Raw genomic sequence first — 61,580 nt, forward strand, 5'->3', positions numbered from 1 at the left:
GAAAATCATAGACACAAAACTGGAAAGAAAGGCTTAAATAGACACTTTCAAAGGAGACAGTCCAGCCCTCAGCCTCATTTTCTCCTGGTGGAGGAAAATGTATGAAAATGCATACATGTATATCTGTTCTTACAGTGGTGTATAACATTGATTTCATGTCATTCAAGAAGCTATTGTTTGGATTTTTTAATGGTTTCCTTTTAAAATTATGGAAATACCATATAACAGAAGTAGAGGAGCCCTCCCCGCCCCCAAAATCTATCTGACTTGTTTAATTCATTGCACTGTCCCCTTAAAATATTTGTTGAATTTGTGGCTAACTCTGAAGCAAAACAAATGCTACTGTTTTTAAAGAGTTATCAGCTGCTTTGTGCTTCCTTTGGGAGTAAGGGTACTATCTACATTACTTAAAACGCAGTTTGAAAATAATTAAAGGTGACTTTGAAATTTCCCTGGGTTAAATGAATAGAATCAGGTAATCAGCACTTTTCCGGAGCCCTCCTGCATTTCCCTAGAGGCCTCTGAGCCTGTATCTCCGGACTCCGTTCCAGCACCAACTTTCTTTTTATGTTTTGGTTTTTCCCCTCAATCACGTCAAATGAGAATGCTCCACATGGCCACAGGTATTACTCTGCTGGCCTTTCCCTGCGGTGCAGAGAGCAACGAAGGGTCCAGAGAAGACCTCACAGACCGGGCAGTGCAGAAGTGGGAGCAGTTCGTCTCTGCCACTCTGATCTTCGACAGCTGGTCTCATGTGGGCCTGGTGCCAGCAGTGTCTTTACAGGCTTTGTGGCAGAGATTATTTAAAGCAGATTAATCCCACTAAACCCCTTATATTTTAATTATTTCTGTATGTATTTATAAAACCTGCAGTCTGCTTGTTTCAGGGCACAACTGTCCAAGCCCTTGTCTTTAACCTGGTTTCCACAATCAGACAAGTCTCTCTCTGTTACTACAAAGGATACACCATTGATTTGATTTTCCTTGTTATTAAAACTATCGGGGTTTTTTTTTTGTTCATTTGTTTTTTGGTTGATTTTGGTTTCTGTTTGATATTATTAACATTACTGTTTGAGAGGAAAGTTAATATGACTTATTTTAAAATACCTGCTAAAATGCTGTTTTTATATTACAGGATAGGAATTTAAAGTTGTAGACTTGTAGCATGTGAAAACCTCTGGGTATTACTCACAGTAGACCTTTCAGAGTTTTATACTTTAAAGATGGGTTAGTGGATGTGCCTACCTGGAAATCTAGAACAAAGGTTTCTGCCACAAATTTATGCTCTTGAGGACTATCAAAATTTCCTTTGAATTTTAGCGAGTGAGTGGAGTGAAAGTCTCTGAGTCATGTCTGACTCTTTGCAACCCCATGGACTGTACGGTCCATGGAATTCTCCAGGCCAGAATACTGGAGTGGGTGGCCTTTCCCGTCTCCAGGGGATCCTCCCAACCCAGGAATCAAACTGGGGTCTCCTGCATTGCAGGCGGATTCTTTACCAGCTGAGCTACCAGGGAAGCCCTTGAATTTAAGAGTTCACACCATATGAAAGAAAAATATTCATCATTAAAAAAAAAAAGCTTATGAACTATCCTTTGGGGCACGGGAGCGTCACGTCTCTAGGGACCATTGAAATGCTTCTGTCTCTAATATGCAAGGAAGCATTTCTGCTTTTTCATGCTCTCTATTGCCCCTTCTTTCCCATACTGAAGAAAGGGATTTCTTGGGAATTATCCTCCTCAAGATCTTTCACCTTCTAGGGAATCTCTAAAAGGACCTGTCTTGATTTAGAATGTGTTTGTGATATTTGTATTAGTATCTTCTAGCTACTTGTTTCAGATTGTTTTATTTTAGTGTAAAGATACAATTTTTAGTTAGGCTGTCCTTTTTTTCCAATTGAATTTTTGGATGCTTAAATGAATGAACATTCAACATGTTCATGGATGGAGGCAGGATCTTTATACAGATTATTTAGTAGCTAATGTTTTATCCAAATTCAATGATAACTGTTGTTCTTGCTCTAGAAGTGGAAATTAGACATTAAAATTGCAAAACTTATTTATATATAAATGGAATATGTAAAGTCCTAATTCTGTTGTTTGGCTTAATAGATCACTTTGGATAAGTCATTTTAACTCTACTGAGCTTGAATTTCCTTATTTATAAAATGGAGCTGTGAATACCTCCTAATACCTTACTTCAGACTGTTAGTTTCAAATATTAATAAAGTTGGTATATATGAAAGTGTTCTGTAAAATTAAGTATAAATTTATTAAAATAAGTGTTAAATTTTTATTTTCTATTCTTTACCATCTGAGCCACCAGGGATGAAAAGAAAAGCATTCTGAAATACATATAGAAAAATAAATAATATCTGTGGGAGTAGCATAAAGATCTTTTACACTGTACATATTTTATGAATGAGTCTCAATTGGTGTTAGTTGAGATTTTTCCTTGTCTCTTTTCAAAACATGTATTCTCTTTCCTTTAATTGTTTTTCAATAATAGGTATTATGGAAACATATTACCATACAGAATCAGATTATAATGTAATAGTATAATACTTAGTAATAAAAACAATCTATTCTATATAATATGTTCTCATATTTGAACTGATCTAAACTTCCTTTATGTACAGTGTTTAAAACCATAACAATATTAAAAGTTACAGAAATCCTTAGTTAGGAATTCTTATCTGACGTGAAGACAATTAGAATGTGCTTCAAAGTTTCAAGTAGAATGGCAGGCTAAGGACAATGCTTGCAAAAGAGATGGGAGACCAGATAAATTATTAGGGAGGCTCTTGTAGGGATTAGTGGATTAGAAGGTTAGGACCTGGATGAGGTCCATTACTGTAGAGAAAGAAAGAATCAGATACCGTATAGAAGAATTCAATCAACTTCACTTGATGAAAGACAGTATAAGAGGTAAAGAAAAGGGATAGAAGTTGACTATGACTCCAAAGCTACAGGCAAAAAAAAAAAGTTTACTGGTTTTTGATGTGGCTGATTTTAGGGGGCTATCATGAAATTCACTTAAAAAAATGTCCTAAAGAAAAAGAAGAGCCAAAAGAGAGCATTTGTACATGCAGAGGTTTTTTTTACAAGAGTAATAACAGATTTTAAGAGAAGGCTGAATCTTAATTTTAATACCTTGATACTGAAAAATATAAATATTAGATATGTAGAGAAACCCATAAAATCCCAGTAGTGTTTAAGAGCATAAGCTTTGGAGCCAGAAACCTCAGTTCTGGCTCCACACCTTATAAATCCTGTGACCTCAAAGTTCCTAAACATAACTAAGCTTCAGTTTCTTCATTTTGTGAAATGAGATAACTTAATACCTACTGCATAAGGTTGTTGGGCAGATTACATAAGAGGACATATGTAAATTGCCTAGCATAGTAGACAAGCTTTGCCACTTCCATCATTGTTTTTACTCACAACGGACTAAAATCATCTTTCTTACTATATGGGCTGGCTATAGGCAGAAAGATACACAAAATGAACTGTCATTAAATTTGCCCAGAATACTCTTTGTTTTGCTACTCATACAAGACATGTATATATTTATTATAGAATTCTAATTCATAGATGACTTGAATTAAGTCTTTTGGTCTTATTTTTAAACCTATACCACTGAGACCTTTTTATTTGACTCTTAGTTGTACAACCATACATAAAAGTTATTATAGATGGAAGGTAGAGGTATAGTAGGGGAATAAAATAAAGCTAACGTTTATTGAGACTCTATTCCCCTTAATACAATCATTTATTCCCTTCAATAAAATCAGTTGCTTATGCCAGAAAAACAGCTCAAAATAGTTTTATATTTGAATGTATGGATTTTGCTATCTTTTTTCCCAGAGGCTGTGTCCTTTTTTATTGGGTTCCCCTGAGGAAACAGCTTATATAGTATTAAGGAAACTGGAAAAGAATTTAGGCAGCAGGACTAATGTGGATAGTAAAAACTAAAATAAAAAATCTTTCCATGTTTTTAAAGATTTAAAAAACTACTCTAAAAGAGGACGAAAACATGTGGATGGTGATAAAAAAAACCACCACTTCATTATATTTATCGGCAAAGAGTTCTGAAGAAATTACAGTATGAAACAGTATGAAATTCTAGCCTCAGGGTAAATAGAGGGTTAAATCTCTGAGCTGTAGAAGCAGATTGTGTTTTCCTTTTGTGATCTGGGCTGACAAGACATCAGTATTCTATTCATCTGTTGGGAATTAGGCTGTTAATCCAATCAATGACTCTTGAGTGAGCTGTGGCCTACGTCCCCCACTGGGGAACAATCGGATCAAACTGCAGATTGTTTAAGAGCACAGTGCTGTCCTCATGTCAGGTGGAATTCTCAAACGCTCCCTGGTGAATTGGGACAGGGAACGCCGTCTTGACCCATTTATCCTACTCCTTAAATAACCAGGTATCTGCCTCATCCATAGGAAAGCATCAGCAATAGTGACAACAGGAGTGCAATAGAAATCCATTAACTTAAACTCACAAAAGTGTGGCTGAAAGGAAAGAATGCTTCCAAACACCCCACAAAATAGCTTATATAAAAGTTTTTTCACTTTATTCATATTTTTCCCTACTCCTCAAACCCTAAATCTTTTTCCTGTTGGGTTGTTTTTTGTTTTTTTGGTTGTTGTATTAAAGATATCACTGAATTTTGTTAACCACCATGAGCTCTTTCTGTGTATTTATACTGCTCTGCCTATATTTTTATAAGTCATCTGGGTACAAATAAATTTTAATATAGATTATGGGAACACTAATTAAATAAAATTTTAATTTTAGAATATCTTTCTCTGAGGAATGCTAATTAAATAAAATTTTAATTTTAAAGTATCTTGGTCTGAGCATACATAATTTTGACATCTTTTGCAGCATAGCAAGATTTGATTTCTAATTACTGATTTAATAGTCCATTAAGTACATTTGGAAATTATTATTGAACTGATGAGATAGATATTCAGGGTTGCAGTTTTTGTCTATGAAATGCTATCTCAAATTTTTCCTTTTAAACAGTAAGGTGAAATAAGATATCATAAAGCAAAACATCCAAAATGCAAAGAGAAGTTCTCAAAGAAGGTATTTACTACCTCAATCTTAATGAAAACAGTCTTAAAGGATGATGTTATTGCTTCCTAGCTACAGCTTCCCAGGTGGCTCAGTGGTAAAGAATCTGACTGCCAGTACAGGAGACTTAGGTTCAGTCCCTGAGTCGGGAAGATCCTCTGGAGAAGAAGATAGCAACCCACTGCAGTATTCTTGCCTGGGAAATCCCGCAGACAGAGGGACCTGGTGGGATGCAGTCCATAGGGTCACAGAGTTGGGCACAACTTAGTAACTAAACAACAACAATCTACATTATGTAAGAGTGTTCTAAAAAGAATTTCCTAAATATGTCAAATTTATCCATTCATCCTAAGTATTTAGCACACACCTTTCATATACCCAGGATTCTTCCTGAGCATTGGAATTCCCACCATGAACAAGACAGACAAGGTCCACAATCTTTGACAGCATACATTCTAGTGAGGAAAACATACCAAGAACAAGTAAATAAATAAGACCACCAGATAAGCACTAAGAAATAAGGTGAAAGATGATTGGTTACTTTGAACAGAGTGATCAAGTAAAACTTTACTGAGGGGAAGTAGTAGTTAAGCAGACATTTCAGTGGAGAGAAGGTGCTAGAAGTCATGCCCTAAATCCCTGAAATAGGGATGAGCTTGACATACCAAGAGCAGACTACTTATATGTACACTATTCCCCAGACCAGAGGGCTTCAGGAGCAGCAAAGCATCCGAATCTCCTTAGGAACTTTGTAAAGATAAAGATACCCAGGACTTCCCTGGTGGCTCAGTGGTAAAGAATCCACCTGCCAGTGGATTTGGGACATGGGTTTGATCCCTGCTCCAGGAAGATTCCACATGCCTTGCAGCTTCTAAGCCTGTGCACGACTACTGAGCCCCCTGTGATCCACAAGAGAAGCCCATGCACTGCAGCTAGAGGGTAGCCCCTACTCGCCACAACTGGAGAAAGCCCATGTATAGCAACAAAGTAGTGCTAGCTAAAAGTAAGAATAAAATTATTTTTAAAAATGTCTATCTGAGCCTCTAGCCCTAGACATGCTGGTTTAGCAGGACTGGATGGGATGGAACCTGTGCGTCCAGTGCTGTGAATGGAATGGAAGACCTACTCTAGCCAGTGTCGATGGGTTCCTACCTCGAACACTCCACACTCTGATCTGCGTCCATCTGTGTGCACATGCTTTTCCTTTGCCTGTAATGTTCACCCTCATCCTCTCACACAGAAGTCCACCTCACCCTTTCAAATACTAATACCATGTGCTTTTCAAGACCCCGTCTCAGTAGGAAACACAGCACTATCTTTGAAGTATTCTTACCAAAAAAAAAAAAAAAAAGTTGAACCCAAATTTAATAAGACCTGTTTAAAAAAAAATACATGTGATAATGATGTAAATGACATCAGAAGATAGTAAGCTGGCAAATCTGGACTATGGGACATTCTGCTGAAAAACTGACTCGATGATAAGTCAGGGGCATTTTTTAAAAAGTGAGACAACATGAAACTCATTCTCTAAAAAGAACAATGAGGAGCCAGAATGTAATCAGGTGCCATAGTGAGATTCTGAAAACGTTTTGGGAGAGGTCATGGGAGAGAAAATGGAGAGACTGGTATGAGCCTTGTAGTCAGACATCATCAAGAGGGAACTGTGTCCAGCCCTGAACAGTAGAAGCTCAGGTGCTCTTTGATGGCCACCGAGGAAGAACAGGGACAGGTAGCAGAAACAGCTCAATCGAGATACGTGTTGGTCGTGAAGAATAATTGGATAAAGTGGATCCAGACCATGGATGCTTTGCTGCTTAGATGAAGGACTATTGTGTGCATGCACTTGTGTGTGCACACGTGTGTGTGTGTGTTTTTAAAAGGAGTCACATAATGGATTATGTTAGAGTAATTAGTGATGGTGTACTGCTACCAGGGAGAAGGGCAGTAGGGAGGAATAGCGGTGAAGACACCATCCTGTCGATTCAGATAGGAGTTGATAAAGGATTTGTGTTTGAGGAACAGCAGCAGAAGGTATTAACTAATTTCCCAGGTACCAAAAGGAAAGTGCCTATTTCATAGCATCCTCTGTGGGTGGGCAACTATTTTGTGAACCTACCAGACTATGAAAATCTTCATTGTGACACCAGTCTGAATGGCCATCATTAAAAAGTCTACAAATAACAAATGCTGGAGAGGGTGTGGAGAAAAGGGAGCCCTCTTACACTATTGGTGTGATCGTAAGTTGGTGCATCCACTGTGGAAAGCAGTATGGAGAGTCCTCAGAAAGCTGAAAAGAGAATTATCATATGACCCAGCAGTTCCACTCCTGGGCATATATCTGGACAAAACTGTAATTCAAGAAAGATAGATGCACCCATATGTTCATAGATATACTGTTCACAATAGCCAAGACAGGGAAACGACCTAAACGTCCATTAACACATGAGCTGATAAAAATAAAATACATATATACAATGGAACACCACTCAGCCATAAAAAGGAATGAAATAATGCCATTTGCAGCAACATGGATGCAACTAGAGATTATCATACTAAGTAAATCAGAAAGAGAAAGACAAATACCATATCACTTACATGTGGAATCTGAAATATGACAGAAATGCACCTATCTACGAAGCTGAAACAGATTCACAGACAGAGAACAGACTTGTGATTATCAAGGGGCGGGTGAGGGAAGGATACCCTGGGGGTTTGGGATTAATGGATGCAAACTATTACATACCGAATGATTGGACAACAAGGTTCTTACTGTATACGGGGAAGATATATTCAGGGAAATATATTCAGTGTCCTGGGAGAGCCATAATGGAAAAATACCAAAAAAATGTACCTATACATGTGCAACTTAGTCACTTTGCTCTGTAGCAGAAATTAACAACATTGTAAATCAACTATACTTCAATTAAAATTTTTTCATAGTGAAAGTGAAAGGTGAATGAGTAGGAAAGAATCATTTCTTAGATTTCTTCACTATACATCTGATTATTTACATAGGAAGCTATTTAGAATCAAGTAGATTGAAGTATATTGCATTTTACTGTATAGTATTATAGAAAACACTGAAAGAGATGGGAATACCAGACCACCTGACCTGCCTCTTGAGAAACCTGTATGCAGCTCAGGAAGCAACAGTTAGAACTGGACATGGAACAACAGACTGGTTCCAAATAGGAAAAGGAGTACGTCAAGGCTGTATATTGTCACCCTGCTTATTTAACTTTTATGCAGAGTACATCATGAGAAATGCTGGGCTGGATGAAGCACAAGCTGGAATCAAGATTGCAGGGAGAAATATCAATAACCTCAGATATGCAGATGACACCACCCTTATGGCAGAAAGCGAAGAGGAACTAAAAAGCCTCTTGATAAAAGTGAAAATGGAGAGTGAAAAAGTTGGCTTAAAGCTCAACATTCAGAAAATGAAGATCATGGCATCCGGTCCCATCACTTCATAGGAAATAGATGGGGAAACAGTGGAAACAGTGTCAGACTTTATTTTCTTGGGCTCCAAAATCACTGCAGATGGTGATGGCAGCCATGAAATTAAAAGATGCTTGCTCCTTGGAAGGAAAGTTATGACCAACCTAGACAGCATATTCAAAAGCAGAGACATTACTTTGCCAACAAAGGCCCATCTAGTCAAGGCTATGGTTTTTCCAGTAGTCATGTATGGATGTGAGAGTTGGACTGTAAAGAAAGCTGAGTGCCGAAGAATTGATGCTTTTGAACTGTGGTGTTGGAGAAGACTCTTGAGAGTCCCTTGGACTGCAAGGAGATCCAACCAGTCCATTCTAAAGGAGATCAGACCTGGGTGTTCTTTGGAAGGAATGATGCTAAAGCTGAAACTCCAATACTTTGGCCACCTCATGCGAAGAGCTGACTCTTTGGAAAAGACTCTGATGCTGGGAGGGATTGGGTGCAGGAGGAGAAGGGGACGACAGAGGATGAGATGGCTGGATGGCATCACCGACTGGATGGACGTGAGTTTGAGTGAACTCCAGGAGTTGGTGATGGACAGGGAGGCCTGGCATGCTGTGATTCATGGGGTCGCAAAGAGTCGGACATGACTGAGCAACTGAACTGAAGCAAAACACCCTTCAGAAGAGCAAATGTTTTGGCTCTGTTCTCTCATATACCTAACTTTAGATGCTTGACCAGCTTGATAAGTTAATTTTTAATAATATATAGACTAAGCAGCAGCTCTTCAAAATATGCACACTTGAAAAAGTACAGACGTCAAGGAGAAGTAAAAATCAATATGTCGTCCTGAAGAGTAAGGTTATTCACTCTGTGTTACATCAGTTTTGAGATTATAGTTAATAGGAATTACACAAGCATACTAGATATGAGACTATAGTTTAGGCTACCTGTTGTCTTTAACCTGCAAAAAGAAAATTTGTCACTACATTTCTTTTGTGCCTTATATTTATTTGTGTTGACTCCCCTTGCTCCATCTCAGTGGCATAGTACAGTTGAGAAGACATGGACTTTGATGCTGAAGAGCCTGGGACCTTGGCCAAGTTATATATAATCTCTCTGAGCCTCACTTTACCCAGCTTGAAGATGGGACTCACACTGTTTATATAAGGGGTTGTCGTGAGGATTAAAAGAAATGATGTTCATAAAACTTCCAGCACATAAAAGGTATTTAGCCAACGTTTGTTCCTTTTTCTTTCCTTAATGTCTTGAACAATGTGGCACACTTCACAAAGTTAAACCTTCTAGATCAGTGTTGGTTTCAAAATGCTGCTTCTTAGTTTTTAACTGTTTTTCTATGAATTTTTTTTTTTCTTAAATAGTTTCTGTACTTCATTGCCTCCTTCTTAAATCACTGTGCTATATATACCACAGGTCTTTATAGACGGTGAAGCACAGGGCCAAATCTTCTCTTTCCCTCTTGAGATTGCTAAAATCTATTGGTTGGCATGCAGCCAGCCAGCCCTCTTTATGGCCGGCTGTTCCCTGTGGTCTTTGTCTGCAGCTTGCCACCTCTGTCACAGCTTCTAATTTCTGCTGGCTGCTACTGTTGCTGCCCCCATTCTTCTAATTACCATTAGGCTCTGCTGGCCCTCTTACCATCTCTGCTCCCTAGTCCTTGTTTCCTTCACTTTCTGCGTCTCTTCTGCCTCCTGTTGCACCTCATATTTCATAGGTAAAGGCTGGCCTTTCATTGCTTTCTCAAGCCAGCTAGAGGAATCCTTCTATTCAGGAGTCAGCTGGTCACAACATGTTTAGTATGGTTCCTACCAGCATCTTCCCCTGGGCTGTGGGCCCTATTCTAAGTACTTGAGAATGCCAAGACCAAGCCCCTGGATTAGTGAGGTATAACTATATTTGATTTTTCTGCAAGTAGTTTATGTTTGTCTCATTTAACTTTTATTTGATGCCAAGTTTTGTGCTAGATTGAAGGGATAAAGGAAATAGGGGTCTATGAAATTCAACTATGCCAGAGGTCATTACTTTAAAAGAAGCAGGAAGACACAGATATATTCATAGATAATAGAAGGTAAAAGATGAGGGAGCGGTTAGGGAAAGAAAGTTTTAAGCAAGGGTTGTGAAGGCTCAAGGTGCTACTTCAAGTTAATAAAGAAGAGTGGCTGCTTATGAATGCAATCTGAGTAGTGGGTGATAGCTTAGAGTCTGGCAAGAGTCAGACACAGGACCCGGTCAGAGCAAGGGGAAGCTTTCATGATTCCCTACCATTTAAAGATAATGGCAGGGTTTCTGTGGTGGTCCAGTGGTTAGGAATTCACCTGCTGATGCAAGAGACACAGGTTCAATCCCTGATCTGGGAAGATCCCACGTCCATGGAGCAACTAAGCCTGTGCACCTCAACAATTGAGCCTGTGCTCTAGAGCCCAGAGGCCACAACTACACGTGCCCCACAACTAGAGAGTGGCCCCCGTTCATCGCAACTAGAGAAAGCCGGCACACAGCAGTGAAGACCCAGAGCAGCCAGTAAATAAATAAGAAATAAAATATAATTATTTTTAAAATAGCATGCTTATTAAAAAAATAAAGATAATGGTCAAGAATCACTTAGGTAATGGTACATTTTTTCTTTTCATATTTAGGAGCCTGGGTCTTTAAGTTCCCTATAATACTTTGTCATTATTTTGTATTTCTTATGGATTTTTATTTATTTAGAAACAGTGTATGAGAGTATAGTGAAGGAGTTATACATTTCTAGGGTTTCTCCAGTGGCTCAGTGGTAAGGAATCTACCTGCCAATGCAGGAGATGCAAGTTCGATCCTTGGGTCAGGAAGATCCCCTAGAGGAGGAAACGGCAACCCACTCCAGTATTCTTGCCTGGGAAATCCATGGACAGAGGTGCCTGGTGGGCTACAGTCCATGGAGTTGCAAAGAGTCAGACACGACTGAGCATGCACTGAGCTGTACATTTCTATGCTTTTATAGTTAGAATTTTTCTACATTTTAAGTTTATTATGTGAATTTTTTAATTCACCTGAGTATTTTATCCTAATATATAATCCCTTACAAAGATTTTAAATGTATGACCAATGTTAATTTATTAGAATTGTTTTTGCTCCTGTTTATAACAACTCCATATTTATTAAATTTGAACATTTCTCTTAAGCTAAAACAGAAAGGAAAAGCATAAATAACTATGACAAACAACCCTCTTCTGGTGTGGTCATTTGAAATGAAACAACCAAAAAATTTAATCAACTTAAATTTAGAAAAATTAGCTGATATAAGTTGTAAACCAGATGAGTAAAAGCTTTCACTTACTCATTCTTGACATTCAATTCCATTTATTCTTTGTAATATATTTTAAAACAGAAATGTTTATAAAGACTAAGGTTTGGGTTCCTATATCCTATTTTGAGGTTACAAAGAAAAAACTGGAGTCATATTCATGCTTTAATATAAACTCCACTTTAACACACACAGGGGAATAACAGAGATAAAGATTTTGCAGATACAAGATGATGTGTTTTATTAAAACATCATAATCATAATAGTAAGATTATTTTAAAATATAGATTTAAAATAATTATTAATAATGATTAAAACCTGAACAGGTTGTATTTGAGTCATAATCAAGTTTGATCAAATATTTCTTGAGTGCTTATTATGTGCAAGGCATACAAAAGATGAATAAAAGAATTTACATTTGGCCCCCTGAAGACTACAATTTGGCTAGAGAGTAATTATAAATAATTATCTTTTGTTTCACCCAAATACCTATTCTTTAGACATGTCTCGGTACTTAGACATATAAATAATTCAGAGTTGAGGAAAATTTATGTCTTTTTAAAGCCTGCTCCTTTTCTGTAGTACTCTTGGAAGACAGAAAAGTTAATAGAATTAGAAGACAGCCTGGTTGTCCTCTGTCTTTCCATTCCCCAGTTGCCAATCAATTCTGTGACTGCAGCCATGGTTCTCATATTTATGCCCCTGCTCTAATTGATTTCTAGGTGGACATGCTCTAAGTTGAAAGATCAAAAATCCCCAAATTTCACATTAAACACAAGAACACTTCAGCCCACAGCATCTGAACTCAAAAGCCTCAAATTAGTCATGGTGATCTGAGGAGCACAGCAAACAAGAAATGGATTGGGGTAGGGGGGCAGCAAGCAGGTAACCCTATCATGCTTGTACCTGTAAATAAACATTTATACCATAATTTAAATTGGTTTGATCAGTTTTTCTTGGTATAGCCAGGTAATAATCACTGAAAAATGTTTGTAAATATACAGATGGTATTCAAATTCAAAGAATACAAATCAACAGTAACTTTTTCTTATTGTAAAAGTGATAACAATGTATTATTGAAATTTTTACAAAATATTTACAAATAATAAGTATAAAGAAAAAGGTTTTGGTCATCTGCAATCTTACCCCTGAGATAATCCCTTTTATCACTTTGGATGCTTTCCTTCTCTGTGTTCTATAGGTAGATAATACATTTTAAAACCAAAAATGAGATCATACTATATATACTTTTATATCCTACTTGTCATGAATATCTTCTCATATGCATATCAGATATTCTTCAGCACATTTTCTAGAATGTTTGCCTAATATTCTGTCCTATAAGTATATTATGCTGTAGCCATTTCTAACTCCACTAAGGCATGGACTATAACTGGTTTATTTATCATTGTGTCCCTGATAGGCTTTCAGAAATAGATGTTTAAATTAATTCTTCCACTCTTCCATGTCTGTAGCTATGCAGCTACACGTGACAGGAGAAACGTACATGCCCATGTCCACTTCAGGTTTATAACTGCTGACCTCATGGGCCCTCACTGCTCCCCAGCAGCGACTCGACATTCCCCTACTCCGTTATCTCTTCCCTCTCTTAGATAACTCTTTCATATATTCTCTTCTCTGCTCAAAATTCAAACACCTCCTTCCTCATCCTCATCCTCTCCTATTGACCTTCATTCCCATTAAACTGAAGTGAAATAAGAGTCAGTGAAAAAAGAACTTCCGCAAGTTCTACCATCACATCTGTCTACCTGCCTGTGTCTGTGCCTACATAGCCCCCTTTCCCCCCATTGGTATGTATGAGCCATCTGTGTGCCCAAGGCCAGCTCCTCTGCTAACACACTAGGTGCCATTCCACGCAAGCTCTTACTGCGTATATCCTTTTCTGCATTATCAGTTTTCCCTCTCTTCTGTATAGTTTCCAGCAGATATAAATACACTGCTATCTATTTACCCCACTTAACTGCCCAACTCCTGCCCCATTTCATTCTTCTCCAGAGTTCCGTGAAAGAGTTGTTTATACTCTAATTTCTCCTCCCATGTTATTTCTTGAAGCCACTTGAATTGGGTGTTTACTTCTATCATTCTTTCTGTTTTTCATCTCAGTTCTGCTACATCCAGTGACCACTCTTTGGTCCCTACCGTTCTTGACCTATCAGCAGCATTTGAATGACTTTTTCGTTAAATGCTTTATTCTCTTGTGTTCCAGGGCAGTGATTTCGGTTACTCCCTTACTGACCTTGGTAAGGTCCCTTTTGCTCACTTTTTTTCAGTAGCTCTTTCTCTGTCCCTTTTGCTTGCTCCTTTTCCTGTCCTCAGGCTTCCCTGTTGGCTCAGTGGTAAAGAACCCGTCTGCCAATGCAGGAGACACAGGTTTGATCTCTGGGTCAGGAAGATCCCCTGGAGAAGGAAATGGCAACAAACTCCAGTATTCTTGCCAGGAAAAATCCCATGGACAGAGGAGCCTGGTGGGCTACAGTCCATGAAGTTGCAAGAGTCAGACACTAGTGATGAAACGATTTCCTACCCTCTTTGTCTTGAAATGCCCCAGAACTCAATTGTCTGATCTCTCTTCTCTATACCCATTCCTTTGGTGATCTCATCCAGTCTCTGGGCTTTATATATCTGCCCTTCAGATCTCAAGTTTATATCTCCAGTGACAAATAGTTTCAAGGGATTGGATCTGATAGAGTGCCTGAAGAACTAGAGATAGAAGTTTATAACACTGTATAGGAGGCAATGACCAAAACCATCCCCAAGAAAAGGAAATACAAGGCAAAATGGTTGTCTGAGGAGGCCTTACAAATAGCTGAGAAAAGAAGAGAAGCAAAAGGCAAAGGAGAAAAGAAAACAAATACCTATCTAAATGCAGAGTTCCAAAGAATAGCAAGGAGAGATAAGAAAGCCTTCTCAAGTGAACAATGCCAAGAAATAGAGGAAAACAATATAAAGGGAAGAACTAGAAATCTCTTCAAGAAAATTAGATACCAAGGGAACACTTCATGTAAAGATGGGCACAATAGAGGACAGAAATGGTATGGACCTAACAGAAGCAGAAGATACTAAGACGAGGTGGCAAGAATACACAGCAAAACTGTATAAAAAAGGTCTTAATGACCTGAATAACCATGGTGGTGTGTTCACTCACTTAGAGCCAGACATCCTGGAATGTGAAATCAAGTGAGCCTTAGGAAGCATTACTACAAACAAAGCTAGTGAGGGTGATGGAATTCCACCTGAGCTATTTCAAATCCTAAAAGATGATGCTGTTAAAGTAATGTACTCAGTTTGCCAGCAAATTTGGGAAACTGAGCAGTGGCCACAGGACTGGAAAAGGTCAGTTTTCATTCCAATCCCAAAGAAAGGCAATGCCAAAGAATGTCCGAACTACTGTACAATTGCGCTCATTTTACGTGCTAGCAAAGCAATGCTCAAAATCCTTAAAGCTAGGCTTTAACAGTATGTGAACTGAGAACTTCCAGATGTACAAGCTGGATTTAGAAAAGGCAGAGGAACCAGAAATCGAATTGCCAGCATCCCCTGGATCATAAAAAAACAAGGGAATTAAAAAAAAAAAATCTACTTCTGCTTCATTGACTGTGCTAAAGCCTTTGCCTGTGTGGATCACAAAAAACTGTAGAAAATTCTTCAAGAGATGGGAATCCCAGGCCACCTGACCTGCCTCCTGAGAAATCAGTATACAGGGCAAGAAACAACAGAACCAGACATGGAACAACAGACTGGTTCAAAATTGTGAAAGGAGTATGTCACCCTGCTTATTTAACTTACATGCAGAGTACATCATGCAAAATGCCAGGCTGAATAAATCACAAGCTGGAATCAAGACTGCCAGGAGAAATATCAGTAACCTCAGATATGCAGATGACACCACCCTAATGGCAGAAAGCAAAGAGGAACTAAAGAGCCTCTTGATGAGGGTGAAAGAGGAGAGTGAATAAGCTGGCTTAAAACAGCGTTCAAAAAACTAAGATCATGGCATCTGGTCCCATCGCTTTTCATAGCAAATACATGGGGAAAAAATGGGAACAGTGACAGACTATTTTCTTGGGCTCCAAAATCACTGAGGATGGTGACTGCAGCCATGAAATTAAAAGACGCTTACTCCTTGGAAGAAAAGCTATGACAAATCTAAACAGCATATTGAGAAACAGAGCTATCACTTTGCCGACAAAGGTCCGTCTAGTCAAAGCTTTAGTTTTTCCAGTGGTCGCAGACGGATGTGAGAGGTAGAGTATAAAGAAGGCTGAGTGCCGAAGAACTGATGCTTTCAAGCTGAGGTGCTGGAAAAGTCTCTTGAGAGTGCCTTGGACATCAAGGAGATCAAACCAGTCAATCCTAAAGGAAATCAGTCCTGAATATTCAGTGGAAGGACTGAGGCTGAGGCTCAGTCTGAGGCTGGATGGCTGGACAAGCTGTCACATGAATTACTACAGAACTCTAGGCTGACACTGCCCTGATGGCAGCTTCTGAATGGTTTCTGTCTGAAATCCTCCTGAATAAACAGATGCCAGGTGTATTCAGTGATAGTCTTAGGAGTCTCAATGATTAGATGAGCCGAAGAAGACCACCTTGTGGGCACAGTACATACATTATTGATCCTTTAGTTCCAGCTGCTCACTTATTCTGGGCCTACTTTACTCCAATCCCTCTTGCCAGCAATTTTAGTAACATGTCAATGCAATCATCTTATCTTCAGTTCCCAAAGCAAACTTGTTCTTGAGAACATCTGTATAGAGAACATCTGTGAATCTGCTTGGCTGCCTTAAAAGGGATGAATAATCAGTGGTGGTTTAGTCGCTAAGTCATGTCCGACTTGTGCAACCCACCACATGAAATAGGGAAACATGATTAAGAAAATAACTGAAAGGAAAACAATCAAAGGCAGCACTCATAGCTCAGCTGGTAAAGAATCTGCCTGCAATGCAAGAGACCTGGGTTCAATTCTTGGGTCTGGAAGATCCCTTGGAGAAGGAAATGGCAACCCACTCCAGTATTCTTGCCTGGGGAATTCCATGGACAGAGGAGCCTGGTGGGCTACAGTCCATGGGGTCACAGGGTCAGACGTCACTGAGTGACTAACACGGATGTAAAACAAATGATTTTTTGTTCATGTATATGCCCAGACATTTACTTGATGCAAGATACTAAGGGACATCATTAGTTTATGATAACTGAATCATCAGGAAAAGATTAAATAATCTCCCATGTTCTCCATCTTGAGTGATAAAGGGAAGTAAGATACCTTAGAAAGTTTATAAGGGCAGTTTTCAGTGTTTGCATATTCAAAGGGTAATGTGCCAGTTATTTTTAAAATGTGCTGACAGGTTTTTCTCTCTCTAAAAGGTGCTTTGTTGTTATTTAGTTGCTCAGTTGTGTCCCACTCTTTGCGACGCCATGGACTGTAGCCCACCAGGCTCCTCGTGGAAATCCATGGGATTTTCCCAACAGGTGCTATTAATAGTTAAATGAGATGTTACTATACCTACCTTTTTTTCCCCAAGAAAGAAAGGTGTGTGCCTATAACCAACTGAAGACTTAATTCATATATCAGAAAAATTCTTAGAAAAATAATTTAAAAATATGTTTGCCAACACCTAACATGTGGTAAATTGTCAGATTAGTTTAATCATATTCTGTAATAGAGTCACTGATCTCACAGGTTAGGAGAGGCAAAACATTCCAAGCTTAGAAATAAGCTTGAATATTATTGAATATTATTTCAATATTTCAATAATATTGAAAATTACCCAAAATTATATTACTAACTCATAATTTTTATCACTACTTCTAATTCCTCACAACCAATTTTCTTGAGTGCTTCCCTTATCTATTCACTTGAAATAGTAAAACAGAATTTTTATTTCAGATGTCAAATTACTGGATAAGAACTGAATCTCTCATTACCCACAAGGGAAAATGCATCCCCTCTATGCAGCTCTCTTATTACTCTTTTAATGATTCATGCTGTGTACAGTATCTTTAGAACTAACATTGGTAGAAATGGTAGATCAAATCTGAATTACAGTATCAGTATCACTATGATCACAAAAAAAAAGAAATCCAGTGACAGGAGAATTTTCTGCTCACACAGAACATCTTGGAAGCATGTTATTTCCATGACTTAAATGTCACATGCTATTAAAGTAATGCTCAAAATTCTCCAAGCCAGGCTTCAACATTATGTGAACCATGAACTTCCAGATGTTCAAGCTGGATTTAGAAAAGGCAGAGGAACCAGAGATCAAATTGCCAACATCCGCTGGATCATTGAAAAAGCAAGAGATTTCAGAAAAACATCTACTTCTGCTTTATTGACTATGCCAAAGCCTTTGACTGTGTGGATCACAACAAACTGTGGAAAATTCTTCAAGAGATGGGAATACTAGACCACCTGACCTGCCCCTTGAGAAAGCTATATGCAGGTCAGGAAGCAACGGTTAGAACTAGACATGGAACAACAGACTGGTTCCAAACAGGAAAAGGAGTACATCAAGGCTGTATATTGTCACCCTGCTTATTTAACTTCTATGCAGAGTACATCATGAGAAACGCTGGGCTGGAAGAAGCACAAGGGGGAATCGAGATTGCCGGGAGAAATATCAATAACCTCAGATATGCAGATGACACCACTCTTAAGCGAAGAGCTAAAGAGCCTCTTGATGAAAGTAAAAGAAAAGAGTGAAAAAGTTGGCTTAAAGCTCAACATTCAGAAAACTAAGATCATGGCATCTGGTCCCATCACTTAATGGGAAATAGATGGGAAAACAATGGAAACAGTGACAGACTTCATTTTGGGGGGCTCCAAAAACTGCAGATGGTGACTGCAGCCATGAAATCAAAAGACCCTTGCTCCTTGGAAGGAAAGTTATGACCAACCTAAACAGCATATTCAAAAGCAGAGACATTACTCTGCCAACAAAGGTCCATCTAGTCAAGGCTGTGGTTTTTCCAGTAGTCTTGTGTAGATGTGAACGTTGGACTATGAAGAAAGCTGAATGCTGAAGAATTGATGCTTTTGAATGGTGGTGTTGGAGAAGACTCTTGAGAGTCCCTTGGACTGCAAGGAGATCCAACCAGTCCATCCTAAAGGAAATCAACCCTGAATATTCATTGGAAGGACTAATGCTAAAGCTGAAACTCCAATACTTTGGCCACCTGATGTGAAGAACGGACTCACTGGAAAAGACCCTGATGCTGGGAAAGATTGAGGGCAGAAGGAGAAGGGGACGACAGAGGATGAGATGGTTGGATGGCATCACCAACTCAATGGATATGAGTTTGGATAGGCTCCGAGATTTGGTGATGGACAGGCAGGCCTAGGATGCTGCAGTACATGGGGTCTCAGTCAGACACGATTGACTGACTGAAACGTGTGTGTGTGTGTGTAGGTAGACAGACAGGTAGATAGATCTGGACTTGGAAATGGGGCTTTTGATTCAGTTTGATAAAATGCATTTACCAGTAGAAAAAAATCAGCACCTGGCTACAGAATTTTATGCAATATTATCAATGACTTAATGTTAATATTTTCATCAATACTTCATTTGGTAAATTTTTTAAAAAATATTTCTAATTAATTTTGTTTAAATGGCCATACTACCCAAAGCAGTCTACAGATTTAATGAGATCCCTACTCCCAGGTGGCACAGTGGTAAAGAATCTGCCTGCTGATGCAGGAAATGCAAGAGATGCAGGTTTGACCCCTGGGTTGGAAAGAGCCCCTTGAGTAGGAAGTGGCAGCCCACACCAATGTTCCTGCCTGAAAAATTCTATGGACAGAGGATGCTGGCATGCTACAGTCCATGGGGTCTCAAAGACTTGGACATGACTGAGCACACAACACTACCAAAGTACCCATGACATTTTTCACAGAACTAAAACAAATAATCCTAAAATTCATCTGGAACCATGAAAGACCCAGCATTGCCAAAGCAATCCTGAAGAAAAAGAACAAAGCAGGAGGCATAACCCTCCAAAACTTCAGACAACACCACAAAGCTAGAGTAATCAAAGCAGCATGGCTATTGACACAAAAACAGACATGGATCAATGGAACAGAAAAGACAGCCTAGAATTAAACCCACACACCTACAGTCAACTGATCTTCAACAAAGGAGGCGAGAATATACAATGGGGCAAAGTCTCTTCAGCAAGTGGTATTGGGAAAGCTGGACAGTGTATGTAAATCAATGAGGTTAGAGCATACTCTCACACCATACACAAAAATAAATTCAAAATGGCTTAAAGACTTAAACATAAGACATGACACCATAAAATGTCTTTAAGAGATCATAGGCAAAACATTTTGATATAAATTGTACCAATGTTTTCTTAGGTCAGTCCCCAAGGCAATAGTAGAGAAGGAAATGGCAACCCACTCCAGTATTCTTGCCTGGAGAATCCTGTGGACAGAGGAGCCTGGTGGACTGCTGTCCATAGGGTCGCACAGAGTCAGACACGACTGAAGCAACTTTGCATGCATGCATGCATTGGAGAAGAAAATGGCCACCCAGTCCAGTATTCTTGCCTGGAGAATCCCAGGGACAGAGGAGCCTGGTGGGCTGTCATCTGTGGGGTCGCACAGAGTTGGACACGACTGAAGTGACTTAGCAGCAGCAAGGCAATAGAAATAAAAATAAACAAACGGGACCTAATCAAACCTACAAACTAGCATAGAAAAGGAAGTCATAAAACAAAAAGATAGCATACAGAATGGGAGGAAATATTTGCAAATGATGTGACCAACAAGGGTTTCATTTCCAAAATACACAAACAACTCCTACAACTCAACAAAAAACAAACAATCCAATTGAAAAATAGGCCCAAGACCTTAACAGACATTTCTCCAAAGAATAAATACAAATGGCCAACAGGTACATGAAAATATTGCTAATTATTAGAGAAATGCAAATCAGTACTACAAAGAAGTACCACCTCACACCATTCAGAATGGCCATCATTAAGAAATCTACAAATAACAAATGCTGGAGAGGGTGTCGAGAAAAAGGAACTCTCCTACCGTTGATGGGAATGTAGATTGGTGCAGTCACTGTGGAAAACAGTATAGAGGTTCCTCAGAAAACTAAAAACAGAATTACCATATGATCCAGCAATCCTATTCCTGGGCGTATTTCTAGACAAAACTATAATTCAGGACGATACATGCACCCCTATGTTCATAGCAGAACTATTCACAATAGCCAAGACGTAGAACAAATTAAATGTCCACCGACAGAGGAAATGGATAAAGAAGATGTGGTACATACATACAATGGAATATTACTCAGCCATAAAAACAAAATAATGCCATCTGCAGCAATATGGATGCAACTAAAGATTATCATGCTAAGTGAAATCAGTCAGAAAGAGAAAGAAACACTGTATGATATCACTTAAATGTGGAATCTAAAATGTGACACAGACGGACCTATCTATGAAGCAGAAACAGACTCACAGACATAGAGAAAAGACTTGTGGCTGCCGATGGGAAGGAAAGGGATGGACTCAGAGTTTGAGGTTAGCAGGTGCACACTATTACATTTAGAACGGATAAAGAACAGGTCTTACTGTATAGCACAGGGAACTATATCCAGTCTCCTGGGATCAACCATAATGGAAAAGAATATAAAAAAAGATTGGATATGTATGTAAAACTGAATCACTTTGGTGTGCAGCAGAAATTAACACAACATTGTAAATCAGCTATACTTCAATAAATAAATACAATTTTAAATAAACTCATACTTCTTACATTTGATAGGGTGCCCCATCTCAGGAGAGAAGAAAATCTAGTCCTTAAAGGAAATAATTATTAATAAAATGAAAATAATGATCAAAAATTATAAAGAAAGAATCAGTGTAGAATACATGTGGGGAAAGAAAGAAATGTGTATAAATTCAAGAGAGACCAACTCGTCCTCTGCATACAGGAGGAAAAAGCATCTGGAAGTCTAACTGAAAGAGTAATTTTTCACTGAGTTAACAGAATAATTACATTTGGCATTTATGCTCCACAATGTAGGAAATATGGTAGAGCTTACCAAAAAGTAAAGTTGTTCTCCAAAGGCCAAAACAAACACAGCTAAGAAACAAAGTAGTAAGCCTTGAGTTTTTAATAATCCCAAAGCTTTAAAAAGAAAGTGGTAAGTTTAAACCAACACCTGACTGTCCTGAAAGCAAGGATCTGACAGTCCCAGTATCTATAAGGTAGAAATCTCTCAAAAAACAGCAGCCACCATCAGGGAAAAGTAGACATTAAAAATCTACCCTCCAACAAAGAGCTGACATGAGTTTTTCTTAGCCTGCACTCCAAGCCCAGGAGGGGAGGTGGGATGAGAAATAGGTTTGCCCTTTTTAAATTTACACTAAGTAGGTGTTCAAAAATCTCCAAGCTAAGAACTCAATGTAGGGATCTCAGACTGATATTATTTCCGTGGTGTCTATCAGAAACAAAAGCAAAATCATTCTAGAGGGACAGAATCTCCATTCAGGGAACAAAGCACAGAATTTTTCACAGATAAAACCCCACTTAAAATGAATTCACAGTCCCAAATTATAAAGCACACAGGTAGTAATCAGCAGTACATGAATCTCAGGCAGCACAAGTATCACATGTACCACCACCTGCCCCCTCTCCCTGAGCTCAAATAAAAGAAATACAGGGACTACACGTCTGCTTAAAATGCTCAAATATATCAAAGATGGATATTAAAACAAGAGAAAAGAGCAGAACACTATAAAGTTGGAGAACAGATTTCAAGCAGAGTGAAGTGCATTTACAGATGTGAATGTGCAGATAGGTATTCTTACTGGGAATCAGAGGTCACAAAATTGCAAGGAAGATGACCAAGGCTTGAGTCATAAACAACCTTGTGTTCTGTATTACTCAGGACTCCGTTTGCACGTGACAAGATCACTTTTGCCTAGAGAGTATTTTGTTGTTGGCTCACCTAACCAAGAAGGACAAGGACAGAGTTGGAATGATAAGAATTAGAGACTCTCATTCTTTCTGGATCTCTCACTGCTACTCTTTTCTTTGTGAATACTTCATTCTCACCTACCACACACCTGTTTTCTCCAAAAAGTGGAGAACAATGCCACTTGTAGTTTTTGATCCACATCTTTTACTTTTTACTTTCTTTTTAAAAAAATTGTGCTTAAGATATACATGACACAATTGCTGGGAGAAATATCAATAACCTCAGATATGCAGATGACCCCACCCTTATGGCAGAAAGTGAAGAAGAACTAAAGAGCCTCCTGATGAACATAAAAGAAGAGAGTGAAAAAGTTGGCTTAAAGCTCAACATTCAGAAAATTAAGATCATGGCATCCAGTCCCATCACTTCATGGCAAATAGATAGGGAAACAATGGAAACAGTGACAGACTTTATTTGGGGGAGTTTCAAAATCACTGCAGATGGTGATTGCAGCCATGAAATTAAAAGACACTTACTCCTTAGAAGGAAAGTTATGACCAACCTACACAGCATATTCAAAAGCAGAGACATTACTTTGCCAACAAAGGTCCGTCTAGTCAAGGCTATGGTTTTTCCAGTAGTCATGTATGGATGTGAGAGCTGGACTATAAAGAAAGCTGAGCATTGAAGAATTGATGTTTTTGAACTGTGGTGTTGGAGAAGACTCTTGAGAGTCCCTTGGACTGCAAGGAGATCCAACCAGTCCATCCTAAAGGAGATCAGTCCTGGGTGTTCATTGGAAGGACTGATGCTGAAGCTGAAAATCCAATCCTTTGGCCACCTGATGGTGGCCAGCTGACTCGCTTGAAAAGACCCTGATGCTGGGAAAGATTGAGGGCAGGAGGAGAAGGGGATGACAGAGGGTGAGATGCTTGGATGGCATCACCGACGCGATGGACATAAGTTTGAGTGAACTCCAAGAGTTGGTGATGGACAGGGAGGCCTGGCGTGCCGCGGTTCATGGGGTCGCAAAGAGTTGGACACAACTGAGTGACTTCACTTTCACTTTTCACTTTCATGCATTGGAGAAGGCGATGGCAACCCACTCCAGTGTTCTTGCCTGGAGAAGCCCAGGGACGGGGGAGCCTGGTGGGCTGCCGTCTGTGGGGTTGCACAGAGTCGGACACGACTGGCGTGACGCAGCAGCAGCAGCAGCAGCAGTGGTATATTAAGAACATTCATGTTGTTGTGCAGCTGTCACTACTATCCATCTGCAGAATGTTTTCATCATCCTGTACTGAAACTGTACCCACGAGACGATACTTCCTCCTTCCTCTCTCTCTGCAGCCCCTGGTAACCACTGTTCTATTTCTGTCTCTGAATTTGACTACTCTTAAATAGTTCATACAACTGGAATAATACAATATTTATCTCTTTGTATCTGTTTTTATTCATACACCACTTTCTTTTGACCAGGAAGAAAAAGGCTTTCTCTGTACACATGCTTCTATCTCCTTGCTCTATTTTGAAAATCCTTTTTTAATATAATTTTATTTATTTTAATTGGAGGCTAATTACTTTACAATATTGTATTGGTTTTGCCATACATTGACATGAATCCTATTTTGAAAATCCTAAGAGAAGACTCTAATTGGTTTGGCTTGAGTGACATGCTTACTTCTAGACCAGGAGGATGATGGGTGCTATGATGTGCTCAGCTCAGGAGGTTGCATGACCACCCTAGAATCTTCCCCAATTCTCTGTGTGTACATACCTTCTCAAAGAGCCCTTCCTTGTTCTTTTGATCTAAAATAGCATCTCACATCATCTAGACACTGTATTATGCTTTTTGGAGCACTTATTGCTGTCTATTACAGAAAAGATTTATTTGCTTATTACTTCCTCTACCACTAGAATGTCAGAGTTATAACATGATGGACCTTCTCTCTCTTGCTCACCTCTGTGCTCCCAGTACCTGGAACACTGCCTGGACCGTAGTAGGAGCTCAATAAACATTTTAAATTAATTCATTAGTTGGATATTGAGGTGGAGATATAGATTTAGTACTCATTGGTAAAAGTGGTTAAAAGAAATTAATGATGCTTCTACCTCTCTTGTGAAGATAAGCAATTACAAATGGAATGAAATTGAACTCTGCATATATATTTATATGAACACAGTAATTAAACAAGGAACTTATGCACAAATAGCAAGAAAGTTACACTTTCTAAAAATGGATAATTGTAGAAAATATAACCTTGCATGATGGATGCATAGGTTAGAGTCCTGAGGTTGCAACAGATTAAACCCTTTCTGAAATTATTTTCTGTTGCCAAGCATTTAAACTATAAATGTGAATGTAAAAACCCATCAGGTGTGTGTGCACATAAATGTGAATATATGAACCCATCAGGTGTGTGTACACATACACAAACACACACACATACATTTTTACTGGTTAACTTTGGAAACTAGCAAAGCAGATACAAGTTTAAAGCCATAGTGGCTTTAAACATGTAAACATGTAAAATATCATGTATGAAACGAGTTGCCAGTCCAGGTTCGATGCACGATACTGGATGCTTGGGGCTGGTGCACTGGGACGACCCAGAGGGATGGAATGGGGAGGGAGGAGGGAGGAGGGTTCAGGATGGGGAACACATGTAAACCTGTGGCGGATTCATTTTGATATTTGGCAAATCTAATACAGTTATGTAAAGTTTAAAAATAAAATAAAATTAAAAAAAAAAAAAATAAATAAAGCCATAGTGGGCAATGCAGTTCTTTCAAAATTGCCCTTGACTGTAGCCAGGTAAATCCAGATACTCAGGAACACAACTTCACACTGTCATTGCCACCCCTCATTATCATCTCTTGGATCTTGTTTACTGTGGCTGCCTCAGCTCTCTTCCCCTACCTGTCATTAATCTCAAGGCAAGGGCAAGGCAAAGAGGAACTAGGAGCAAAGTAGGGACTGAATTGAAAAATACAAGAAACAAGTAGGCAAAAATAATCTCTTGTTTTTCTGACTTCTTGGTGCTGCTGTCCATCTTTTACTACTCTTAGAGTTTATTATTATCCTTATGATATATAATGAGCATCCCAAACATAAGCAGTGCTGCACCTCAGTTGAATCTACCCTACTCACAAGGTTCCTCAAAATTATATCTTTCATATCTCCTCCAACCTATCTACCCACATGTTACCACCAAATCCAATGAGAATTCCAATTCCTGGTAAGAAAACAGTTTAATCAAACTACATTGCCTCCAAGTTGTCTTCTACCCATTGGCTGTTATCCCTGCTGAACTTCTCTAGGTGTTAAAGAATTACTTTATTCTAACCACCTATCTGAACCAGAAAATAAGCTCTCCGTGGCAGCTTTTTGCCTTTCTTCTTAGGAGATTAAATAGAACCACACCCAAAACCTTCTGGGAACCAACCCCCATATTCAGTCTTTCGGAAATGGGAAAGGTAGATATGGTTTGTCTAAGAGTAGTTGATTTAAATCATAATACCACTCTGTCTCATTTACAATAATGGTTAATCATTTATTCTTAATTATCAGGGGCTCAAGAATGGCCATGCACATACTAAATGCATATCAAATTAATCTAAATTCTACTTTTCACCTATCCATCATCCTGATTATGTGTTGCTCATGTAACATGATCATCTGCCCTCAGCTTAAGAAATAGCATTGCTCAGATGGAAAGATATACCATGTTCTTGGATTGGAAGAATCAATATAGTCAAAATGATTATACTACTCAAGGCAATGTACAGATTCAATGCAATCTGTATCAAATTATCAATGGCATTTTTCACAAAATTTTTAGAACAAAAAATTTTTAATTTGCATGGAAACCTAAAAGGCCCTGAACAGCCAAAGCAATTCTGAGAAAGGAAAATGGAACTGGAGGAATAAGGCTCCCTGACTTTATACTACAAAGCTACAGTCATCAAAACAGTATAATATTGGCACAAAAACAGAAATGTAGATCAATGGAACAGGATACAAAGTTCAGAAGTAAACCCACACACCTATGGTCAGTCTATGACAAAGGAGGCAAGACTATACAATGGCAAAAACACAGTCTCTTCAATAAATGATGCTGGGGAAACTGGAAAGCTGCATGTAAAACAATTAAATTAGAATATTTGCTAACACCATACACAAAAATAAACTCAAATGGATTAAAGACCTAAATATAAGACTGGATGCTATAAAACTCTTAGAAGAAAACATAGGAAGAACAGTCTTTGGCATAAATCACAGCAATACCCTTATAGGTCCACCTCCCAGAGTAATGAAAATAAAAAGTAAAAATAAACAAATGGGACCTAATTAAACTCAAAAGCTTCTGCACAGCAAAGGAAACCATAAAGAAAACAAAAAGACGACCCACAGGATGGGAGAAAATATTTGCAAGTGAAGCAACTTACAAAGGATTAATCTCCAAAATATATAAGCAGTTCATGCAACTCAATATCAAAAACAAAACCAAAAACAACCAATCAAAAAATGGGCAAATGATCTAAATAGACATTTCTCTAAGAAAGACATATGGATGGCCAAAAACACATGAAGAAATACTGAACATTGCTAATTATTAGAGAAAATCAAAACTAAAGATGTATCAGAATATGTGTGTGCTCAGTTATGTCCAACTCTGTGACTCTATGGATTGTAACCCACCAGGCTTGTCTATTCATAGGATTCTCCAGGCAGGAATACTGGAGTGAGTTGCCTTTTCCTCCTCCAAGGGATCTTCCTGACCAGGGATTGAACCTGTGTCTCCTGCGCCTCCTGAATTGGCAGGCTGATTCTTTACCACTGAGCCACCTGGGAAGCCCACCAGTCAGAATGGCCATCATCAAAAAATCTACAAATAATAAATCCTGGAGAGGATGCAGAGGAAAAGAGAACATTCCTACACTGTTGGTGAGAATATAAATTGATACAACTACTATGTGGAGAACAGAGCTTCCTAGGTGGCCCTGGTGGTAAAGAGTCTGCCTCCCAATGCAGGAAACACAAGACACATGGGTTCAATCCCTGGGTCAAGAAGATCCCTTGGAGTAGGAAGTGGTGGACAGAGAAGCCTGGCAGGCTACAACCGTGGTGCCCCTATCAGATCAGATCAGTCACTCAGTCGTGTCCGACTCTTTGTGACCCCATGAATCGCAGCATGCCAGGCCTCCCTGTCCCTCACCAACTCCTGGAGTTCACTCAGACTCACGTCCATTGAGTCAGTGATGCCATCCAGCCATCTCATCCTCTGTCATCCCCTTCTCCTCCTGCCCCCAATCCCTCCCAGCATCAGAGTCTTTTCCAATGAGTCAACTCTTCACATGAGGTGGCCAAAGTACTGGAGTTTCAGCTTTAGCATCATTCCTTCCAAAGAAATCCCAGGTCTGATCTCCTTCAGAATGGACTGGCTGGATCTCCTTGCAGTCCAAGGAACTCTCAAGAGTCTTCTCCAACACCACAGTTCAAAAGCATCAATTCTTCAGCGCTCAGTCAGACGCAGCTGAGCACACAATATAGAGAAGAGCATGGAGGTTCCTTTCAATACTAAAAAGGGAGCAACCATATGATCTAGCAATTCCACTCCCGACCATATATCCAGAGAAAACCACAATTCAAAAAGATACATGCACCCCAATGTTCATTGCAGCACTACTCACAATAGCCAAGACATGGAAGCAAATTAAATGTCTATTGACAGAGGAATGGATAAAGAAGATGTGGTATATATGTACAGTGGAATATTACTGAGACATAAAAAGGAATGAAATAATGCCATTTGCAGCAGTGTGGATGGACCTAGACATTATCATACTGAATGAAGTCACACAGAGACAAAAATCATATATCACTTATATGTAGAATCTAGAAAACTTATGCAAATCAATTTATTTATAAAACAGAACAGACTCAGACTTTGAAAACAAACTTAATGGTTACCAAAGAGGAGAGGAGGAGGGATCAATTAGGAGTTTGGGGATTAACATACACATCCTACTATATATAATAAAACAGATAACCAACAATATGTACAGAGAACTGCTCAATGTTCTATAATAACCTATGGGAAAAGAATCTGAAAAATAGATATATGTATAACAGAATCACTTTGCTATACAGCTGAAACTAACATTGTAAATCAACTACTCCAATGTAAAATAAAAATTGAATTAAAAAGAAATAGCATCGTGAAAAAGTATTCATCGATAATTAGTTTATATAGTTAAAATATTTTTATTTTAAAGAAATAAAAATTTAGCTGAACAGTTGGATTTTCCTGAGTATATGTGGGAATTTTTGCCTTAACAACTTGTAGAGATTTTGTGTGCCTTGAAATCACATTTCTGTATAATATTTGATATGCTTAGGAAACTTTGTGTTATAAGCCTGGAATCTGAACCTTTGAAAATGGGTTACAAAGCTACTAATTCTTACTATAAATCATAGACTTCTTAGATAGATTTTGGGAATGTACTTAAAAAAATTATAATACTGGCCATGATAAATGGCCATTTTTCTGCCACTAATTGGGTAATCAAACTGTCACATTTTAAAGGATTCCCTTTGGTTTAATATCTGCAGATCTAGTCACCCTGTCACTCTGTGGCTGCCGCAGTGCACAAGTTACCGTTCAACCTTCTCCTTTTCTCCAAGATGGAGAGTTTGGTCAGAGGTTACTGTGAGGCTTAAAGAACTGGCTTCTTTTCCTGTAGCTGGTAAACCTATGGAACTTTGGTATATCAGATATTTGCTATAGCTTATATATTTTTATACTTTTGCAATAACTTAGATTCTTTGTTTCTTTTATAGGACAATGAAGGTCAAACAGCTCTACATTATGGTAAGATGTTTTTAAATTATTACTAATTATATTTGACTTTATTTGCTGATCTCAGCTTTGTCCAACACTACATAGCGCTTGGAAAAATGCCAACCACTAGGCGGAGCCTGGTGGGCTGCCGGCTATGGGGTCACACAGAGTCGGACACGACTGAAGTGACTTAGCAGCAGCAGAGCTACAATAACTTTATGTTTAAAAAATAGATTCATAACCTCTAAAGTTGATTATATGTTAAAATTCTTATGGACACATTCATAATGAATTGAGCATTTCTACACAGTCAACAGAAATGAAGGTTCCTCCAATCCCCTTTTGAAACTTCATTATTTCATTCCTGTTATGTGACAACTAAGATTCTAACCATTGTTACTTAGGAGCTAGAATCTCTCCTGTAAGAAATACTTTCTTGATGTGAAGAAAAATAGATTTGATTTTTTAATTTATTTCTTCTATTAACTGATTAGCCTCGTTAAGTAATTTTCACTTAAATAATCTGTAAAATAGAGGATAATCTGTAAAATGGAAGTAATATGGCTCTTAAGGAGCTATTGGTAAGAGGTAAGAGATAATAAAGTACTTTGGAAACTGTGAAGTACTAGAAAAAGTATTGCTACTTTTATTCTATTTGGATATGAACATGGTTGAATAAGGGCTTCCCAGGTGGGTCAGTGGGTAAAGAATCCTCCTGCAATGCAGGAAATGTGGGTTTGATCCCTGGGTCAGGAAGATCCTCTAGAGGAGGGCATGGGAATCCACTCCAGTATTCTTTCCTGGAGAATCTTACGGACAGAGAAGCGTGGTGGGCTGCAGTGCATAGCGTCGCAAAGAGTTGGATGCGACTGAAGCGACTAAGCGTGCGCACACACGCATACACAGTTGAATAAAAGACAGCCATCAATATTTAAACTAGTATATATCAAGAACATCTCCCAGTCAATAAGAAACAATCAAATGGAAAAAAATAGACCCCAAAAAACAGATAGCTCACAAATGAAAAAGAGCCAAATAACCAATAAACAAGATGCTCACCCTCACCAATAACTTCCAAGACCTAGGAATAGTCTGAGATCATACACTACTTGAACTCTTACCAATTAGCCTGATGCAGTTTTATGGCAAAAGACACAAAACTCATGGATCAGAGACAAAAGACTATTGCTCACAGCACAGCAAGCAGCATGAGCTTCATGTTTGTGTCATTTCCCCTTGAGTCCCATAGGAGCTACAAAGAGAAGCCCCAGCAGATCTTAGACACATAGTGTCATGGCTTAGAAATCCTAAGCTTAGGGAACTCCAGCCTTTGATAATAAGCTGCCAGCAGACCTGCCCAACCTTTGCCCTGGAGAACACATGTCTATCATACTGGACAATAAACAAACCTGCCTTCTATTCTAGAAGGAAGCAGTACCTCCATTGACAAAGGTCATTCACTATATTAACATCTTTTGAAAGACAGTCTAGCATAAAAGCTATCTTTACCTCTGGTCACACGGTGTACAGAAACATGAGAATCCCTTGGAGAAATGTCTCCCAACAATAATTAGGGGATGCAGATTAAAACATTCAGATATAACTTCACATAGATTGGCAACATGTAAATATGTGCACCAGGGCTTCCCCGGTGGCTCAGCAGTAAAGAACCCACCTGCAATGCAGGAGCCACCGGAGATGCAGTTTTGATCCATGGGTTGGGAAGATCCCCTGGAGGAGGGCATGGCAACCCACTCCAGTATTCTTGCCTGGAGAATCCCATGGGCAGAGGAGCCTGATGGGCTACAGTCCAAGGGGTCGCAAAGAGTTGGACACAACTGAAGCGATTTAGCATACACACAGCATGCATGCAACATGTGCAAAGAATAGAACTGAGATGTGGAGGAACAAAAACTCTCATATACTGCTATTGGGAATGTCCAACCATTGCATCACTTTGGAGGGGAATTTGGCAAAAATCTAGGTTGAAGGTATTGGGTACACATACCCTACAACCTGGCTATTTCACTTCTAGTATAGTCCCTGGAAATACTCCCCAACATGTGTATAATGAAACATAATTAAGAACATGTACTGCAGCATTACTTGTAATAGCCAAAAACTTGTTTTATTAGCCTTTATATTCTTCTGTTTCTGTACTTAAAATAGTTAAGTTGCATATATATATATATACACACACACACACACATATGCATATGTGTACATTTTGTTACAAATACCTTTGAAAGGTGTGCCCATCACAGTATACAAGAAATCTCAAGGCTCCTTTCTATAAACAGCCCTCTGAAGTAGTTATTGTTTTCTGCAATTTATAAATGAGGAAATCAAAACTCAAAGAAGTTAGTAAACTTACCTAACAGAGCCAGAAATTCAAACCCATTATCTCTAAATTTACCAGGAAAGGAGAGGAAAACAAATGCCTTCCCCTCCCACTTTCCACAGTGCTCACATCTCTCACTCTGCAAACATGTTCATATAAGTCTGTCATATAGCTCCTCTAACATCACCAAACGCTGGCTACTCTGAACTCTGATTTTCAGTCTAGGAAAAAACTTTTCTCAGCTTCCTTCTTACCTGTTTGAACCAGGCATTAAGTCAGGCACTCCAACAGTGATTGTGAGGTCGTCACCAAAAAATTCGGGGCTGCGCCTTATTCCTGACGCCTGGCTTCAAGAAGCAAACTGACTTTTGTTTCAAAATATGTGCCATAAGGTCCAGAGTGTACCGCTCTGCTTAAAAAGAGAACTCTGCCAATGCAACCTCCTTTGAAAAGGAGGGAGTTCCTCACAGTAAAATTCTTTTAAAAGTGTGTTGCATAAGCAGTGTAAGTAGATTCGTGGGACTCCATTGGAACTGTTATGAACATGCTTGAGGTTCATCAGCTTTCAGTGAGCCATTCAAGGGCTGCATTAGGGTCTGGGGACCATGGTGACTGACAAAGTGCAGTCAAAGTGCAGGTGTGAAGGGACCACTCAGCTTCCTAGTGAAGCAAAACAGAACTGCTTAGAAAGCAAGATCTGCTTATCAGGAGCAGAAGGAAGGAAACACTTCATCTAAGAAGAAAAAGATACTGTGTTAATTTTATCAGAGATTGATCATATTGTTAAATGCTCATGTTGTTAATGTTAGTCTCTCAGTCCTGTCCGACTTCTTGCAACCCAGTGGGCTGTAGCCTGCCAGGCTCCTCTGTCCATGGGATTCTCCAGGCAAGAATACTGGAATGGATTGCCATTCCCTTCTCCAGAGGATCTTCCTGACCCAGGGATTGAACCCAGCTCTTCTGCATTGCAGGCAGATTCTTTACCATCTGAGCTACAGGGAAGTCCCGTTAAATGCTCTGTTAATCCTCAGCTGGAAACAAAACTGTCCTTGGAACAATATCCTAGTCCTTCTAAACTCCTCATATGTGGAAAATATGTTTTAGTTTCTCTCTTCTTAAACAAGTTTCATTGGATCAAAAAGGTTAAGTGAGAGATTGAATCAGATGCAGGGAGCTCAAATCCAATGCTCTGTGACTACCTAGAGGGGTGGGATGGGGTGGGAGGGAGGTTCAGGAGGGAGGGGACATACATGTACCTATAGCTGATTCATGTTGAAATAGGGCAGAAACCAACACAATATTGTAAAACAGTTGTCCTCTAATTTAAAATAATTAGCAAAAATCTAAAAAAAAAAAAAGTATTATTTATACATACACAAGTTTAGGAAATGTGTGGCATGTCTAAAAAGAAAGCAAATTATTAGTTCTTATTTCCATCCCCTCAATCCTCTTTTCATTCAGTAGACATTTTTTAGTACCTGCTCTGTGGCACGTGTTGTGTTTTCATTTCTCCATCCAGAAACTGTAGAAACAGTTACACCAGACTAAATGTGCCCTTGAGAATGTAGATGAGTCATTCTGTCATCTGTAGTTAACCATTTGGGGTAAATGCCTTTACCAACATGGGAATGTGTCCATTTAATTTGATATATGTAAACTTCATTTCTGAATAGTAACAGGGTTGACATTATTCGAAGGTCTTTCTGACTGGCTTCAAAATAAGCTATATTTTCTTTTTGTTCTGATACGAAAAAATTCTCTAAGATATATTGTTAAGGGAAAGGTGTAAAGGGAAGAATAGTATATATACTGTGCTGCCATGAATATATCTGTATATATTTGCTAGTAAATGAAAGATACACAAAAGTGAATGTTGATTGCCTAAGGGAGGAAGTGTGGAGCTCGAATACAAGCACAGAATGAAAGTTTTTTCCTATAAACCCTTTAATGACTTCTGTATTTGGAACCATATTCCCTATTTGAAAATTAAATTTAAATGATTTAAAATCTAAATATTATATAGGCTCTATTAGTATTGTAAATACCACTTAACTTCTTAATTGTAATTGATTCATTCACATATTGGAGAAGGCAACGGCAATACACTCCAGTACTCTTGCCTGGAAAATCCCATGGACGGAGGAGCCTGGTGGGCTGCAGTCCATGGGGTCGCTAAGAGTCGGACACGACTGAGCGACTTCACTTTCACTTTTCACTTTCATGCATTGGAGAAGGAAATGGCAACCCACTCCAGTGTTCTTGCCTGGAGAATCCCAGGGACGGGGGAGCCTGGCGGGCTGCCATCTATGGGGTCGCACAGAGTCGGACACGACTAAAGTGACTTAGCAGCAGCGGCATTCAGATATTTAATGAACATCAACTATTTGCTGGATAAATATACCAAACATGTTTTTTAAGCTAACAGATGTTCTCGGACATTGGGTGTCCTTCACCTCCCACCCTAAATAAATAAGGACCTGGTAACCATAGTGCTGGTGTGTGAGTCGTTGAATGTATCTAATCTGGGAAAACTGTGGGCTTGGATTTCAGTGCCAGCAAACCCTGGAAATGATGCTTCATGAAGAATGGAAGTTGGAACTGAGACCCTGCACATAAACCAAGACCCTCTAAGGACTGCATCCCCAGTAGGGGAAAAAAAAAATAGCTTAGAAAAAATTGACCTAGTAGTGTAAGGAAGGACAAGGTTATCTGCCCCAGACCAGAATGTGGGTGGAAAAAAAAAAAAAGCTCCATCTCAAGCAAGTTTGGGGTTTAAATTTATATTGTTTCAGAAATTCTCATGTTGAGAAATTAACATAGTAAGTACACTCAGCTGGTTACCCCTAAAGGGCCTGGCAGAAGCAAATGCTAAACTTCTGTCCCTTAACTAATAGAGCACAAAATTCCTACAGAAAGAAGTTCTGCTGAAAATGAGCTCACCTTTCAAACTTACAGAATACACTTGAGTGAATGTCAGCAGACACAGTAAACCACAGGATTAGACTTTAAGGAGTTTAAGTAAAACTACTGGATAGAAATTATCAGGAAAAAAATTTGTGTAAAATCAAGGATTCAAAAACACAAGAACAAGACACTCCAAAAAAGAACAAGGGAATTTCAAAGAGAATGAAATAGAATTTCAATAAATGAAAAGCTACAGAAAAATACGATATGAATAGGTTAAAGTGCAGAACTTGCACAAATTAAAAAAAACAACCATGGTGAACTGAAAGGCAGTTCTAAAAGGCACTGCAGAAAGATACGAAATGGAATTGCAAAAGAAACACTGAGTGTAAGATGATGAATCTCATAAACATGCTGAGTTCAGGATGCTAGACACAAAAGAAGTATGTACTGCATGCTTCCATTTATATGAAGATCAAAAACAGGAAGAACTCATCTCCAGCATTAGCACACAGGATGTTGGTCACCTTGGGGAACTGGGTAGGTAGCATCTAAAAGGGCTGAACAGGGTGAGAGTGCTTCTGAGATTCTAATAATGATCTGACTCTTGATCTGTGTGCCAGTTACATGGATAAATTCATCTTAAGAAAGTTTTTTATTTTGGTACTCTTTTGTATGTATTTTATACTCAAATAAAGTTTACACACACACACACACAAATTCAAACCTTGATAGATAAGATGGTGGTGTTACTGTTTTCATACATATAATCTTTTAATGTTTCCAACAGATGCCTTAGCTAGGCCCTGTTTTCCTATTTTTACAGATAAAAAACTGAAGTCCGGAGAGGTGAAGTGACCTTGACAGGGTAACGTGTTGTAGGTGGCAGAGCCAAAATACTTGTCCAGGTCTTCTAACTCTACTTCCAGTCTTTTCATAACTCCATAAATAATTACAGTCCTAGTATCCTTTTAAAGCACACATAATTTTTTGGAAGATAATCTTTTATAGAAATAAATGAAAATCTTTTATCCTTGGTCACCCTGATCAGTGGGTCAGGCTATTTTTCAAGACTGTACTTGTGAGTAAACACACACATATATGTTCATTTATGTGCCTTGATATTCCTATTTCTGTTCATTAAGAGTCACTAGATACTCATAAAAATTATTTATCCTTGAATTAGGAATCCTGCCCAAGATTAATCTAGTAAAATGATCTCTTTCTCTCATGTTATTGTAGAAATAACAAGACTAATACCGTATATGTTATAATCAAAATAATTAAACACTCAAATAGTATTAGAGGTTTTGGCATTACAAATATATAAAACTAAAATATTCTGACAACTCAGAAATATTTCATGAATTAATACTTTAAAGGTGCAATTTTTAATTTAGATTTTCTTACTAGGTCACTAGACTTTTGCCCAATTTTAAGACTGTCAAAACAGAGTTTTGCTCGTAATAATAATGTTGATACTTTACAATTTATTAAGCACCTACTATATGCCAGGGACTCTGCTGGGCATATTTTATCCATTTAATCACTTAATATTATTGAATTTTTTATTTAATAGACATTCAATAGCTATTTGTTGATTTGATTTTATTTTAGGACCCTTAACCTGTTCTTAGAACTTTCATGACACTCTAAGTATGGTTAAATCCAGTGATTGCACACAGTGTTGGGGATGTCTTGGGGGCTTAGCTATTATTTTTTATGAATTACAGTTTGGCTTGACAGCTGTCCTTGTGTTGACAGCTCTTCTGATTATAGCAGTTGTCAAACTCCATCCTTAAGCAGGTTGTAAATCCTGCCTTCTTCCGATTAAAACTGGGTCAGAGCCAATGGCAGGTTAACTAGAGGCCAGTGTTCTACTACTGTATGTCCCTACTGGTTTGTTCAAAATGCATTTTGCATAGTGGCATACTAAACCTTCATTTGCCTCTGTTTTATTTTGGTGTTTTTGAACTTTCAGGTATCTGTCCTCCTGTTATTTTGTGATTAAACATGGTCTTTGCTGAAGAGTGTATTAGTGTAAGTGTGGTCTTCCTTGTAAATGGCCTGTTAGTCCTCTCCTCCTCCCCCTCCACTGGGAATACTAACATCATTGCATCTGTGTCTCCCAGGGGAAATCAAGGCTTTTCCTTGCACGTGCAGTCATGTGATTTCAGAGTGGGCAGGCTTTGTATCCTCATGAGCCCTCGATCTTCCACGTAAAGCACCATCTGTTCTGTTCCTTGCACGCTGTTTCAGGGCAGTGGGAGGAGGCATTAGAGTGAAAATAAATAAAATAAAAAAAGAAAGAAATTCATCATCAAAACCCTGAGGATTAATGGAGTCAGAAGGCTCACTGCTCTGAATGAAAATTCATCTTCACCTGTGCCAGTGTCAGGGCTGCCTCCATGGCACTTGACAAATAGAGGTTCCCAGGGTACCATAAATCCAGCAACTATTCTAATCCCTATAGACCAGCTCAAGCCTCTCCGAGATGAGCTTACGAATGTTTTTGTATTTTGCAGCACATTGTAGGCACTAGTAGCCCCTCATTAATTTGGTAAAACGTTTGCACCCCTTCCTTCTCATCTCGCTCTCATCTTCTTTGTCTTTGTCCATTTTGAGAGCGTGAGCAGCTCACATGTTTCTGAAAGACGACTCCGCCTTGTGAATTGTGCTTCACTGAAGATGCCAAAGGCAGAGAAGTCAATTAACTAATGAATTTTGAGCAAATACTAATCCCCAATACTGTGTTAGGTGAAGGGGAGAATATAGAAAAGTATATAATCAAGTAGCTCACCATCTAATTGGGAGCACAGAGCATATAATTTCAAAAACTGTTGGGTACCTCTACATGCAGGGGGTTGTGTGCTAAATGTAAACATTATTGATGCCTATCAACAGTGACTCTCCAAGAGGTATTACAAGTGCCTTCCTCACTCCAGGGTAAGATTCACTTGTGTGTTTTCTTCTTGTCCTTTAAATCAATCTTTCTCCTTTTGTCCTTTATTTTTTTCTTCCTACTGCAACTTTGTACCAATCTTTGCATAAACCCCAGGAATTTGTTAATAAAACTCCTTTCCTGTGGATAACATATCCCTTACTCTGAAGTTACTGTTTTGTAACCCTTAAATTCCAATTTTAAATCTCACTTCATAGTTACAGTTGAGCTAAAATTTCATTTATATATGTTGGGTTAGAGGATTGTTATACAGACCAGTTAAGCCTTTTCTCAGCTAGTTAGCTGTAGTTCTCTGTATGTAAACCAGTTTTGAGCTCCGTTTCTGGGTTGGTACTCATAACTTGTGTCATACTGCTGGAAAAGTCACATCATCACACAGGTTGTATGAAATTAATGCCCCTTTGCCTGACAGAGCCCGCTTAGCGTCTTCAGCCATAGTCCACATCTGCTGAGCCTTGATCTTTATGCTTAGTCTCAAGTGTTGTGTTAGATTTGAGCTCAAGTGTGATCTGACAGACCGTGGTATTACCGATTTATACACTAGGAAATTTATTCCTCTGATACTGCTATAAAAGTTCCAATTTTAAAACCTAACCAAGTATTTCTCGCAATGAGTTGAGAGTGATAGCTGCAGCAAAAAGGTTAAATGATTATTCCTTAAAATATAAATGTCATGTAACTAGTTCTGTGCAGGATAAATATCCTCTTTCACAGGTCCCTGATATTAGGCAATGTGTCTTTAACTTTGTTTTATTTTCTAAGAGACTGTCTTCCATTGGAATCTAACTTGGTGTATATAGTGTTCGATGGTAAAACCTTTCAAAAATGTAAAATTTGAAAATGTTCACTTGGGGAGATAATTTTAAACTTTCAAAGGAATATTATAATCCTTAACACTTTATTGATAAAGATATTCTGTCTCTGCCTTCCTCCCTGTCTGAGGCATATCCCCAAAGATGATCTCAACCCATTAACACCTGTCTCAGGATTAGAATAGGCAAATTGGCCTTTCTGTACCTTTTTCTCCTGAACTTCCCAGGTTTCACAGTGGTAAAAAATCCTCCTGCCAATGGTTGAGTTGCTGGGTCAGGAAATGGCATCCTGCTCTAGTATCCTTGCTTGGAAAATTCCATGAACAGAAGAGCCTGGCAGGCTACAATCCATAGGGTTGCAAAGTTGGACATGACGTAGTACACACACACCTTTTTCTCCTACTCTTTATTCATTTATTCAAATATTAATTTAACATTTGTAATTCTAGTAGTCATCTAAGAATTCCCACTAAAGGCAGATAGGGTTCCCAAGTGGTCTGACTTTAGCTTAGAAAAATTTCTATCTTCCATTTCTGTTCCCTTGGAACCACCCCTGAGTCTATGCTATTATGGATTACAGTTTGGTACCTAAGTTTTCAGGATGGATAATACAAAGAATCACCAAAGCTCTCCCAGACTTATCACAGCCTTGTTTCAGCTGTTGGCTCTGTGCCCACTTCACAGTTTATGACCAAGGAGCCCTGGCACCCACCAGGGGAGAGAAGACAATCAAGGGAACCATGCAAACTTCTTTATCTTTATCTGAGTACCAACAAAGTGCTAAAGAAGAAATGTTCCTAGTAAATAATTTAAAACTAAACTCCCAGAAAGTTCTGCTTCCACTTAAGATAGAGAAAATAGCAACAGAATATTGTTTCTACACTAACAAAAAGAAAATGCTAAATAATCTGCAAAGTTGTACTTTTTAAAAAAGCCATCAGATAGCAGAAGTTGCATGTCAGCAAAGTAAGGCAGATTCCAAAGAATGACAAGCCCCTGTAAGACACACCAACTGTTTTGCTTTTGATAGAACAACTGAGGAAGAGGCAGCCACCATAAATGCAGATAAGAAGAAAACAGCTAAAATTAACAAATTCTAAAAGTGAGCTGGTATGACATTTTAGCATCAGACCCAAGAACATGTTTCACTCATGTACTCTTTCATTAACTGGGTGCTGTTAGACAAATTGAGAACAGAGAGCTCCTTCCTCAGTGGTACACAGAAATGAAAGCCTGCCACTTCCCTAGACCCTTATTTCATACAAAGAAAAGTCCTTAAGCCACTGGGGGACGAGCAGAAAGCTTTTCTGTTCTCTCCTCCTCTCCTGGGCCTAGGGACACATCCACTGCCTTTGGAGGAGGAGTGAAAGTAAAACCCATCTGCCCCTGGGGAAGGACAGGGAGCCCCTGAGCGCAGGACCCTGCGCCGACACAAAGCAGAGGTCTCTTGTCCCTTGAGGGCAGGACAGGAAGTTCCCACTCAGGACATATTTCCTCTCACACAAGGCAGGGTTTGGCTGACATCTGGGGGAGCTGGGAGGATGCAGGAATGTTGAGAAATTTCCACCTCAGAGTAACCCAAAAGCATGAAGAGCTCTATCCCACTCTCACTATGAGCCTCACTCTGAGAAATAAGCAGTAGCAGTCTTATTGATAGGGAAGGAGAAAGAATACAGATGGTAGATATGCAGCTGACTAGATATTTCAGACTACCGAAAGCTGAGGGTGAAGTGAGAATACTGAAAATACCTTCTGGCACCCAACTCTTACAACTAAGCATAAGGTGGCAGCAGCCCACAGCTGGAGGAATTTAAAGCCTTTGATGCACTAAAGTTGTCCACAGCAACAACAAAATCAAACCCAGTTCAATGGCTGACTAGACTGACTCAACACCCATACTAATGGCATGACAAAAGAAAAAGTATGCCCATTTCTGGTTGTAAATAGTATTGTTTACTTCAGCCTCCACTGTCCTCCTGCATACAATTTCTGCATTTAAAAATTGTGAAGCATAAAAAAAGCAAGAAAAAACCCATTGTCATGCAATAAATGAGTAATTGATAGAACAAGTAGATAAAAATTCAGCCAAGGATATGAAAGACCTGAACCATAGTATCAACCAACTTGACCTAATTGACATCTATAGAATGTTAACACTTAACATACATTTTTTCAATATAAATATAGAATATTTACTAAGATAGACTATACTCTAGGCCATAAAACAAACTTTTAAAAAATATAAAAGAAATCATACAAAGTTTGCTCTGTGGCCACCATGGAATTAAATTAGAAATCAACAGACACATATCTGGAAAATCCCTAATTGTGAGAAACTTAAACACACTTGTAAATAATTCATAGGTCAAAAAGGAAATTCCAAGAGAATTAAGAAAATATTAACTGAATGAAATAAATAATTCATAGGTCAAAGAGGAAATTCCAAGAGAATTAAGAAAATATTTTTAACTGAATGAAATAAAAACACCCTATCAAAAGTTGTGAGATGCAGCTAAAGCAGTGCTTAGAGGAAAATTGAATGCTTTTATTAAAAAAAAAAAAAGAAAGGTTTCAAATGAGTGATCTAAGATTCCACCTTAAAAATTTGTTTTGAAAAAAGCAAATTAAGCTCAAAGTACATATAGTAATAAAATAAAGATCAAAGCATTAATCACTGAAATAGAAAAATCAATGAAACCATTGAAAACCTCTGAAAAGGTCAATAATACTGATTGACCTCTAGCCAGACCAGTTTAGAAAAGGAAAAACAAATTACCAACTTCAGAAATGAAAGGGAGTCATCAACACAGATCCTGCAGATATTATGAAGCAAATAAGGGAACATTATTCACAATTTTTACCAATAAATTAGATAACTTAGAGTAAATGGACAAATTTCCAAAAGACACAAACAAAATTCTCTCAAAAAGAAACTGAGAACCTAGATAGCCCTATATCTATTGAAGAGATTGAATCTGCCACTGAAAACTTTCCCACAACAAAATCCCCAGGCCCTGATTGCTTCACTGGGAATTCTACTCAATATTTAAGGAAGAAATAATACCAATTCTACACACAAACTCTTCCAGAAAATGGGGAGGGAACCCTGCCCAACGATTTCTATAAGGCCAACAATGCCCTAATACCGAAACCAGAAAAAGACCCTACAGGAAAAGAAAACTATATGCTAATATGTCTCATGAATATGATGCAAAAATCTTTTATTAAAGTGTTAGAAAATTGAACATAGCAATGTACAGAAAGGATAAGTTAAAACCAAATGTGTTTATCCCAGGAATATAAGGTTGGTTCAGAAGTTGAAAATCATTGTATTTCACCCTATCAGACAAATCAAAACCAAAACTAAAACATGGTCATCTCAATATGTGTAGAAGTCACTGAAAAACTGAACCTCCTTCATGATTTGGGGAGGAAAAAAATGGAGCAAAATAGGAATAGAAGGGAACTTCTTCAACCTGAAGAAATCATTAGCTGATATCATCCTTAATGGTAAAATGCTGAATGCTTTCCTTCTGAGTGGGAACAAAGCAAAGATGTCCACTCTCTCCACTTTGATTCAAAATTATACTGAAGTTTTAGCCAGTGCCTTAAGGCAAAGGAAGGGTTCCAACACCCTTTACTGCTCTCCTAGAGAGAATTACTCCATGATCTTTATATCGAATATTTTTGTTGGTCTGTTTCTGGGCCCTCTATTCTGTTCCACTGACCTATTTTTCTATTTTTTGCCAATACCACACTGCGTTAATTATTATAGCTTTATCATAAGTCTTAAAGTGAGATGGTGTCTGTTCTCCAGCTTTCTTCTTCTACTTCAGTACTGTGTTGGCTCCTCTGGGCCTCTTGCCTCTCCATATAAACTGTACAGTTTGTTCATATCCACAGCCTGGGATTTTGGTTGGGAAGAACTGAAATCTTGATATTGAATCTTCCTATACATGAACATAGAATATCTCTCCAATTATTTATTTTGTTAATTTTAAGATTTATAGTTTTCCTCATATAGATCTTGTACATATCACGTTAGAATTATAATCGAGTATTGCATTTTGGGGATACTAATGTAAATGGTATTATGTTTTTAATTTCAAATTCCACTTGTCCATTGCTGGTATATAGAAAAGCAATTGACTTTTGTACATTAGTGTTATATCCTGCAATGTTGTTATAATTGCTTATTTGTCCCAGGAGGGTTTTTTTTTTTTTTTTTTTTTTTGGTCAGTTCTTTTGGATTTTCTATGATCATGTCATCTACAAACAAAGATATTTTTATTTCTTTCTCCCTAATCTGTATATCTTTTATTTCCTTTTCATGTCTTATTGCATTACCTAGAACTTTCCAGTACAGTGTTCAAAAGGAGTGGTGAGAGGGAATATCCTTGCCTTATACCCAGTCTTAGTGTGAAAGCTTTTAGTTTCTCAACAGTAAGTATGATTTTAGCTATAGGTTTTTTGCAGATGTTCTTTATTTAGTTGAGGAAGTTCCTGAGGAGTGATGTCAGCAACATGGTGGAGTGAAAAGCTACCTTTCTCTCTCCCTTTCAATCTATAACCAGTAAAACATTCATAATTCAACAAAGGTGCCCCTGCTCAACACACCAGGATGCCAGAGAATTCCAAATATCTGTACATCTAAAGGTCAGTGAAGTGGAATATAGGAGGCAGAACCGAGGACATAGCAGAGGTGGTACCTGCAGTCCTGGCCTTCCCACCACGGCAGCTGAGCTCGCAGCCCCAGAGAATCCGGTGGCAGCAGGGGAAGCAGTGCACATGGCTCCAGCGCATGTGTAGCTGCAGGCCACTGGGCAACAGCAGGAGTCGGGCCTAGGACCCCCATCCCTCCAGCTGTTGATGCGCCCACAACTCTAGCCAACTGCCCCTCAACTGCAGTGGCAGAGCCCACTAACCTTATGATATTGGACACAGAGAGGTGCCCTCACAACCCCTGCATCCCACTTTCCCTAACTCTCCCCCTCCAGTGGCTAAGCCTGTGGCTCAAGGAATCCCAGACACAAGGGAAGAGCCCACCATCCTGGTGCACCAGGTGGTGATCCCAGAACAGTGGTAGAAGCGAGGCACCAGTGATCCCAGAGACACAAGAACTAATAACACGGGCAGGCGTCCACAGCTAAGAGGTAGCAGAAGGTAGAAAGTGCTAACTCAGATTTAACAAGAGGCAGCTCAGGTGAAAGAAACCAAAAACTTACTCTATAGTGCCACCAACTGGAAAACAGAAAGCCTCTAACTTCTAACCTGTTGATATAAATACTTCAGATTTGCTGGCAGAGGAACCAACTCATCCAGTACCATGAAGAACTGGAGTAATACTGTACCACAGGAAGAAAGTGACAATTCCCCAGAAACCAAGATTAAAGTCATGGAATACTGCAGTCTAACTGGTTCAGCTCAGTTTTTTCGCTCAGTCGTGTCTGACTCTTGTGACCCCATGAACCGCAGCACGCCAGGCCTCCCTATCCATCACTAACTCCTGGAGTCCACCCAAACCCATGTCTATTGAGTCGGTGATATCATCCAACCATCTTATCCTCTGTCATCCCCTTCTCCTCCTGCCCCCAATCCCTCCCAGCATCAGGGTCTTTTCCAATGAGTCAACTCTTTGCATGAGGTGGCCAAAGTATTGGAGTTTCAGCTTCAACATCAGTCCTTCCAATGAACACCCAGGACTGATCTCCTTTAGGATGGACTGGTTGGATCTCCTTGCAGGCCAAGGGACTCTCAAGAGTCTTCTCCAACACCACAGTTCAAAAGCATCAATTCTTCGGCACTCAGCTTTCTTCACAGTCCAACTCTCACATCCATACATGACCACTGGAAAAACCATAGCCTTGACTAGACGGACCTTTGTTGGCAAAGTAATGTCTCTGCTTTTTAATCTTCTGTCTAGGTTGGTCATAATGTTCCTTCCAAGGAGTAAGCATCTTTTAATTTCATGGCTGCAATCACCATCTGCAGTGATTTTGGAGCCCAGAAAAATAAAGTCAGCCACTGTTTCCCTATCTATTTGCCATGAAGTGATGGGACCAGATGCCATGATCTTCGTTTTCTGAATGTTGAGCTGTAAGCCAACTTTTTCACTCTCCTCTTTCACTTTCATCAAGAGGCTCTTTAGTTCCTCTTCACTTTCTGCCATAAGGGTGGTATCATCTGCATATCTGAGGTTATTGATATTTCTGCCGGCAATCTTGATTTCAGCTTGTGCTTCTTTGAGCCCAGAGTTTCTCATGATGTACTCTGCATATAAGTTAAATAAGCAGGGTGACAATATATAGCCTTGACGTATCCCTTTTCCTATTTGGAACCAGTCTGTTGTTCCATGTCCAGTTCTAACTGTTGCTTCCTGACCTGCATACAGGCTTCTCAAGAGGCAGGTCAGGTGGCCTGGTATTCCCATCTTTCAGAATTTTCCACAGTTTATTGTGATCCACACAGTCAAAGGCTTTGGCATAGTCAATAAAGCAGAAATAGATGTTTTTATGGAACTCTTTTGCTTTTTCCATGATCCAGCAGTAGAAAATTCAAAATAGTGGTCATGAAGAAACTCAGCAAACAAAAAAATTCAGAAAAGTCAGTTCAGTGAGCTCAGAAATAAAATGAGTGAACAGAAGGAATAGTTTGTCATGGAGATTTAAACTCTAAAAAAAAAACCAAACAAGTTTTGGAGCTGAAGAATACAATGAGATAAAGAATGTATTAGAAAGCATTGAAACACAGCAGATCACATAGAATAATTAGAGTGCTCAAAAATAGAAATCTAAAAATGTTATAAGTAGAAAAGAGAAATAGCATTAAAAAATGGGGAAATTCTGCAAGAGCCATCTCACTCTTTTAGGAGGAGCACCATTAGGATAATAGGTATCCCAGAAGTAAGTAGAGGGAAAAGGGAGAAAAAGTTTAAAGAAATAGTCAGGAACTTCTCAAGTTGAAGAAGTTCCCCTTTATTTCCAGTTAACTGAGGTGTTTTTTTTTTTTTTTAGATCACAAATAAGTGTTGGACTTTGACAAGTTATTTTTCTGCATCTATTGATATGATCATGTGATTTTTATTTTTTGCCTATTGATATGATGGGTTACATTAACTGATTTTCAAGTGTTGAACTAGCCTTGCCCACCTGCAATTAATCCCACTTGGTCATGGTGTATAATTCTTTTTATACATTGTTCAGTTCAATCTGTTAATATATTGTTGAGGATTTTGCATTTATGTTCATGAGAGATACCAGTCTGTAGTTTCTGCTTCCCCCTTCTTAGAACAAAACCTAGACAAAGACATTATTAGAATAATAGTGGCCTCATAGAATGGTTTAGGAAGTATTCTCTCTGCTGCTACCTTCTAAAACAGATTGTAGAGAACTGGTATAATTTTTTCCTTGAATGTTTAGTAGAATTCACCAGTGAACCCATATGAGCCTTGTACTTTCTAGTATAAAGGGTTATTAATCATTTATTAAATTTATTTAATAGGTAACAGACCTATTCAGATTGTATACTTTTTCTTTAGTAAATTTTGGCAAATTGTCTCTTTCAAGGAATTTGTCTAAGATGATCATATTTGTAGGCATTGAATTGTTTGTTGTATTCCTTTATTATCCTTTTTATATCTATTGGACCTGTAGTGATGCTCCCTCTTTCATTTCTGATATTGATAATTTGTGTTCTCTTTTTTTTTCTTATTTAACTTGACTAGAGGCACAATGCCAGAGAATGTTCAAACTACCATACAGTTGCACTTATTTCACATGCTAGCAAGGTAATGCTCAATCCTTCAAGCTAGGCTTTAACAGTATATGAACCAAGAACTTTGAGATATACAAGCTAGATTTAGAAAAGGTAGAGGAACCAGAGATCAAATAGCCAACATCCACTGGATCATAGAAAAAGCAAGCAAAAAAAAAAAAAATCTGCTTCATTGACTACGCTAAAGCCTTTGACTATGTAGATCACAACAAGCTATGGAAAATTCTTAAAGAGATGGGAATACCAGACCACCTGAGAAACCTGAATGCAAGACAAGAAGCAACAGTTAGAACCTTACGTGGAATAATAGACTAGTTCAAAATTGAGAAAGGAGTATCTCAAGGCCGTATATTGTCATCCTGCTTATTTAACACATATGCAGAGTACATCATGCAAATTCTGGGCTGGATGAATCACAAACTGGATTCAAGATTGCCAGGAAAAATATCAATAATCTCAGGTATGCAGATGACACCACCCCAATGGCAGAAAGCAAAGAGGAACTAAAGAGCCTTTCGATGAAGGTGAAAGAGGAAAGTGAAAAAGTTGGCTTAAAACTCAACATTCAAAAAACTAAGATCATGGCATCCGGTTCCATCACTTCATGGCAAAAAGTTGGGGAAAAAGTGGAAACAGTGACAGATTTTATTTTCTCAGGCTCCAAAATCACTGTGGATAGTGATTACAGCCATGAAAGTAAAAGACACTTGCTCCTTGGAAGAAAGCTATGACAAACCTAAATGTCATATTAAAAAGTAGAGACATCACTTTGCCAACAAAGGTCCGAATAGGCAAAGCTCTGGTTTTTCCAATAGTAATGTATGGATGTGAAAGTTGGATCACAAAGAAGGCTGAGTGCCGAAGAATCGACGCTTTCCCGTTGTGGTGCTGGAGAAGACTCAAGAGTCCCTTGAACAACAAGGAGATCAAACCAGTCAGTCCTAAAGGAAATCAACCCTGAATATTCACTGGAAGGACTGATCCTGAAGCACCAATACTTTGGCTACCTGATGCAAAGAGCCAACTCACTGGAAATGACCCTGATGCTGGGAAAGATTAAGGGCAAGAGAAGAAGCAGGCAGCAGGGGATGAGATGGTTAGATAGCATCACTGAGTCAATAGAGAAAAGTTTGAGCAAACTCTGGGAGATAATGAAGGACAGGGAAGCCCAGCATGCTGTAGTCCATGGGGCTGCAAAAAGTCAGACACAACTTAGTGACTGAACAATAACAAGAGGCATATTGCTTTTATTGGCATTTTTCAAAGAACTATTATTTGATTGTATTGATTTTCTCTATTGATTTGTTTTCAATTTCACTAACTTCTGGTATAATTCTTTTTTTTCTTTCTTATGCTTACTTTGGATTTAATTTCCTCTTGATTTTTGCAGTTTGCTAAGGTGGGAATTTAGATTACTGATTTTATATCTTTCTTCTTGTCTAATACCTGCATTCAATGCTGTCAATTTCCCTCTAAGCACTGCTTTTGATGTATCCTTCATACTTTGATAAGTTGTGTTTTCATTTTCATTAGTTCGAAATATTTTTAATTTCTTTTTTTTTTAATTTTATTTTTAAACTTTACAATATTGTATTAGTTTTGCCAAATATTGAAATGAATCCGCCACAGACCAGAATGAAGAAAAAAGAAATGAAGACAGTTTGAGAGACCTTTGGGACATCACATATAGTAACAGTCACACTACAGGGGCCCGAGAAGGAGCCTGACAGAATATTTCAAGAGGTAATCACTGAAAACTTCCCTATCATGGGAAGGAAACTCACCCAAGTCCAGGAAGCACAGAGGGTCCCATACAGGATTAACTCAAGAAGAAACAAGACATAAAAGCACACAGTAATCAAACTGACAAAAATTAAAGAGAAAATATTAAACAAGGGAAAAGCAACAAATAACACATAAGGGAACTCCCATAAGGCTAGCAGCAGATTGTAAGCAGAAACTCTGCAGACCAGAAGGGAGTGGGGTAACAAAGTGATGAAAGGCTCAAACCTACAACCAGGAATACTCTTCCCAGCAAGGCTCTCATCTAGATTTGATGGAGAAATCAAAGGCTTTACAGACAAGCAAAAGCTAAGAGAATTCAGCATCACCAGACTAGCTTTGGCACCCCACTCCAGGACTCTTGCCTGGAAAATCCCATGGATGGAGGAGCCTGGAAGGCTGCAGTCCATGGGGTCGCTGAGGGTCGGACAGGACTGAGCGACTTCACTTTCACTTTCATTTTCATGCATTGGAGAAGGAAATGTCAACCCACTCCAGTGTTCTTGCCTGGAGAATCCCAGGGACGGGGGAGCCTGGTGGGCTGCCGTCTATGGGGTCGCACAGAGTCGGACACGACTAAAGTGACTTAGCAGACTAGCTTTGCAACAAATGCTTAAGAAACTTCTTGAGGAGAAAAAGATCACAACTAGAAACAAAATTATGAAGGGGAAAGCTCACTAGTAAAGGCAAACTTAATAAAGGTAGGAAATCATCTACACAAACACAGTCAAAACCAGCAATCCTGAGGAGAGCACAAATGCAGGATGTTGGAAATGCATTTGAAATGGGAGAAAAGCAACTTGAAACAGTCTTTTTTATACACAGACTGCTATATTGAACCTCATGGTAACTGCAATCCACCAGATACACACACACACACAAAATCCAAACAACTCTGAAGTTGGTTATCAAATCACAAGAGAAAAGAGGAAAGGAAGGAAAACAGTCCTTCAGTACACCTAGCTAAGCTCTTCTGCTTTTGAGCACTCATGCTTCCTTCTGCTCAGATCCTGAACAAGGTACTACACTAGCTGCCCAACCCTCCAACCAATCGAGGCAGAATTCAAAGAACCTGGAGCAGCCCTGAGGTCCAGAGGCTCACATGTGGGACACAGTCCTGCCTAATTGGGGAAAGGACACAAAACTGGAAATAATCAGATACCGTGCTTCACATCAGTATTTTGTACTATGAAAACGTTATCTCTGTTTGATTACTTTGTCATAGTACCTGGACAAACATTTGAAAATTACTAGACATATTACAATGAGGATAGTAATCAAAATGCATCTTTGTATTATTCTCTGGATATATTTTTTTCCCAATGGTTAAAGCAGATGTACTATGTACATCTAGGTACACAAATAGGCTGATTTGGTTAACCTAAAGTTCAAATCAAATCATGTATAAGCCAGAATATCCCCATACCTCAATATGTAGAAACTTCTTACATCATTTTCCCTGTCAATATTTCCATATAAGGCATTGATAAGCAGTACATTTTTCCAACATTCCCAGAATGGCTCACTTACCTGCTCTCGGTCCATCCATGCCCCTGGGTGATAGGCCTCCTTTTTGTTTATGTATTTGCCTAATTGTCCACGTTGGGGGAACACTAATCATGAACAGGCTCAGAGCTATGTTAATGAGGAAACGCTTTATCGGCCGTAAGTTTTATCCTTTATGCCCCACTGTCACACAGACATTGTACATATGCTTTCAGCAGTCAACTTAAAGCCAGCAGCGCTGCACATCATGAGCAGTTATACTCGGTGACAACTTCACTGGACAATTTTTTTTTCCACCCTGAACACTGGGGTCAAAAGTATGGTAAGACGCAAAACAATAACTTTCCATTAGAAGTCACTGTTAACCAAAATCAGATCAATATTCCAGGAGAACTTTGTTTTCTTAACAGAAAAAACAAGTTTAGTCTTGCATCAGTTTACTGTTAATAATAACAAAATTCATTTACCCAATGAAATTCAGTCTAATCTTAATCCTGATAGCATACAAAAGTCATTTCTCAAAGTTCCTTTTTCACAAACCTTTTATTATTTTCTGGATCCAAACAGATTTGTCCCTTTTTTTCCCAACAACCAACTACAGGACAAAATCATCATTTTTCCTTAACAATATATCCAGTCTTTATACCTTCTCTTCACCAACAATGTATCTCCTACTTGCCTTCCACACTGAAATGCTTCCCTAATCATTTTTATGTATCACAATTTTTAACCCTTGAAAACCTGAACAAAACCAAGAACAAGTCATTGAAATATTATACCAGCATTTTCTGGTTGGCAAACTTGAGAACATATTTCATAACCTCTAAAGACATACGTTTTTCATAGCACAATTTCCAAGCACTTTTAGTTTCCCTCTTGGTCTTGCAAGAAGGCAAAAGTAAATAAATTTAGGTTTGTTTGACCTTTTTTAAACCAATTAAATAGAGCTCCTTTACAAGTTAATCTCAGCAATATTATCCAAAAACACATCGTGAGACACACAAACATCCAGAGATCTCATTGTTTCATCTTTTTATATTTCACGAATTAGCCTTTGCAGTTAAACTTATCAGTTTATGAATAACAGAACAGTCAAATTTATACAGTCGATTTTAAAAACTGCTTTTTCTTTTTCCTCCTTCTCTCCCTCCCCAATTTGGCTTGAAGTTTTCTGATTAACCCAAGGCTAAAGTCCCAGGCAAAGTGGGTTGTGTTTGTATTTCAAGGGCATGATGAGTTAACTTCAGGTTTTCTCCTAGGCATATTTTTGTTTTCTCAGGATCAGAGTTCTGGGAGTGGGGTTGGGGTGGGAATTCTATCAAGCTAGCTTTCTCTAACTGCATATACACAAAGAACCAGGTTTTGGAATTTCAAAGGAGTTTCATCTTAACCAGTTTTTTCCAGAATCTAAAGAACACTATTGCCATACGTTAGTTTAAAAAAAAAAAACAAAAAACCTTTAGTCATAGTTTCATAGCTTGAATTTTTCTTTATGAATTTAACCTGAATTTCTCATTTTACAAAAGACAAAGATACTAGTCACACAGATGGAATACATATTCACACACCAAAAAACAGATCTGTCACAAACCATCTCTGAAGGTGACTGGTATAGAATCCCAAAAAAACAATTCCCCAACACAAATGGTCCTCAATGGTAGTTGGACATCAGAACCAACTGGCAAAATGCCCAAATGACGCTCAGTGCCCACAAGCAGTCCTCAACAGTAGACAGGTGTCAGAACCACTTGGCAAGATGCCCAAATGGCACTTGGTGCCCACACACAGTTCTCAATATCACGCACATATCAGAACCAAATGGCAAGAATGCCCAAATAGCACTTCATACTCACAAATGGGAAGGTTGCCCAGCACACACCAGTGGACTTATCCCATCTTGGAGCTCGTCACCTCATCCCCAATGCATGTTTCCATTCCACCAATGAAAAGTGTAGGCTGGCAGCTAGTGCCAACAGGGGAGAAACAGGGAGGATCCTCAAAGCAAATGGTTTTGGCAGCTGCTAGGAAAGTCCCCCAAATCCCCTTTTCGGAGCCAGCTAGTCACGAGCAGCAGGCTCACACGTTGTCATGGCCATGGGAAACCCAGGAGAGCCAGGTGTCAAAGCACACGAGCTGCAGCAGTCAGCCCCACGCTGGGTGACAAAAAACTTACTGAAACTGGGGGTCCTGCTGGTCACTCTCAAAAGCCTATAAAGCGACCAGATTGGTAGAAAGGAAAGTTTGCTTGAGTTTGGATGCCAGCAACCTGGAGGGGATGGAGGGAAGACATCTGTCCAAAAGCCGACTCCCCCCGACCCCCCGCCACAATGAAATTAGGGGGCAAGAGCTTCTATAAACAGAGGGAGGGGGCTACAGGCAGAAACAGTACAGTCAGCTCTGACAGTCATCTTGAAATTGGTCATCAGTGGTCTAACCAGAGTCATCTTGATTGTTTTTCAATACAGTTAATCTTCAGTTCCAGGGTTGGTTTGTCTCCATTTCTTTAAAGCCAGTTCCCAGAGTTGTGGAGGCTTCCCAGGTGGTACTAATGGTAAAGAACCAGCCTCCTACCAACACAGGAGACATAAGAGACACAGGTTCAATCCCTGGATCGGGAAGATCCCCTGGAGGAGATGGCAAGCCACTCCAGTACTCTTGCCTGGAGAATCCCTTGGACAGAGGAACCTGGCAGGCTACAGTCCACAGGGCCGCAAACAGTTGGTCAGAACTGAAGGGACTGAGCACGCACACATGTCATGGCTACAATCTGGTCATCATGTACTTAACTTCTTCCACCTGGTGGGGGTTTGAGTATCTATAACGTAACTCACAGGATATGGCTTAGAATATTATTTATAGCCCTTGAGAAGGAACTGAAGGTCCCTGACTATGTTTAATGAATACATTATTATTATTTAGTCTCCTTTGACTGTTTTCTTTTGTTTCCACATGTTCACATTCCTCTGATTAAAGGTATTCTTTGACTAAAGTTTTCCACGGGTAACAGGCAGGCAGAGGACAAGGCGGGGAGGGGCTGCAAGTCTCACAGGGTCCTGCTCTGTTTCAGTGAGAGATATTTGGATGGTCACCTACTGTGGGCCAGAATTACATTAAGCATCTAAACTTTATTGTTGAATTTGAGTAGTACTCATCCACCCTGGACCCTCATCAGATCATGGCCAATAACATGAACAAACATTCCTTTGGTATCTTGACATAGTTGAAAAGGGCTTGGTCAAAAGATACACTAAGAAACAACAAATGTGAGATGTACACAGATTCTGGGTTCCTAGAGAATCATGGATTATAGGTTATAGTTCACAATGTCATCAGGAAACTCACCCAACATAGGTTTGTAAAATTACATCAGTGATGAGATAAGGAAGTTGGAAAAAGTAGTGATTGGTAAGGTTGAATCACAATTAGTCTCAGGTGGGAGCAATTCATCTGATTCTAACAAGCTCCCCTAGTGTGCTAAAAGTCACTGATCCTCAGACTATACTTTGCATGGCAAACTCATAGACCTCCTTGACACCAGTTTAAAAAGGAAAAAATAGAGTTGACTAACTTGGATCTAAGCCATACATGAAGTTGGCATTAGAACCTGCCAGCCAAGGTGCATGATCTTACCAGAAAAGTAATCATTTATAGAGGGAAAAGACCAAGCCAGCCCTGAGGCTCAGAACATGAGGAAGATGGAGCCTGGGGTTGAGGAGTCTCGAAACACGTGTGTGTTGTGTTAGTTGCTCAGTCGTGTCTGGCTCTTTGCGACCCCACAGACTGTAGCCCTCCGGGCTCCTCTATAGAAATGAAAATAGAGGAAGAATGGGCAGCAGTCATAGAAATAGCAACAACGTTGTTCAACCGAATAAATAACCCTTGTTTGAAAAGCAGAGAAGGTAGCCTGGATATTTGAAGTCAGTCCCGGGAACGCCAGATACATCAGTTTCCTCATCTGAGAGAATGGGGGCTCAAGGCAGCCTGGGTTGGATTTCTCAGGACCCTTTCAGCTTCAAGGCTGAGACAGTGCAAGCCAAAGGCCATCACAGAGCAAGGAAAGAGAGAGTGAGAAAAAGGGAGGGAAAGAGAGATTCCACGGGCAGCAATAGTCAGGGAAGTCTTCCTGAAAGAGGGAGGCTTGAGTTGAACTCTGAAAGCTGAGCAAAACCCAGCCCAGGGCTAACCTGAATAGGAATGTGTGGTTCTGGAAGGGTAGGAAAGCACAGTGCAAAGGACACTAGATTCAGGCACAGAAAAAGGCAAACTTGGCAATGGTACCCCACTCCAGTACTCTTGCCTGGAAAATCCCATGGACGGAGGAGCCTGGTAGGCTGCAGTCCATGAGGTCGCTAAGAGTCGGACACAACTGAGCGACTTCACTTTCACTTTCAAAGTCTTAACAACAAGCAACAGAAAGAAACCAGCGCAGGCAAACCAACACTGTAAAACAAATGTCCAGAGGCAACCAGGTAGAGTCCCAGAAGTAGGAAGTGCACTTACCTGTTTCATCTTCAGCTTCCAGAAGGAACTGAGCTAGCAAAATCAGTGTCCTAGCCTCAGAGGAAATAGCATGTCCAGCAAGGAATCCAAGAAGAGATGAGGTGTGGAAGCTGGAAAACTCAGCAAAGGCAGACAAAGTTATGCCTGCTACCCGCATCAAATCCGACAGAAAGTTACGTGATTTGGAACCAATTAGAGGCCTGTATTCCTTCCTACACGTGTGAGTTAAGTGGCTCTAGCTGTGAAAATTGGCAAATAGCGTGAGGCAGGAGGCACGCTGGTAGAGCCCTGAGTCTGAAAGTGAGGTCCCAGATCTGCAGTAGCAGCATTACCTGGAACCTGTTAGGAAATGTAAATTCTCGGTCCCGCTCCAAACCTACCCATCAGAAACTGTGGGGTGGTGCCTCCAGGTGATTCTGATACACGCTCACTGCAGTAGTCTGCTGAAAGCAAGGTGGAGAGATAAGGCCAGGTGTGGTAAAGGACAGTCATTGTAAGTAGGTTTGCTAATAGTGCTTTTAAAGAGCTAGGGAAGAGTAAAGTCTGTTTACAGGAAGAAGAAAACCCAATAAAGATAATGTACAATAATAATAAAATATGTTTGGTGATTCACAACAACAAAAACCAAAGTGGATAAATGTAAATTGTAGTAAAAAATACAGGTGAAAATTTAATAACTGGCATTAACAATCTTTGCCTCTAAAGCTTTTTATTTCCCAGACACGTAAATGTGTCTATTGGTAAGGACACTGTCTCTTTCAAAAGTATTTCTCTAGCATGGTAAGGGAAACCACCTTAGGTAGGTAACTCTTTGGCCAAGCAAGTCATGTAATATAAACATGTAGCAGGGTATTCGGAAAAAATTGCTAAAATCCTGATCCAAAAACATGCATCTTCAGAAAGTCACACACTACGATGAAAATGGAGGTTGTTGTTCAGTCAGTGCATCATTCCGACTCTTTGCAACCCCATGGACTGCTGTATGCCAGGTTTCCCTGTCCTTCACTATCTCCCAGCTTGTGCAAACTCATGTCCATTGAATCAGTGATGCCATCCAACCATGTCGTCCTCTGTCTCCCCCTTCTCCTCCCGCCCTCAGTCTTTTCCAGTATCAGGGTCTTTTCCAAATTCCAAAAAATGGACGTAACAGTGTGTATAGGGTGGATGGGTTGTTGGTTTCTTTTTTCATATTCAAATTTTACCTTCTTGTCTGACCTTATCAATATAGACATCCCCCAACACCACATATTTATCATGTCCCAAACGAATATTATTTCTCCCCCTCAATAATTTTCTGCTTCTGTTTCTCTCCAAAAACTGCTCCTCTTCCTTCTTTTGATTCCTTATTTTAGAGATGTCAGCCACATCTATGTGTTCTCACAGACTAGAAACATAGGTGTCTTCTTGATTCTTCTAATTCTTTTGCCCATTGTTCTTTTGGATTGATTTGTTCTAAGTTTTTTTTGTTTTTGTTTTTTTTTAGTATTAAGGACATTAGCTCTTGTCTGTGTTATATAGGTGAATGTTCCCCAGTTTATGGTTTGTTTTTGTATATCAAATTTTCATGTGTGTGTGCTATAGCTGTTTTAAATTTTTATGTGTTCAAATTTATCAGTTTTAGGTTTCTATATAATCAAATTTATCAGTAATTTTCTTTATCTGTCAAGCATAGAAGTACTCAGACTGTTTCATTCAGTAAGCATTATGATGACAGGTCTTGGGCCTAAGAACTTTTCAAAAGTCTATAAAAATACTTGAAATCTGAAACAAAATATTTTCACTCCAGAAAAAAAAAAAAGCAAAATATAAATAGTTAAATGTTTAACTAAGTATCTACATATATGACATTATATCAACCTCATTATTAAATTTATCATTCACAAATTTTTTGAAGTACATCTGTATTTTGCTGTGTCCTACCTGAATTTCAGTGGCTCTCAAATTCAGTACTTTCTTTATACTCCTGCCAACACTAGCTAATTTCAAGCGCCCTAAAAGACTACCACAGTCTCCTTACACTGTTCTGTCTGCCACAGATATTTAGGTTCTCCAGGTCACTCCAGAATTATCATCCTAACTTAGAGCTGAGATTATGCTACTCCTCTCCTCGTAAGTGCCAAACTTCTCAGTGTGGCTTTCAAGGCTTTGTATAATTTGACTTAAATCCAGACTCTCTGCTTTTGACTCTGTATTGCTTCTCCGGGCCAGCAGACCGTTCCCTCAGCATTCCCCATCCCCTCCTCCTTCCGTTAATGCTGTTTTCTCACTCTGCAATGTCTTTCCTTCTCAGTTTATCTGGAATTTTACTCCGTCCTCAAAGCTCAGCGTACATACCACCTACTTGTGTGTTTTTCTTGATCCTTCAACTTCCTACTCCTCTCTTCCACCCACCTCACCTGTCGTGTATGTGTGTGTGTGTGTGTGTGTCCCTGCCTGCCGCAGTGTTTGTTATATTCATCCTTCTAAATTCCTCAGAGCAGGCTGCTGCTGCTGCTGCTAAGTCGTGTCAGTAGGGTCCGACTCTATACGACCCCATAGACGGCAGCCCACCAGGCTCCCCCGTCCCTGGGATTCTCCAGGCAAGAACACTGGAGTGGGCTGCCATTTCCTTCTCCAATGCATCAAAGTGAAAAGAAGTCACTCAGTCGTGTCCGACTCCTAGCGACCCCATGGACTGCAGCGCACCAGGCTCCTCCACCCATGGGATTTTCCAGGCAAGAGTACTGGAGTGGGGTGCCATTGCCTTCTCCCCCTCAGAGCAGGAGTCTTACCTATATCTTTGCTAGAACTGGTATAGTATATGTTCAATAAAACACTCATTGAATCAAACCCCTTACCCTTCTTGCTCTTTGTTTTAAAACCTTTTGTTGTTGCCATTGTGTAATATATCACACTACAGAATTGTATATAAAATAAATATGAAATTTTTAAAATGTAGCTTTAAAAAATTGTACCTACCACATAGTTTAAGAAAGTGGAAAAAAAAAAAGTGAACATTGCTGATGTCTTTGAAACCCCATGTATGCCTATCCAATTACATGGACTTCCCTACAGGGCCGCCAGGTTAACGCTCAAATTTTGTATCACTGTTTTCCCTTATAGTTCCATTACAGATTTGTGTGTCTGAACAATGGTGTTTAGTTTTGTCTGCTTTTAAAATTTTAAGTGGAAACATGCTGTGTGTGTTCTTCTGACTTGCTTTTTTTCCTTCAACCTTAAGACCTGGAGACGAACTCATGTCATGTGAAACTACAGTTCATTAATTTTCCTTGTTGTGTGGGGATTTCATTGTAAACAGTATTTTATTTTTACACGTTATTCTCAATGGGTATTTGAATTGTTTACATTTGGGGTCTTTCACAGACAGGGCTACTGTATGTCCATTCTTGCAGGTATGTCCTGGAGAACATACACAAAGGTTTCTGAAGAGTATATAACCAGGAGTAGAACTGCTGGGTCCAACGGGGGGCATTTGTTTAGGTTTAACGTGTACTGCCAACTGGTTGCCCAAAGTGAGGCACGGTGTGCGCTCCCCACAGTCCGGAGGGGAGCTCCCCCTGCTCCATGCTTGGGATTGTCTCAGTTTTTGGTTTTCAGCTCTCTAGTGGGTATGAAGTATTTTCTTTCCATGATTACTAATGTGGTTGCTCATCTTTTCGTGTTTACTGCCACTTATGTTTGATCCTCTGTGAAATGCCATTTCTGCCGTTAGCCTGGTTGTCTCGGCGCCCTACAGTTTAATGGAGCTCTGTTTCCTCCCTGGTCTTCGATGCCAGCACTTCATAAATCAAGTTTCTCTACATGTGCACGAGAACGGATGGCTCTCTTCTAGCCTTTTGGTCTGGGGGCAATACTGCACCATCTTCATGATAAGTTTTGATGTCTGTGGGTCCTTTTCCTCTTCACACACCTTGCGTGATGGGTGCCTTTTGTTTGTTTTCTTTAGAGGGATGGTCTGATTACTAGGCCACTGTTTTTGTTTTTGTTTAACTAATTTTAAAGTTCAGTTAGTTACCCAGTTACTCCCTCTTCAAAGACAAAAGTTTTTTCTTCGACATTTACAGTGTTTTTAGCCTTTTGACTTCGCTTACAAACATATCATTATTTTGATCAAAGTAAAAGAAATACTTCAACTAGTTTTTGTTCCTTCCCTTCATTCCCATCCTGAAGAATAGAGTCTAAAAGCCTCACAATTCAAAAAAATGTCTTTGTCTGACTGTCGGCTTCTGGGCAAGCACAGGGGTAAATTTGATTTTCCTAACACCAGCAAATCCACTGTTACAGCACTGTTTCGTTCCAAGGCCTGATCACCCCCAGTCTGTCCCATTGCTCGTTTTTCATGATTTCTTATTGCTCAGCACTTGCCTTTCCTGCTGAAGTATAGTGGTTTCTCTTTGTCTCACAGTAACGTGGTTTCCATATTTGTCGATTTCCCCATCAGCTGCTGCCTGTGAGTTTTTGGACGTTGTGGAGCTGCTGCTCCAGTCCGGGGCCGACCCCACGCTCCGAGACCAGGACGGCTGCCTGCCAGAGGAGGTGACAGGGTGCAAAGCAGTTACTTCTATGTTACAGCAGCACACGACAGGCAAGGCTTAATCAAAAGACTGCAAAACTACGGCCCACAATGGCGCAGGGCTCCAGTGGTGGAAGAAAACTGCAAAAATGACACGTCTTTTGCCGCCCATCTTTGGTATTTGTTGGCTAATAAAATCAGTTGGAGGAACTGGAATTTTGAAGCCTCAGCAGTTCATTCTACTTGCATACATTCTGGCGAGTTCCGTTTTGGTGATGAACATGTGTACTGTGCATAATACAATCCAATTCCGCTGAGCGTGCTCTGAAATTTATCACTGTTCTAGAGGCTGGGAGAGGAGGAGATGCGTCGTATTTCACAATATTAAACATGGCTGCTCTTTTAAAAAACACACACACACAGAAGGGAAACAGACCCAGCAGTACTAGACTGACAATTAGAGAAAGTTCCATGAAACCCCAATATTGGCACGGAGCTCGGACAGTTTCCTGGCATTTGGTACAGCTGGTCTGAATAAGTAGCTAAAGTGTCTATTCTTTTGTTAGACAGAATTGGGAAGCTAAAACAACCAGATTCACTGAATACCTAAGAATCGTGGGCATTTTAGGATGGAAACACAAATTCTGAACAATTCACTGGTTAGGTCAGGATTCCTTAACTCACCTTCACAAAACAAGGAGGAACCTCCCTCAAGCCCTTTTCACTGGCTATAATGTCCCTGTCACATATGGCAGCAGTCTCTATGACTAGCTCACGCCTCAACTGTTAGGCCTGTTGGGGGTCTAACATGAAATAGCCATAATGCTCCAGTACTTAGGTGTGATAGAAGTTATTTCTGGAGAGCTTCTATTTTTTATTAAAAATATAAACAACTATACCACAGGTTTTATTTAAAGGACAGACAAGTGTACCACTTTTGAAACTGGCTCCCCTTTAAGCCTCAAGAACTCCATCTGGGGAGTTCCTTAACATTTCTTATTATGTAAGGAAAATATAGATAGTTGTCAGTGGAAGAGAAATAAAGAAACAAGTTGAGACGCAGAGATGACCATTTAAAAGATCATTTTTCTAACATATCACTCCTAAGATAACAAGGAATAAACTTGCTTAGTGGCACCCTCAGCAATGGACAAGAGTTGCATTAGCTCAACCAGCCCCTCTAGAGCAGAAATGAGGCATATTAAATAATACTGCTTATTTTGTGGTTTTTCTAATGTCTAATTTTCTGAGATATAAACCAAAACCATTCACGAAGATTATTCATTTTTAAAATGACTGCTTAATTATCTGTGGAAGAGAGATGCACATTAGTACATCCTGAAATGTTACTGTAATTCTAGCAGAGCCTTCTCTTTGTTATCTCTTCTTTTCCCACAATCCCAGCTACATGGCAACCTCCTGTTCAGCTAACCTCATGTTCCACATTAATTGAATGTGTTTTAAGAAACATTATTCATTATTTACAGTAAAAGCGACCAAGACATTGCATACAGCTTTTAACTGATAGTACTTTGTGCATTTTTAGGACATTAGCAAATCAAAAAGTGTTCATTCATTTCCGATTTACAGAGTAGTTATCTGAGGAAGAAGCTATCAAGAAACTCCTTTTTTCATCTCTTGTTTGGAATTCAACCTTGATATTTCTTAGACAAGTGTTTAATAAGCTATTTTGCCACATCTAAAACTATATGCTAAGTAGCTTCAGTCGTGTCCGACTCTGTGCAACCCCAGAGATGGCAGCCCAGCAGCCTCCCCCCTCCCTGGGATTCTCCAGGCAAGAACACTGGAGTGGGTTGCCATTTCCTTCTCCACTAAAACTATATAGTTGTTTTTAAATAAAGAATGTAATTTGGCTTTTATTACTTTGATTTTAAAGGTTTCAAATTTACACTGAAAGCTATCAGTAAAAACAGTCATCAACTTAACATTTTCAAGTACATTCTAAAATCAGTTTCCAAAATCTCTATGCTTTTGTCACCAGTATCTAAATTTTCAAAAACCTTGTTGTCATATATAACAATCTATGGATCATCTCCCTGTGCCTTATTAAGGGGAAGGTTTCATCCATAAATGTGAAAGAAAACTGGATCTTGATTTGCTTTCATTTCCCTTAAATTACTGAACAATTACTTAGTGCATCACACGTCAGCTTTCATGGGTGGCTCAGGGTTTCCCTGGTGGTTCAGATGGTAAAGAGTCTGCCCGCAATGTGAGAGACCCGAGTTCAATCCCTGGGTTGGGAAGATCCCCTGGAGAAAGAAATGGCAACCCACTCCAGTATTCTTGCCTGGAAAATCCCTTGGATGGAGGAACCTTGTGGGATACAGTCCACGGGGTCGCAAAGAGTTGGACACGACTGAGCGACTAACACACACACACACACACACGCATCACACATCAGCCAGATCACAAGTTCCATTGCCAAAGCTGCAATGCTTACCTTCAAAGAACACAAATTTCCTGGACCAGAAACCTGGTTAAGTTCCTCAAATATGTGGCAAACCACTTTTTCATATAGTTCAGCAGGATAAAACTAGGACATACTTTATTTGAGTGTAAGTTTGGTTTGGTTTTGCAGACTTTTTTTTTTCCTGGACAGATTAGTGATGTTCAAGCCAATTAGCATTTGAAAATATTCTAGAAAACCATTTTCTGAAGGTTAATTTCCTCTTTCTTTCTTGGCTATGCCAAGCAGCTTGTGGGATCTTAGTTCCCCTACCAGGAATGGAACCCATGTTCTCAGCAGTGAAAGCATGGAATCCTAACCACTGAACCGCCAGGGAATTCCCTAAAGGTTCAATTCTAATCATGGTTCAACAAAAACTTAAGAGTAATC

At 39.3% G+C, this 61,580-nt stretch overlaps 1 protein-coding gene and 1 long non-coding RNA gene across 2 annotated transcripts in view; both read left to right on the top strand.

Annotated features, from left to right (window-relative positions):
- The window catches only part of ACBD6 (acyl-CoA binding domain containing 6), a gene marked incomplete in the record, with an annotated part of 136,903 nt that extends 124,137 nt beyond the window's left edge, over positions 1-12,766 (top strand). Inside the window, 1 exon segment of the mRNA XM_045165679.1 lies at positions 12,553-12,766. Coding sequence (XP_045021614.1) covers positions 12,553-12,567 — 15 coding nt within the window.
- A 15,977-nt stretch (positions 12,767-28,743) lies between these two features.
- LOC123465785 lies at positions 28,744-58,939 on the top strand. The gene is made up of 2 exons (XR_006641077.1): positions 28,744-29,660; positions 58,652-58,939. It is a non-coding gene; the product is annotated as an uncharacterized LOC123465785 (long non-coding RNA).
- Positions 58,940-61,580: the final 2,641 nt, after the last annotated feature.

This window comes from Bubalus bubalis, chromosome 5 (assembly GCF_019923935.1).
Source record: "Bubalus bubalis isolate 160015118507 breed Murrah chromosome 5, NDDB_SH_1, whole genome shotgun sequence".
NCBI lineage: Eukaryota > Metazoa > Chordata > Mammalia > Artiodactyla > Bovidae > Bubalus > Bubalus bubalis.